The 72,089-nt window shown below is 35.7% G+C and overlaps 2 protein-coding genes and 2 long non-coding RNA genes across 9 annotated transcripts; all 4 read right to left on the bottom strand.

The window, feature by feature from the left end:
- Positions 1-16,421: 16,421 nt before the first annotated feature.
- Positions 16,422-19,738, bottom strand: LOC127100567 (chaperone protein dnaJ 20, chloroplastic). Its single transcript, XM_051037795.1, has 2 exons — positions 19,163-19,738; positions 16,422-16,814 (listed from the first exon to the last, which is right to left on the bottom strand). The coding sequence occupies exons 1-2, from the start codon at positions 19,598-19,600 to the stop codon at positions 16,677-16,679; spliced, it is 576 nt and encodes a 191-aa protein (XP_050893752.1). The 5' UTR covers positions 19,601-19,738; the 3' UTR covers positions 16,422-16,676.
- Positions 19,739-27,371: 7,633 nt separating this feature from the next.
- Positions 27,372-29,808, bottom strand: LOC127100566 (uncharacterized). The gene is made up of 3 exons (XR_007794454.1): positions 29,027-29,808; positions 28,245-28,943; positions 27,372-28,150 (listed from the first exon to the last, which is right to left on the bottom strand). It is a non-coding gene; the product is annotated as an uncharacterized LOC127100566 (long non-coding RNA).
- Positions 29,809-31,677: 1,869 nt separating this feature from the next.
- Positions 31,678-39,402, bottom strand: LOC127100565 (uncharacterized). 6 transcript variants are annotated; one of them, XM_051037791.1, is made up of 10 exons: positions 39,256-39,402; positions 38,304-38,837; positions 37,506-37,940; positions 36,798-37,314; positions 34,190-35,799; positions 34,053-34,107; positions 33,460-33,964; positions 32,988-33,063; positions 32,624-32,770; positions 31,678-31,936 (listed from the first exon to the last, which is right to left on the bottom strand). In XM_051037791.1, the coding sequence occupies exons 2-6, from the start codon at positions 38,830-38,832 to the stop codon at positions 34,067-34,069; spliced, it is 3,132 nt and encodes a 1,043-aa protein (XP_050893748.1). In that variant the 5' UTR covers positions 38,833-38,837; positions 39,256-39,402; the 3' UTR covers positions 31,678-31,936; positions 32,624-32,770; positions 32,988-33,063; positions 33,460-33,964; positions 34,053-34,066. The 6 variants fall into 6 exon arrangements, with proteins under 6 accessions (XP_050893748.1, XP_050893749.1, XP_050893746.1 ...); XM_051037792.1 differs by having other exon boundaries at positions 32,014-32,770; positions 38,304-38,841; positions 39,256-39,401; XM_051037789.1 differs by having other exon boundaries at positions 38,304-38,841; positions 39,256-39,401.
- Positions 39,403-53,803: 14,401 nt separating this feature from the next.
- LOC127100564 (uncharacterized) lies at positions 53,804-56,270 on the bottom strand. Its single transcript, XR_007794453.1, has 2 exons — positions 55,689-56,270; positions 53,804-54,098 (listed from the first exon to the last, which is right to left on the bottom strand). It is a non-coding gene; the product is annotated as an uncharacterized LOC127100564 (long non-coding RNA).
- Between the last annotated feature and the right edge of the window lie 15,819 nt (positions 56,271-72,089).

Below are 72,089 nucleotides of genomic sequence, written 5' to 3'. Positions count from 1 at the left end.
GAACCTTGAGTCCTGCAATTAAAGTTTGAAATCTAGAAAACATTACCTCTATAGCTTCATCGTCCTCCATTTTGAAAGCTTCATACTTCTGAATTAGAGTCAGAGTCTTTGTCTCTTTGACTTGTGAATTTCCTTCGTGAGTCATCCTCAGGGAGTCAAGTATTTCTTTAGTTGTCTCCCTGTTAGTGATCTTTTCATATTCATTGTAGGAAATGGCATTCAGCAGTATTGTTTTGGCTTTGTGATGGTTTTTGAAGTCACGCTTCTGATCATCTTTCATCTTGTTTCTGGCAATGGCAACGCCATCGGCAGATACAGGAGGTATGTAGCCAATAGTAACTATGTCCCACAAATTAGCGTCATAGCCCAAAAAGAAAATTTCGATTCTATCTTTCCAATAATCAAATTTTTCTCCATCAAAAATTGGAGGTTTAGCATTGTAACTATCTCTTTCATTGGTGTTGGCCATAGTGTTTTTCTCATGCTAGATCTCTCTACACTGTTAAGTGTTTGATTAGAAAATCAATAACAAAGTTGAAGCTCTGATACCAATTGAAGGTAGAGAAAAACAAGAAATGGGGGTTTGAATTGTTTTGAGAAAATAAAACTTTTTGGAATTTAGACACACGCAGAAACAAATAAATTCAACATAGAATTTTATATTGGTTCGCTTGAAATTCAAAGTTACTCCAGTCCACCCGGCCAAGGTGATTTCGCCTTCAACAAGGACTTAATCCATTAATCTTGAAAGATTATACAAATAATCTTCTAAGAGAATAAATATCTCTTAGCTCTCTCAAGTTTACAGACTTCATAAGTCACTTGAGGAAATTTCTTAGCAATATAATATAATTACAGTAATGATTGGTGCTTCTAGAATAAGTTGAAATTACACAATGAATGAGCAAGGAATTATTTCACACGTTAGAGCAGTAGCTCGTGTGAGAGAATTTATAGTGAATAAGGTGGAAGTATTATATTCTTGTGTATTTCAGGTGTCTTCCTTGAGTGGCGTTCCATCCTTTATATAGGATGATGAGAAGACCGTTGAATAATGTTAAAGTCAGAATCTTGGGCAATGATGGATGATTAATGTCATTAATCTCTGTGTCCTTTCCAAAGCAATATTTGGGGCATCATAAAATCCTTCCTAAATTAGCTTATTTCCATAAGCTAATTTCTTCAAGGTTAAGCTTTCTGAATCAGAGGGTCCAAACGTCAGAATCTTCATGCAACTTCAGAAGATGCTTGTTGTTGACTGTCTTCAGAGTTTCTCTTCACTTGATTTCATCATAGCGTACGTCTTCAGATTCTAAAGTCATTCTTCCACTTCAAAGTGTCTGATGTCTTTTGTTTAGCTTGCGCTTGCGTTGATCAGAATCAGAGCTTCTGCTTGCGTATCTTCAGGTTGGTATCTTAGAACTTTATTCTATATATGATGAGTGTCTATCTGACTGTTTTGATTAGAGTCCTGCATACTTAGAAAAAATTCGTTAGGGTACCATTTTTGTTTCATCCTTTGTTATCATAAAAATCTTAGAGATACATTGTAGAACTAAATTTGTTTTTACACTAACGTCTTGGGCTCGGATTCCTCTTGAGCAGCATTTAAATTTTTATCTTTATTTTGGGCTCTTACATTTATCTGCTCGATTTGGTCTCTATGTTAGAAATTAGATGAAACAGACTTGAGATAGAGGGATAGGAGAGTGAGATGGTTTTTTTAGTGCTTGTTTTTTTTTCGATTGGTGGAGCCCCGCCGCCGGAAGCGATTTCTGGCGCGGTGGGGCAGTTCTCCGGTGAAGTGTTTGAGAGTGAGTTTACGTGAAGGAGAAAGTGTGTTATGGATTTAGAATTCAAACTCCCCCCATCGGAATTTCCATTTCTGTGTGGGCTTAGTGGACTTTAACCCTAACACTTGCTCACACACACCCTATAAAGCCCCATACACCCCCATCCTAACTCCAGCTTTGTAAGGACTTAGGCCTCTTGGTTTGGCCCAAGCAATTTCGCCCATACGCTTCCCCTGGATCACTCCACCTCCTGCAGTGGTTCTTTGTTTTTATCTTTATTCTTGCTTAGTCTTTTTCACAATTAATTCGTGTTTAGAATAAGATTTAGTTCTTCTTGATTTAGAATTTTAATTAGTTTTTTTCCCAATTTTTGATGTTAATCATTAGTTTTCACACTTAATCATAATTAGTTTAATTCACTAATCCACTTCGTGATTGAAATACATTTAGATTTTGATTAAGAATTAAGTAGATTAGTTTAGAACTGTCAATTAGAATTTAGAAAATAATAAACATGTTACTATTAGACTTTAATTAGCATTTTTAAGCATGATTAGTCTTGGGAATTATTTTTCATTTCATTAGAATTTAATCCTTTTACTCTTGGATGGTTTACTTTGCCACTTGAATGATTCATATGAGCTATGGTTTAACTTTGTATGGTTGTATGGTTTACTTCCTTGCAGTGTATGTTATATGCTTGTATAGATGTAATTCTTGCATGGTTTATGATTCATCCTCCGTCGTGTGTAAAATGTCGCCCACTCCCATGAAGATGTAATAGCATAGAATATACCTTTTCTACTTTCTTTTGCATGTTAATAAACAAGACAAAAACAAAACGACGAAAAGAACTTTTTTTCCAAAAGAACAAAAATACACTTGATCCAACATCAAGTGCTTTTCCAAATCAAACACAACGCGAGTGCTTGATCCAATGTCAAGTCATCTTCAAAACAATTTCACAATAAACTAGAAGAAAAAGGATGAGATGTACATACTTGTACACAATATTTCTCAAGTACTTGGGTTATCGGTCGTACCTAGCTTGTGGCTCGATACTTATCCATTTAAAACACTTAAAAATAAATGATTTTAATTTGGTCCTTTTAGGGAGAAAAAGAATGGTTAGGATGCAATTGTCCTCTCAACTCCCGAGTATTCTAATTGTCGGTAGTACTTAGCCTATAAATAGATGCTTGTCTCCTTCTAAGTACCAACGATTAAACTTACCTCACAAATTATACCTCCTTCGGGCAACATGCAAACCTCTCACCCATAACACTTCAACATCGCAACATTGCCTCATCAACTATACTCTTGTCTTTGGACGAAACAATATACTCGTTGGACTTACATACCTTCTTAGGGTTAAATACCTCATGGTCAAATACCCATTTCTGAATTAAGAAATTTTCTTTCTTGTTTTCCTTGTCAGACCTTGCGCTTAGGAAAACCACCTTCTCATACATTATTTGTCTTGCCAGGCCTTGTGCTTAGACAAACCATTTGCATTCTTGTTTTCCTTTTCAGGCCTCGTGCTTAGGAAAATTCAATCTTCATGCATTATTTTCCTTGTCAGACCTTGTGCTTAGGTAAACGCTTTCTTCATGCATTTTTGTCTTGTCAGACCTTGTACTTAGACAAACTCTTTTCTTTATTGGTTGCCTTGTCAGGCCTCGTGCTTAGGCCAACCTCTCTCTCTCTCATACATTGTTTACCTTGTCAGACCTTGTGCTTAGGTAAATACTCCCATCATGCATTGTTTGCCTTGTCATACCTAGTGTTTAGGCAATCACCCTCTTTTCTCTTTGGACATACCAATTATTGGTTAATGCCACACTCTTTTGATTCAGACATACTTATCCTATGGATCCAACAACTCAATCATTGGTCCCAAAAAAAACCTTTTGACTTCACCACTCTTTGCAATGCAAGCTATGTTCTCTGCTAATATAATTCAATCTACTATTTCTTTTCTTTTTATCACTTAAATATTTTCAAACTTTTCTTTTCTTTTCATAAAAGAACTTTTATAATCCATTCCTTAGCGGTCAGACTAAAAGCTTTGAGTGTCCGAACTAGGATCAATTCAGCTATTGTCTACATACTTCTAGGATATGATTATAATTGTTCACTAAAATCAACCAATAAATTCGTATTTTCTACCATGAATTACGGAGCTGTGATTTCCTTATTGCACTATGAGGATACGTAGGAACAAGGGTTCAAATCTTTGGCGAGTACATTAATTATAAACCTTTTTTCACCTTTCGCAAGTAACTTTTAGATAATAACACACATTCGTGCAATAAAGAATCAAAATGGTTCCTGTTGAGTACAACGGATGTGAAGGGTGCTAATATCTTCCTCTTACATAACCGATTTCGTTACCCTTTTCTCTTCCCATGATTTTATCGATGTTTTCTCTTTCCTTTGGAAATAAATAAAGTTTGATGATGACTTTGTTGCATCTTCGAGCATGTGATGCGCTCAGGTATTTTTCGCGACGCGGCAATTAGACAAGAGTAAAATCAAAACTTTACTTACTCAGGTTGTTAGAAACAAAAATCGACATCCCTAAAGAGAGAAATAATACTATATATATATATATATATATATATATATATATATAAGTGAGAATCAACTTACTCCAAGAGTAAGTTTTTTAGCTTACTCTAAATCATAGTCTTTAAATTGAATCTAATCTAATGGTTAACATTTTTACTTAATTAACCATTAGATTAGATTCAATTTAAAAGTTATGATTTGGAGTAAGTTGATTCTCACTCTCTATTATATATATATATATATATATATATATATATATATATATATATATATATATATATTCGTCCAAAGAGTTACGAAAAATGGATCACAAAGTCACAAGTTGGGTCTCTACTATTATACCCACTATAAGTACAGTAGGCACCCACCGTGAGATCGAGTAAAACTGACTCAGACCACACACACTCTTAAGAAGTTTCAGTAGCCTGATCACCATTCAACAATTATGATAGTTACCTTCAATAATTGCAATCCAAATTTCACAGCAAAGCCCATGGTCAATATAGAAGAGTTATCTCGTCAGAATAAAACCCTATGGGATAGATTACAGAACCTTCAACAACAAAAACTGGAGGGCAACGAACAGTAAGGGATATACGCCCAAGACCCTCATCCTCCTTCCATTGTGATTTGGAATGCGTTAGTCACAAGAAACTTTAAGCCACCCTCGATGGTAGCTTATGAAGGAAAGAGTGATCCTTAAGAACTTGTTCTTGTCATAAACATCCATATGGAGGTCATAGGCGCAAATAACTCTCTAAAGGAAGTGACCTTACGCTTGTCGATGACAGGCATCATTACGTGATTTTACGAGCAATTTCAGATGAAATCGAATAAATAATGAGCAAAAGCTATGTCAAAATGAGAAGAAGTGAGCAAAAATCTATCAAAAGGAAGAAATAGATACTTAGTAAAATTATTGAAGAAATCATGAAGAAATTGTGAAGAAACGAGCATTTTTCATCACAATTTAAATCATGGTGTCTGTCTAGTAATTTGATAATATCTAAAGTTTTGTAACTCATATTGAGACAAAAAAAACTGCAAAAGAAAACTAAAAGGAGATCTAGCCCCTGGAATTATTGTGTGTGCACTTTCCATCACAGCGCGATGCCACATGTTTTACTGACACAGAGAATTGCTATAAAAATGCATTTTTGCTAATTTTTCAAGGGTTCTGATTTGGGAAGATAAATTGACGCCCGAAGGTTTTCATGGGGAAAATTTGGAGCACATTGAAATTATTGGAGATCATTTATTCCATATATTTTGATGAGGAATACTTCTACGCTAATAGTATTTGTTATCTTAATAATGAGTAGTTATTGAAACCCTTGGGAAGAACGAAGAATGCGTTTTTCTGCCATTAAAACACCTTTAAAGCTCCAATTTCACTTCCAATTCATCCAAACTCGACCATAAACAATTCATACACAATTATATAATATTAATAGGTCGATTACACATAGATTAACATTTAATTTCATCGTTTGATCATTATTAAAGATTATGTCTATGAAATCCAAAGCACCCTAATAACAACAACATCTTACATATTCATACCCCTTTATCATGAGTAATTCCCAACATAACATGGAACACATATTTCATCACAGCAACATCAATCACAACAGATTTTGCATATTTTCATAACCTATAATCCACACACATCAACAATGAAAAAATAAGAGAAACCATATAGGAGGATTAAGGAGTCCTCACTACCCTTTCATGAAATTTTACAACCTTAATTGAGTAGTTCCCCCATCCCCTACCTCAGATTTCTAGCAAAATAACTTAAACTATAGCTTCCTATTTCTCTTCCTCAAACCCTTGCTCTTTTTCTCCAAAAGATCTTTCCTCAATTTATCACGTACTGCTCAACTTTCTAAAACTCCCCTAATCTCATCACATATTCTATTTGTCTAACCTAATTATAGAATTATTAATTATTCTATTTTAGCCTACAAATGTTTTATGTTCTCACCATTTACACCATAATTTCTCATAATTCTATTTTCCACTCAAATCTCACTATTGTCATTTTCTAATTATTTAATTAATATTCTACTATTTTAATTAAATAAACTAATTAAAACTCTAATAACCCCCCCAAACACCATATAACATATATTATCATCAAATAAATAATTAAAAATGTATTAAATCATTTAAATATAAAATAAAGCGACAAAATTAAATTGAATAAATTAGTTGAATTTGTGGTGTTACTATTCTCCCCCACTTATACAATATTTGCTCTCGAAAATTACCTGATAGAAAAAGTTATGGATAAGATTCTCTCATCTGACTCTCGAGCTCCCATACCACACTTCCACCTGCAGGTCCTCCCCATATGAATTTTATCAAAGAAGTCTCCTTGCCTTGCAAGTGCTTCATTTCACGATCCTCAATCTGTAATGGTGATGCCTCAACATTCAGGTTCTCTCTAACTTGCACATCATCTAACTAGATCACATGAGACGAATCAGGAATGTACTTCCGAAGTTACGACACATGAAAGACATCATGAAGATTCGAACGAGACGTTAGTAACGCAACCTTGTAGACCACCTCTCCTACTTTCTGGATGATTTTAAATGGACCAATAAAATAAGGTGTGAGCTTTTGAGACTTCAACGCATAACCAACACTAGTCACTGGTGTGACTCTTAATAATACATGGTATCCCTCTTGGAACTCAAGTGCCTTTCTGCACTTATCATGATAAATCTTCTGATGATTCTGTGAATCTTTCATCTTCTCTTGAATTATATTGATCTTCTCAGTAGTATGTTGAACGATCTCAGGTCCCAACATTGCACTCTCACATGAATCATACCAACACAAAGGAGTCCTACACCCATATCCATACAAAGCCTCATACGGTGTCATTCCAATACTGGAATGGAAATTGTTGTTATACATAAAGTCGATCAATGGTAAGTAACCATACCAATTACCTTTTTGCTTCATAACATAAGCTCTCAACAAATCCTCCAAGGATTGGATAATCCTCTCAGTCTGACCATCTTTATATGGATGATAAGTAGAACTCAACCTCAATTTAGGTCCCCAAACCTTCTTGCCAACTCTACCAAAACCTTGATGTAAACCTCAGATCTCTATCTGACACAATACTCAAAGGAATACCATACCGCTTCATAATCTTGATGATGTAAACCTCCGCTAACTTCTACAATGGATAACTGATCTTTATCGGAAGGAAATAAGTCGATTTACTCAGTCTATCAATAATGACCCAGATAGAATCACATATGTTCGTTGTCATCACCAAATTGTTCACAAAGTTCATCGAAATGCTATCCATTTCCACTCAGGAATACTTAATGATTGCATCAACCCAGATGGTCTTTGATGCTCAATCTTGGACTTCTAACACGTTGTCGCAACCAAATGGTAATGAAGAACTGGGTCTGAAGAAAAGAATTCCTCATTTGAATAGAAGAAAGAAAGAAGGTAAATCAGAAGAGTTTCCACCGTATCAATAATGACCCAGATAGAATCACTTATGTTCGTTGTTATCATCAAATTGTTCACAAAGTCCATCGAAATGCTATCCATTTCCACTCAGGAATACTTAATGACTGCATCAACCCAGATGGTCTTTGATGCTCAATCTTGGACTTTTAACACGTTATCGCAACCGAATGGTAGTGAAGAACCGGGTCTGAAGAAAAGAATTCCCCATTTCAATCGAAGAAAGAAAGAAGGTAAATCAGAAGAGTTTCCACCGAATTTTATTTTGGATTCCTCTCTCGGAGAGGAGAGGGGAAATAGTCGATAAAACCGTCGAAAGGAAACAAAAGGTGTTCACTAGAAGCACAAAGGTACGGATAAAGAATCGGTCTCGCAACCGAGACTTGGGTTCAAAAGTAGGTTAAGCAAGGGGAATGTATTAGCACCCCTCACGTCCATGGTAGTCCATGGGGACCATTTGGGTTGTCTACGTATGTGGGTGTGTATCTCGCTTATTTCTATTTATTCTTATTCGCAAAAATGAGTGTCAAAGATATAGTTTTGGGTTTTTTATTATAGTGCTCGTCAAGGATTGTGTCCCTTGTACCGATGTATCACTCATTGGGTGATGAGGAATCAGAGCTCCGTAGTTCGGAGTAGAAAATGTTTGTGTGTTGATTGATTTTACCTTTGAGAAAAGGGTTGTCGGGGTGGTGTCATAAGGCACAAAAATGATGGTTTGATAGGTTGGATTGATTTTACCTTGAATAAGGGTTTATGAAAAAAAAAGTTTGTGATTAGATTGCACTAAAGTCTATGGGCGGAGGTGAAAATTCAAGACAAACAAGTCAAGCGTCTTATGTCCAAAATAATCAGAGTAAGGGTTGGAAAGCTTCATTTTTACTCATTCTCCATCACTTAAGGCTTATGGCACACAATACTAATCGTAGTTTTAATTTATTTTGAATTTGATTAAGAAAATTCCGCTTGACGTTGGATCAAGGGTTTGTTTATTTGATTATGAAATTGGGCAGTGTAACTTGCATACAAAGTAACCAACAAGAAAGTAAAGGGTCTCATTGTAAGGTATCCCAAGAGAAAGACTTGTGTGCGCAAAAGTGACTTAAGTTAAACATGGGATAATGGTCTTACAAACATGTCCCGTTAGGGTGGTGTCATGATGTAATTCTTACAACAAGTTACAGATGAAATCCAAAGTTAATAGAGTATCACAAAGATATGGAAAGGTCCTCCCAGCAAAGGTCCTAAATGAGATCCTCTAAGTCCAAGTTGATTAAGTGGAATGAATATTTTTAGTCTTATCCTTTTATCATGTTTTTGTTGCTTTTAAATGTATGAGGGCAATAAAGTAAAGAATAATAAATAAATATGCATGATGAGTTTATACAATGATTATGATAATGAGTGTTATAAAGTAAATTACAATGTAATAACATAACAATATGTCACAAGGTAATAGTGATAAAGTCATAATAACAATGGTTAGTGAATATGGATGACATAAAATAAACCACAAGACAATAGTAACAAGATTACAATAATGGTTAGTGATAAACAAAATAAATAAATAAAAGTTAGTAGTTAGTATTATGTACAAGTTCAACACTTGAGGATTATCTATTCTTAGGTCAAAAGATTCAAAATATGGCGCATCAGGGGATAACTTATCGCTGATGCAAAGTATTGAACATGATCAAATGATCAACTTATAATAGATTTGTAACAGTGAAGGTTATGCAAACCCTAAATCCATTTATCAATAGCTTGGCAAAAGGAATACTATACCAACTCAAGGGTTAAAAGATATTGATTTGATTAAGTTAATAAGTTAGATAGATCAATATACAATATGAACAAGTTAACAATAAGGGTTAGTGGGTTAGTATAACAATAATAACAAAATGGAGCAAAAGGAACCACAAGACAATATGTACATAAACAAAGCTTTATCTATGTGTCAAATGATTCAAGTTGGTTGATGTAGAGGCAACCTATCTATGCTTCAAAGTACCATGAATGAACTCTTGATCATTCATTAGTAGGTTTGAAACATAAAAGGTTCAAACATCCCTAATCAAACCAAAATCATGACCTAATAGACTTCATTAGCGACCCAAGTTCAAGACCTCATAAGTCAATAAAAAATTGCTTAAATGAAATGAAACAAAGCATAATAAAATAGTAGAGGCAAAAATAACATTAGTTTATGTTGGGAATGTTTTCAGAAAAATAAATATAAGTGAGATAAAAAATAAAATGAAAAAAGGGGAATAAATAAGGTGAAAAATAAATAAAATAAAAAGGTGAAAGAAATAAAAGAGAGACAGAATGTATGTGTTTGGGGTTGAACCCCTGACCTTGGGGTCATGGGGGATCAACCCCCTCATCCACTGGGCCAAGCGTCCACTTGTGATCAGAAACACACTCATTAAAATAAATAACAAGTCAAACATTAACCTAACATGCGCACTAAAATGAACCAATCAGGACAAGACACGGGATTTATTTGAATTTGAATTCGCGCGAAGCAATAGAAAAAAGAGGTCATCGTCAATCTCCAATCATCCAAAATCAAAACTTCCAAACACATGTTTTCACTGGATTTGATCATGGAAACAACTTTTATACACATAAACGAATCAACCTCCACACTCATGAGCCATTGATTGGATCTGAGTGTGGAGTATTTTCCAGAAACTTAGATGAACACACTTGACCTAAATCAAAAATTAAATGATAGATAATGGTTAATCAAAACTTAAAACATGAGGTTAATGATCAGTGGATGATTTCGAGTTGAATGGTAACTTGTTTGAGTAAAGGGGGTGAGTGAAACTACCTAATCAGAATCGGTTTGAAGTATGAACTTCGATGAGTTGGTGCAGCTCAGGTGAGGTATTGGGAAGGTGAGTTAAGGTTTGGAAAAGTTTCAGTGATGTTCAGGGATGGATTCTGGGTGGTTGGTTTGGGTTGAAATGCTTTGAAACTCATAAATCGATTCTCTATTTTTGAAGATGGAAATCGACTTTGCAGCAAAGTGTATTTGGCTTTTAAAGCTTGTATTCTGAGTGAGACACCTTGCCCTATTTATAGGGAAGACGATGGAGTTGTTTGGAGGGCAAAAGGATAGGGTTTGCTTCAGAAAGGGTGAAGCTCAAAACTGAGACAAAACGTGAAACTTGTGGAGGAAGGATGGATGTGGTGTGACTTGGTCTCCCCCTCCACTCAATATGTTTTCAATCTAACATCAAAAAGGAGGGACCAAAAGGCTTGAATCAGAGTTGTGGTAGCTTTTGTTTTTAACCTTTTGGGGAAAACTTTCACTTTTCACATGGCATCGAGTTTGGAAATTTGAGAGGTTTTTCCATCCATGTTGACTTCCAAACATGTCACACTATGATATATAATATGTTAGGGGTCAAAAGGAACCATATTGAAATGGTTTGAGGACTTGGTGAATCAAATTGCAAATTCTGGCTGACTTTGTATGGTTTCCATGTCCTTGATTATATGCAAAAAGAACCAGATCAAAAGGAGTTATGGTTTGGATATGGCAATGTGGTAAAGTGGTGTTCTTGCTCATGTTTTAGGGCATACTAGGCACATCGGACCAACTTGGCCAATACAAAAATTGAGGTCCTTGATCAATGCATTAGGTCTTGGACCTTGAAACAAAGTTTGAAAAGGAAATCAATTAGGATATTTGGCTCAAAAAAATATCTTGAAAAACTTGCAAGATAAATTTTTTTATGGATTTTCTACCAAATCATAGGCCATTCTTGCCAAAATGTGACCAACCAACTTGACCTAAAAATGTGAATTTGTGATTCCTTGATTTTTAAGGCGCAATGGTGAATGTTTGAAGCTCATATGATCATATCGTGGTGTAAAATGAGACGTGGAGCTTTGTGGGATGATTTTAGGTCAAGTTCATGGGTAAAATCAAGGCATTGAAAATCCAAAGTTCATGACCAAACCAAGTACTTGTAACATGAATTGAATGAGTATTTGATTGGTAAATTATGGTTGATAATGACTCAAATTGGTTTTGAATGAATGGTGGTGTGATGGGATGATCAAATGAAGCAAAGCTAATGATCAAAGGATGCCCGAATTAGGGTTTCTTGAATCACAAGTTTCATCAAGAACTATGGTCAGACAAATTAGGGTTTGGTGATGCAAGGGATATATTGGGATGTTTCAAAGGTTTGGGGTATGAACAAACTTTAGATTTTGGGGGTCCTCAATGACATGGTCAATACTCAAGGTGAACCATGACTTGTACAAGCCAATGAGGGTCAAGAGCTAGGGTTAAGGTCCTTGGGTGACCAAATAAATCTTCATGTGTATTCAAAGGGGACTCACCATCCAAATTGGGTTTGGAGAATGAGTGAGAGGACTTGAATAATCCTCCAAGATTGTTGGATGCTTGAGGTTAGATATTAGGGTTAAGGTGACTTGGGCACACCTCAACATGATCAGAGGGTCTTGATCTTCACAAATGAACCTTATGCCTTTTGTTTGTGGAACACTATGGATCATTAAGTACAAATGCATATAAGATGACATGTTTAGGATGAAGGCTCATGAATTAGGATTAAATAGGGTGATGGGGAGGTAGTTTATATTTGAGGGTATGATAGATGTCCCTATTTAATCTTCTTAGACCTGAATGTATGGATAGCAATGGCTTCCAATGCGTTCAAGGTGGGAGAGGATTAAATATTAAAAGGAGTAACCAGAAATTTATCCTGCTGGGGATGAGAGCGTTATGATTTTTTGGGGATTATATGTGGGAATGTGTTTACAGGACGGAAAATGATCTTGATATGAGACCAATTGATGGGGAAATGAATATGGTTATAATGATTATGCATGCAATGCGATGTATGCAACATAAGTATCATTTCAAAGGGGAAAATGCGATGACTAAACTCCAAGAAGAAGGGTAGGGAAGAAAATCTGCGGGGGAATGAGAATTCTTGTAAAGAAAATGTGACTTCCCCTAGCAACGACTAGGGAGGAAGGTAATGGTGATTCCTATCAACGGCTAGAACACCTGGCCTTGATGGGGAAATCTGGATTCAGCGATGATTTCTAGCGATGGGTGAAATACCCGACTCTGTGGGGAGAAAAGAGGTTCAGTAATAATTCCTAACAACGACTGGAATACCTGACTCTGGAGAAAAAAGAAGTCTTTCAGTGATGATTCCTAGCAACGGCTGGAATATCTGACTTGACCAGGGATACAAGCCAAATGGCTCAGTGATGATTCTTAGCAACGGCTAGAAATACCTGACTCTGCTTGGATATAAAGGAAAATAATGAAAACTTGTGGGCTACATCAACTCTAGTTGGTGTGGTGATGCTAAAGATAGAAATTAGACAGTAGGATATGTGATCATGTTATGCGGTGCGCCAGTCGTATGAAGTTCAAGAAAGGAACTTGTGGTAGCCTTATCATCATGTGGAACATAATACATAGCAGCTTCAGTATGTGAATGCCAAGTAAAATGGATGATGAATGTAGTCGAAGGAATTACAGGAAAGAATCATGGAGCAATGACCATGAAGATCGACAGCATGTCGGCTATCAACCTGACAAAGAATCTGATAGCATATGGAAGAAGAAAACACATCAAAATGAGGTTTCATTACCTGAGAGAGCCGGTAGCAAATGGAAAGTTGAGCTTGGAGCATTCAGTTCAGAGAATAAAATTGCAAATATAATGACGAAAGTTGTGCAGGTCGAATTTTTCAATAGATTAAGAATAATGATGAATGTAGATAGCTTAGATAGAATGAATTAGGTGTTGTGTTAAATATGTAATTCTTTGTGTTGAATTCAAAATAGCGTGTTATAGTTTGTGTAGAACAGAGTCTGTATTTGGTGTATTTAACATAAAGTTAAATATAGTTCGTCGAAGAATGCAGTCGAAGCATGTAGTTGTCGAAGGAGTCGACAAAGTCGAAATAGTCTGACTTAGCTTAGTTTTAGTTGAGTTAGTTATTTTTCTGATTACTTTGAGTGTAAGTAATATCATCTATAAATAGAGAGAGGCTATATTTCTTTTGTATGTGAGAATAACATGTTTTGTAATAGCAATGTGTAATTTCAGAAATAAAAATTTTGATTAACAAACATTGTAGCAAACACTTAGAGTGCAATTTGCACAATAATAAATTCTTCTTCCTCTAAATTTGTTCTTTTCTCTCATTTTCAATTGTATTGTTTTCTTCTTTCAATTATCTATGTAGTGTTGAATCATCTTGCGATCAAGGAGTGGTTGTTTCACCTGAATAAAGGGTGAAGAACAAGAGGTGTGATCATCAGAAAGATTGATTTTTGTTCATCAAGACTGATTCGGTTAACTTCAAGATTGGAGTTTTCCCAACAGATGTCAAAGGTGTCTTCTTGAATAGAGAACTCAATAAAGACATATATGTTGCTAAACCACTGGGTTATTAGATGAAGGGAGAAGAGAACAAGGTGTATAAGCAAAAGAAATCTCTTTATGACTTGAAACAACCCCTTAGGGTTTGGTTTAGCATAAATGAAGAGTAATTATCAAAGAAGGGTTCAAAAAAAGTTATTTTCGTCACACTTTGTTTGTCAAGAAACATGAAAACGACAAAATCTATATTATAAGTCTTTGTTTTGATTATCTTATTTTTACTAATAATGATTTTTTCATGATGCAAGACTTTAAAAATTTAATAGAAAATGAGTTTTAGATGACTGGAATGAGTCTGATGAGGTTTTTTATTTGGAGTATAATTGCATCAAGGCGTCAATGGAATCTTCATCAACCAAAATAAATATGCAGGTGAAGTTTTTGAAAGATTTTGAATGGGAAGCTGCAATGGAGCCTAAAATCCAATGGTTCCCGAAAATAAGTTGTAAAAAGAGGAAGAATGAGCGAAAGTAGATGGAACATTATGCAAGAAAATTGTGGAAAGCCTAATGTATATGACAATTACAAAACCTGGTTTGACCTACAACGTTAATGTGTGTCTCATCAGCTCATTCATGTCAAATCCAATAAAAACACACATGCTAACAGTCAAAAGATTTCTGAGATACATTCAAGATATTATTTTTTTTTTGGATTTTATTAAATAAAAAAAGGTGGTGCAACCAAATTGACGGTGTGCACAAACAGTAAATATGTGAGTGATATAAACAATCGAAAGAACTTCATATTTGTGATTTTGTTAATTGGAGGAGCAGTAATATGGACATCTAAGAAGCAACATGTAGTACCTCTTTCAACAACTAAAATAAAGTATATTGATGTCACTTGATGTGCGTGCCAAAGTGTCTAGATGCAACTCGTTCTAAAGCAAATCGAAAATGCACAAAGTGATTATGTTAAAATTCTCTATGATAATTCCTCTCTATCGTAATTCCTCCATTATCAAGCTTGCTAAAAATCTTGTTTTTCATAGGAGAGAAATAAACATATTGATGTAAGATTTTACTTTATAAAAAATCTTACGAGTGATGGATCAATCAATATGAAATATTGTGGCACCAATCAGGAAGTAGTAGATACTATGACGAAACCATTAAAGTTCGATAAACTTAAGGAAGCACTTGGTGTTCGAAGCAACACTGAAATAAACTAACATGGAGCGGGCATCTTTAGTTCACGGGAAAAAATTAATAAATCATGTTTGAAGAAGTCTTCCACGTTGTTAATAAATGTCTAAATATTATGAGCATAATGAGACAATTTTTATTCATTCCTTATTCTTAGCATGTAATCGAGTCTCAGAGTTAATGGGAGATGTGAGTTTTCTTTTAGAATATGTTTTGGTTGATGGACTAGAATAAAGTGGAGGAGAATGAAATGTGATAGAATGCAAAGAAAAAAAAACAGGTTAATTTATTCTATTGCATACACCCCAAATTAAATGGAATAAAATTTGAAAGATTGAATGAAATATTGATATAATGAATTATCTTATGTTTAATTACGCTCTATTCGTTCATTATTTGCTATTATTTGGAATGAACTCTTAACGAATTTGAATTCACTTTATTTATTTGTTTTTATATTGTCAATTTATAAAAGAATGAGTTAAATAAATTTGTAATTTTTATAAATATATAAAATTTCATTTTTAATTTCTCTAAAAAAATTCTTCAAACAACGGTTCTCATAAATTTTTTCTTGTAGACCAAAATTATGGATGAAAAAATGTACAAGAACCATTGTTTAAAAAAAAATTAAAGAGACTAAAAAGTAAAATTTAGTATATTTATAAGAAACACAAACTTATTTAAGCCTAAAAGAAATAAAGAGTAGAGAATACGTTATCAATTTAATGAAGAGGAAATGATGGACTGTGGTGGCCAAATGAAGCTATTTGAGTATACGCAATCCAAAAGCAACATTATGCATTTTTGTACAAAATGTGCAACAAAAAAGTGCTAACTTTAACCTTTTTGATAAAGACTTTTGAAATAACTATGCACTTTACATATAGATGATGAAAGCTCCAACTGCATAACTAACTCTTCTTACTTTATGAATATTCTTTCCTTTCATGAAAGAGATTAAGCATTGTATTTTTCATGTTTCATTTTTTCATGAACTACTTTAGAAGTTTGATAAGTACTTTATAAGTCATTTGTAACAAAATTAAACACAATTTTTTGGGTAAACTATATGGTTAGCATACTGCAAAGTGCATAGTAATTTTTTCCTAAACGTTCATGTTATATATGATTTGATGTAGAGTACGAAAAGATAAATATTGATATATACAACTTTTATACACATAGAAAACAAAGGAAAATTCTGGTCACATTTCCTCCTTCTGCTGGCGCATTCGAGCAGCCCATGACATGTTCTCAGCAGCAACCTTGCTGTCACTTCTTCTCTTCAGACCAGAGAGTTGAGATTGCCAACGGATTTTCCATTCGTCTTTTTGTTCATTCCCCTGACAAGAAAACAACAGCTTAGAATATGTAAATTGAAAAACAACAACATTCTATATACATAAAACAGTGTAAATTTGTCAGCTTAACAAGCAAATACAAACAATTTACAAGTCCCTGTCTCTTTTGAAGGCATGATTCATTACCATGATTATAAAAAACAGAAAGTGTTATATTATTAAACGAATAAAAAATAATTAAGTAGGTCACAATAGATCTATTTCCTCATAAGGTATTTTTGTCATTCTATAAAAGACTAAAAGAATTAGAAAACAATATCTTGAATTCTGTGATTAGTTTAAAATTGTATATACTTTTCATGAGCTGAAGAGCCAAGTTTATATTTAATACAACTACATTATTATTATGACCAACTTGTTTAGTTTTTGTGGTGGTGTGAGCTGGATTTGATATGGACACATTCAAAATGGAGAAAAGCCAAAGTTATTGAGAATAAAAACTCTAACATAACCTATTGATCAATCTCATAAAAGCAAGAAGTCTTGAAGATAGATTTTCCATATCTATCATGATTCATTAAAAAAATAGTAATAAAGTATAGACACAGAAGAAGTCAATTTGCAATTTTAATAGATTGAGTGAATAATAATATAAGCTCGAGAAGGAAAAAGTTAATATATACTATAATGAAAAAGAAGAAAAATGAGAACAAACTTAACTTTAGGCAACATTATTTTAAGCAACAAAACTACTTAGTTGGTGCCCACGCCATACCCAAAACGCCAATTTATCAGAATCAGATATACCCAAACCAGGTTCCCAGTTTTTTCTTTTATGATATACTAAGAAATTATAAACTGTTTCAGGGCATACCAAAGCACACCTAACAACATGTCCCATGAAACCCCGATGGGTTGGCTGTTGGTGAAGGTTTGGACCTGAGAGTATGCTCACCACAAGACCTCAGGTCTGAATCTTGCTAGGTGTTTACAATCCATGTGATGGATCAGTTCATACAGAGCTTTGCTAGCTCTGGCTTTAAATGGGCCCCCACTAGTAGGCGGTGGGATTGGTCCCTTTGGTCAAGGTTTGAGATTGTGTGAAGCTTCATCCAAGCAATTGATAAAATAATCAAACTAAATTTTAAAGAAACAATACAAGTACTAAGGTTGTGATATGTTGTTTTCAACCTCAAATGCAGGTGTAATAATGCATTTTAAGAGGGTTTTACAACTGCATTGATAAAGAAAGACAAAGCTTTCTATGATGAAACCACATCCTGTCATGCAATCAAAATTTAAAATTATCATTGACCTTTTCACTACAAGTTTTGGATTAGCTCATTTTGCAGTGGAAAACTATTTTTCAGTCAAAATCGTTAATCTGAACAAACTGATCAATTGTAAGTTTTAAAAGAAGAAAAAAAATTAGTGCAAGCTCTTCAATTATTAAGTGGGTGCCCGAGCAAGTCTTTGTCAAATGTGATTTTGAATGACTTCAGTTTTGTAAAATTGATTAGATAAAAAATGAGTTTGAAGTGAAGTGATTTGGTTTTGAATTTTTCACTCTCAATTTAAGGGATATGAATCCATGAATAATCTGCTGATGAAATAAAAAAGAGCTTGACCAATACATGCTTCTGAAACCAAAAGCTTCTCAAACAAAAAAGAAGCAAACAAACAAAGAGTGAGAAATCCACCACAGAAGCTACATAATAACAACCATACATTGACAAAACTTGGGAACAAATTCCAACCTCAAGAAGGAAGAGAAAATTCCTAAATAATTGGTAACAGAATATTAAAATGAAACAGCAATCCAAAATCATAACCTTGACGCGGCAAACCTTCTGGATGAAAACAGTTAAGGCCTATTCAGATAAACACCTTAATTTACAGCATATAGCATAAGTGCTTATTATGATAAGCACTTACGTATAAGTGTATAACTTATTTCTACAGCAAAAATAACATAAGCCATTTTTGCTATCTTAAAGAACTTATGAAAATAATATGAAAACACCTTATGAGATAAGTTCAAATAAGTCTCACATAACTTACGTCAGTAGATAAATTCAAATAAGTCTATGCAACCAGGTCTTTCGAGTATGATTTGGATTAGCTTATTTAAGCTTATCTATTCAAACAAACACACTGTAAGACTGTTAGGAAGAGCTTATTGAAACAGCTTATTACATGTGCATAAGCTATTTTCAGCTTAATTCAACAAAACTCCATTATAGCTTTTGAAAACAGTCCAATTCAACAACGAACTTAATCTATATACAGATCAATAACAAACACAAACACTAAACTCAAACCAACAACAATCAAACCACACATAAATTTCAAAACACCAAAAAAAAGCAACCAAATAGAAAAACAGAAACCTGATCGGAGTGATTATAGCGTTTCCGAGCGTTGAAAGCGAGATTCACGCCTCTAGCCATATCCTGATCATACATGATTCTCCTTGAAGGATCCGATAACGTCTCATAAGCCTCATGAACCTGAATAAACTTTTTCGTATACTCTTCAACCCGGTCCGGTGGCGAAACGTCAGGATGATACTTTCTCGCAAGTTGTTTATAAGCAGATTTGATATCATTCAACGAACCAGATACGGGAATCCCTAGAAGATCGTAGAAACTCAATTTCTCCGTCACAACGCCGTCGTTGAAGGTGGCTTTCAGTTTCGGAAAACTTGATCCGAATGTTAAACGGTTTACCGGCACAGTTGTCGTCGGCCGGAGGGATACTGACGGAGTAAGTGTTGGAAGGAAGAAGCGATGGTCGCTTCCGGGGATTGATAAGCCATAACAACGCATCTCTGTTTTCTCACTCTCTTTTTTCACTCTCTCTCTTGATTTTGTTCAGTTTCTATTTTTCTAATTTGTAGTTTATCCGTTTTTATTTTGTTTTTTTGTTCTTTTGTGTATTGATTTGTGGTTGTCCTTCCTAGCTTTTCCGCTACAAACAAGCGACATAATTCTTTTTTCTTTTTTTTTTTCTAGATTTTATATCTTTTGTATTTTACTTCAAGAAAACTTATATTTAATTTTTTCCTAATTTTTATTTGCTTTAACTATAAAAATATGACTTTACCTTGTACTTTAAAAATATTTTTATAAAAAATAAGTTTAAAATGTAAAGTTTATTTTTAACTTAATTTATAAAAATTATATCTTAGTTTAATATTTTGAAACATAAATATATATTATTAAAAATTAAAATATAATCAAAATTATTAATTATTTAAAAAGATAGAAAAAATTTAAATTCATTGAATAGATAATTTAGGTTATATGTCGTTCAAATACATTGAATAACAATGTATCTAAAAAATATATTTTTTTTATAAATTAAATTTATTTAAAATAATTTAAAATTTAAGTCATTTTTTAAAAAAAGTATATTCAAATTAAAATTACTGGAAAAATATAAATAGATCTTATTAAAAATTGTTTAAACTAATTTTTTATTTTAATTTTTTGTTACAATTTTTCTTAAACAAAAATATATAATATTTTAAAAAAGATGAAACAAAAGGTCATATATTTATAATGCTAATACATGTGAGTGGTTATAATACATTAATCATTTAAAATATTTTATATTGACTGTGTATAAATATTAAACTCTTTTTCATTTTAAAACAAAAATATATAGTTTATATAATATTAATTTAGACTTTTGTTTTTTTTTCAAATATAAATATTTTATCTAAGTCAATTAGTTAATATACTGATCTAGAAACTTAAATATATAGAAATAGATCAAATTAAATTAAATTTATTTTTGATTCATCAATTAAATTATATTACTAAATATTAACTTATAATCATATATTTTATATATATATATATATATATATATATATATATATATATATATATATATATATATATATATATATATATGCGCGTGTGTCTTTCGTGCAAAGGATAGAGATATTCTGAGGTCTTAGTAGGTATATTATGTTGAATAGTTGTTAGGATTTGTCCACGACGACAAGAAGTCATGTATAATGATTTTTGTAGTGGCTTGGAGGATCTGCTCACATGAAGTGAGAGGTTCTGTATATGGTTGCTTGTGTATAAGCATATGAGTTAAGATATCTCTCTTCTCGTTGGGGGAGAGATATTTATATAGACTTTGGGCCTAGGGATTCTTTGGGAAAGGTCATTGCCCACCTAGTCATTGGTGGATCGTTGAAACCCTATTTTCAATGAGGATGTGGGTCACTTATCGACCCTAAAATCTCTTTGCCCCTGAAATGTCTTATCTCATATTTCCCATGAGTGGGCGACAGGGAAGCTTTGGGGGCGATGTGGTTCTTCCCTGAAGGCGATATATCATCGCCCCCTTGCCTGGGGGTGGCCTATAGTTATCACCCTACTCGGGTCCTTTACAAATATAATATTATATAGTCCCCTATTTTCAATGAGGATGTGGGTCACTTATCGACCCTAAAATCTCTTTGCCCCTGAAATGTCTTATCTCATATTTCCCATGAGTGGGCAACAGGGAAGCTTTGGGGGCGATGTGGTTCTTCCCTGAAGGCGATATATCATCGCCCCCTTGCCTGGGGGTGGCCTATAGTTATCACCCTACTCGGGTCCTTTACAAATATAATATTATATAGTCCTCTTAAGCACAAAGCATTTGATAGAGGACAAAGTGTTTTTAAACTGTGGTACGAAATAGTATCCTGAGACCCTGAGTTTCCTGATGATATGTGTGACGTGTTAGACCTATTAGGCTCGGGGGCTTCCTAAGAGGAATCATATTGTTTGGTCTTGCCTGAGATACTCTAAGTCCTTCAAGTGAAGTCATGTATAGCCTAGGTGATGAGACTATAAGCACCTCAGGCAAGGCGTTGGACCTCTCGGGAGGGACTTCTATCAAGCCCTCAAATAACACTTGTGACTAAGTCCCATTTGCTAGACTTATGTCATGCCTCTTAGGCGTAAATCCTATGTCTAATCCCGCCCGAGAAAACCTTAAGTCCCTCATGTGAGAGTTTAATTAGCCTGGGGAATCTAAGTCCATAAGGTGAAGTTATATGTAGCTCGACTGATGATACTACAAGCCCCCCAGGAGAGGCGTTGGACCTCTTGGTCGGGACTTCTATCAAAGCCCTTAGATAAGACTTGTGACTAAGTTTCTCAGGCTAGAATTCGATCGCGCCTCTTAAGGGTGGTTTCTATGTCTGATCCCGCCTGAGGAAACCCTAAGTCCCTCAGGCGAGAGTTCAATTAGCCTGGGGAATCTAAGTCCATCAGGCGAAGTTATATGTAGCCCAATTGATGAGATTATAAGTCCATCGGGCGAGGTGTTGGACCTCTTGGGTGGGATGTTTGTCAAAGCTCTTAGACAATATTTGTGACTAAGTTTCTTAGGCTAGAATTTGGTCGCACCTCTTAGGAGTGATTTCTATGTCTGATACCGACCGAGGAAATCAAAAGTCTCTCAGGCGAGAGTTTAATTGGACTGGGGAGTTCAAGTCCCTCAGGCGAACTTATATGTAGTCTGACTGGTGAGACTATAAGTCCTTTATGCAAAGTTATATGTAGCCCAACTGATGAGACTATAAGTCCCTTAAGCGATTCATAGGACCTATTGGGCGAGACTTCTATCAAGACCTCAAACAAGACTTGTGACTAAGTCTCATAGCTAGACTTCGGTCGCGCCTCTTAGGAGTGATTTCTATGCCTGATCATGCACGAGGAAATCCTAAGTCCATCAGACGAGACTTTAAAGAGGTAAAAGAAAAAGGTCACATAAGGCTTTCGTTTCATGTATTTTCACAAGTACTAGTAGACCTTCATTTATGCCCAGCTTGATGAATGAAGTTGTGAAAGAGCCATCTTCGGAGCTTCAAAGAGCCATCTTCGGAGCTTCAGGACTTCTATCTCAAAGGCAATGCAAGGTAGAAGAAGACATAAATTTGGAGAAAAAAACGCATTCATAAAAGGGAATGGCACAATCTCCATATTTACTACATATCCTTTCATCATTGGTGGGAGTTAAGGCACCCCAATCAGATAATGGGCTAACTTTAATAAAGGCCTCATCGAGACTGTCATTTCTTCCAAAAATAGAAACCGTGGAAGAGTAGACAGAATCTACCCAATAAGATGGAGCATTCTTCTGGGATTTGTGATCACTCTTCTGTGGTTTTTTACCCGTAACGCACTAACTTTTCAGATGCGGAGAATAAAAATGTTTAAAAAGGGAGATAACCTCTAAATTATGAAAATGACTCAAGAAAAACAGTGTTGATAGAAACCTAAGGGTCATAATCACTCGCATGTAATACTTGAGTGTTTTAATTTCCAAGGGTCATAATGATGTTACTTCCGAAAATACTTTTGAGGTATAGAGCAATAAAGGTGTGAATCCCTAAGAAACATAAATGTTTCCCCTTTTCTTGTTAAAGCATAAAGACAAGTGTAGCTGACGGTCGAATCTAAACAAGAAAACCATTGCATTGTTATGCAGAGACACGGGCTTGGGGCAATTGTTTTAGGCCGACCATAGTGACCCCGGACGACCACTTAGAATGAATTGCACTACTTATAAAATCTTCCCAGGACACGAGAAATCTCATCCTAATAATCATAAAAGATCTCAAATGAATTCACATTCAACGACTCTTTGCACTTCACTCCTAATAAAAAGCGAGTCTGTGAATCCTCTCTTTTATATATAGAGAAGGTGCCAAATTCAAGAAACAAGTTTTAAACACAATTTAAATTCACTCATCTTCCTCACATACTGACTTGTACGGAGTGCTAACCTTATAGATCAGTCCCCTCTCCATTGCATCGGAAGCTCGGATCTGCCATTACTTCCAATCTTCATTCCAACTTTTTATCCAGTATGTAACACATACAGTAAAATGCTACCGAGATAAGTCAAGAAGCTGAATCAATTTATGGGATATTGTTGAATAATTATACATTAAATGATTTCATCTAATGTATATGGTTTCATGTGTGGTCAGAGATAAAATTTGGAGTGTTTGTCAATAACGTGAGAGTATGTAATAGTTCACTAAGATTACCTTACTTCTAAGTATGTAAATTTGTCTTGCTTAGCACTATGGTATTAATTCTTTATGTCGAAATTGATTAACTAAGTAATATTTTTCTACTCGTTATTTAATCATATTAGATATTGAGACTTATTTATTAGGAACTATCACAAATTAATAAACTAATAATTAAATCTAAGATGATCAAGCATAGAATTAAACACATTTCATAAATATACAATAATTAAACATAACATAAAACCATATCCATTCACATCCAAAAGATTATGTGTTCATGGAATTTCACATTATCCAACAAAATAGAATCATCCTATAGAGAGTTTAGAAACAACTAAGTATTAAGAATAAATATTACACATTCTTTAACATAGAGTATACAAATAAGAAACCTAAAAAAACACAACAATCCCCTTCAATCTTTAAGTTGCAAATGATATTTGGTATTGTAACCTTTAAAAAGGCATAAATGGATTTGGGATGGGAAAATGGTAAGTTCAACCTCTTATTCATCCCATGTATAGTAGCTTTTATAGTATCATCGCATATGCATGACAACTTTCTACTTTCCTTGCAGTTTATTGGTTGGAACTTACTTAATTGAATTGGAATTTAAATCTCATTGGATTTGATTGGAAGTTACTTATTTGAACTTAATTACTTGCATAAATACTTTTTGGGAGTGTTTTGGAGTGCTTATAAAAATAGTTCATTTGAACTTACCTACTTGAACGATCTTCCAGTTTCTGGGAGAAATCACAAAACTTTGTTTCCATCGAGAATTTAATGGAGTTTTTGGCATTACTTATTTATCATACACATCTAGCTCATGGCACTTTTAGCCGGTGGTATTCTCTTTATGTGGGGACGAGAAAAATTGACTATAAATCTGCATAATTCACTACCCGCTTCTGCTTCTTGGTCACCATAAGGGTAACTAGGATCTGTTGTTGAACCAGATATCCTGCCCCTTACGACCAAACACTTATTATGATCGATTTTTCTTTTTTTTATGGGGTATGCGTTAGGTAATGACTTTTCTTTGGAATTTGAGTAGAATTATTTGATATGTGGTTGGATTCTTTTGCACATGAGGAGCAAGATGTGTTTCCCAATGCACAATGTGTGAAGGTTAATCCTTATTTGCCTCATAACCAAGTTACATTTCTCACTCTTTCAGGTCAGATAGATGCTTTAAGTTTTTTGAGTAGGGTGGGAGAAAGTTTTGTGATTAATTTGTTGATTTGGTTGCTAAATTTCACAGTTTAATTTGTATTAGATATAGAAAATAGAAATAGAGTAAAAGGTTATCAAAAAAAACATATATGCTAATGATAAGTGAGCATAGAGTTCAGACTGAAGTAGTTGGATGACAAGATGATGTGAATTTCAAAATTTATTTAGAAGTTTGGAGGCATGGGGAAGGCTTTCAAAAATAGATTTTTGGCTTAAATGTACTTTTGGTCTCCCTAGTTTGCGTGTTTTAAACAATTGATCCCCCTATTATAAAACCTGCGATTTTGGTCTCTTGATTTTGATGGTCTTTGGATTTTTGTAGTCCCCCTCCACTTTTGCAGACGTGAAATTGATGATTGGATAAAAAATATTCTTTAATTAGGCGGTAAGGGTGACTAGGATAATTAATATATCTTTAAATGAATTAATATTTGATAAATTGAATTAGTATGTTTCTAAACTAATTGATTAGTTAAAACCTTTAAAATTAAAGTCCATTAGATACACCAATAGTCCAACAGACCCATTATTATTCTATTTCACTTAAGTTATAATTTATATATGTTGAAGCTTTATAAACTCTTCCAATATTTTAAACAAAATCAATATGAAACTTGCTTAAGAGTAAAATTCCACCAGCTTTAATTTACTATGCTTTGCAATGCAAAATCAATAACTTTTGTTGTTATCACTACTGCTGTTTGATTCTTCAATGCAAAATATATTATAGAGTTTGTATCTTATATTAAAATGAAGAAAATATACTATGCATATTCTAGATGTGTGCATATTCTAGTCAACACAAAAATAAACACAATTTCTTTGCTGAAATTTTCATGTAAGGAGATGTCATACTTTGGATGGAGGTAGAAGGGAACACATGCAAGGCACCTTATTGCAACAGCATCAGGAAGTCCTTCAATCAGTCCAGACATTATTTATGTCTCAACCACTTATGTCACGCTACTATGGAAGGTCCACTTGTAATTACAATATTTATCCAGTAAATAATTTGAAATGAGAAATTAAAATTCAACATGTCAGAAGAAGAAATAATTTGAAAAACATGGTCACTAGATCAGCATGTACACATTTTGAATGAAAATTTGTTTTTTTGCAAAGCATAGTAGATTTTCTTCATTTTAATATAAGATACAAACTCTACAATATATTTTACATTGAAGAATCAAACAGCTGCATGGATAACAGCAAAAGTTATTGATTTTTTTATTGCAAAACATAGTAAATTAAAGTTGATACAATTAAGCAAAGTCCCACATTGATTTTGTTTCAAATATTGGAAGAGTTTATAAAACTTCAATATATATAAGTTATTGCTTAAGTGAAATAGAATGATAATGTGTTTGTTGGACTATTGGTGTATCTAATAGGTTTTAATTTTAAAGATTTTAACTAATTATTATTAAATATTAATTCATTTAAAAACATATTCATTAATAATTATCTTAGTCATCTTCCCCACATAATTAAAAAATATTTTTTATAAAACATAGAAAAATATTTGACATATTTTTAAAGAATGATTTTGTATAGAATGATAAAATAGTGTATATCATTACTATATTTTTAATTTTTAGAATACTATAACAACAAAAAATATATTTGAAAATTTTATATAAGCCATCCAAAACACCAAAATTATAGGGATTTTATGTTATTAAAAACAAACTCTCCAAAATCCTCCCCGTCTAAATCCCTCTATTTTTTATTCAATTCTTCTCTTTTTTCAAAGTCTTTCCTTTCCTTTCCCTCCAAACTCTCGAATAAAATCTTAGAGTCTTTGTCAAATTGGGTGCATCTTATATTTTACTTTTGAAATTTCTTAATGCACCTTATGTGGTGGAAAAACACCTTATGAAAATTCAAAATTTCCCTCAGATTCCGGAGATGCATCTATAGACGCACCCTTCTTTTCAGTCAAAACATTAAAACACAGTCACACCCATTATATTTTGAAAAACTTATTCCAAAGATGTATCTTTGGAATGATACAATTTACACCCCATACATCCCTATCTGAAACACCCATTTTTAACACAAATTGTTCTGAAGATGCATCTTCGTATGCATACCAAACATAATTCGGAGATGCATCTTTGTATCTAGACCAGACAATAAACTTTAAGTTTATTTTAGTGATGTTCATATGAAATTGACGATATAGTAAAGGTATTCTATGATAAATTAGACCATACAACGGATATGCAAAGAATGTCATATATAAAATGATAAATCCATAGTACACAATGAAGTCGAAATAAGTTAAAATAAAATACAACCGGAGATAAACTCAAAGTACAAATATTATAAACTCATGTGTATGACGGCCTTGGACTCAGCCTCGGACCCCTTGTTCTGACGTTGCCTCATATATTGTAGTGCCTCACGTGCCTCCCCATCATGGCATCTATAATGCCCATTGCCTCTGAGCCACCCGAAAAGAGTTCTCTATCGATATCCACATGTCCAATCTCCTTGATACGACGACATCTAGGCAACACATCAATAACATGATATGTCCTAGCATGCTCCTCCTTTGATATTTCCTTATGAGATGGTCTCGGTGGATCTCCTGGAGCATTTTGTACCATATAAGGATGTGACACTGTGAAGAACCACCAGATGTAACCATCTGTGTAGCTCCAGTTGCTCTCAGCTATGGTACTTTATGCCTCCTACGATACCATATGATTAAGATAATCATCAAATATAACATACATATCTCTATGTGTCATCGCAGAAGGAGCAAACACAAAAGGGTTTGTAGAAATGTATTGTATGTAGTGAAATTGACGCATGATGCACTCAGGTAAATGAGGAAATGTCTGATGTGAATCGCAAGCAAACCATCCCGAGTATAAGACTATGCTGTCAAAGGAACGCGACTCACGGTGATCGACGTAATAATGGAATTGTATATCCTCTGCTACCAAGCGGTCAAGATACACTTTTAATGGCTTTGTAGTTTGGTTCCTTCTGAGGGGGGTGAATGTAGAAGCACGTGGCATATCCTCAGTATAGATTGGTACATATGAATAGTCGGAGATGCGTGGAGGATCTAAGCCTGAAAAGTGTTGGAACACATGAATCATTAGTAACGATGTTGCAAAAGTGTTATTAAAATACCACACAAACACTAAAAGACCAAGAAATATTACCATCAACGGTATGATGTTTCATGTCACTTGTTTCTTCTTCCACATACAGTCTTCGGATAACTTAGAGTACAAGTATACCAAACAAGCGAGCCCCTAGTTGTACTCATGGATCCGTTCAAAGTCATTGAAGTATCACAGGTAAATGACATCCACGTAAGTGGAACTCTTGTCCACAAAAATGATAGTGTCAATCAAATACAACAGGTGTTCTCTCATTGCGTATGCTATATGTTGTACAACTTGTTCATCATCACCAGTAGTATGCTCTGCTCTAAGTAGCTCATCTGTATACACCTTCTCCAGGAATCGAAACCTAGCCTGAGCCTTTCGGGTGGCTTCGATCTCCCTCATGGCAGCCTATGGGACAACTCTCAGATGGTCTACCATCAACTCCAATGCATTATCTCTATTAACCTTCCCATTATCTAAAAGTTCCCCCCTAACTGAAAAATGCAGTAGACGCGATATATTCTCCAGTGTGATAGATATCTCACCATGTGGTAGATGAAATGGTAACGTCTATGTATGTCATCTATCTACGAACTCATTAAGCATATCATGATTAAACATACCATAACCAATTTTGCACAAGTCTCTCATCCCAGATAGCTGCAAAACATCCTGAAACCACTACTGATTAGGCTGCTACAAGCCAGTTATCTTCGGCATATGGTTGATAAATTTTAGCAGATGACAGTCCTACAAAAAATTAAATCATTATCCAAAACTTGTAATATTATAATAACCATAATTTAAAAAGTATGAATCAAACTACATTTTACCTATTCATCCCATACGTGTTTGGCAATATGGTCTGGATAAAGAGGCAACAATGGCAAGTCTAACGAGTCTCATCTAAACCCCAACGGTGCCTCTGCTTCCTTTTGGGCCTAGGGTGCCTCAAGTATCTATGATGCATCATGTGCCTGTGCCTCAGATACCTCTAGTGTCTGAGGTACCTCTAGTGACTCGGGTATCTCTACTGCCTCAAATGCCTAAATAGATGAAACATATCGCCTACCGAAAGATGGAGGCAGGGATGCATGAGTAGGTGACACTGGTCTCCTACAGGAAGAAGAAAATGGAGATACATGAGCCCTAGAAGCCAACACCTATGTGTCAACCAGACTATAGGTAACTGGAGTCTCAATCGATTTTTCCTATCATCCGTAATGCATGTAAGTAAACCACACAATTGTTACCCAATGAGTACAAGAAAAAAAACAAAGAAAAAATGCAAACTGAAAAACCCCGGAGATGCATCGCCGATTTTTGAAAATTAAAATTTCGGCAAATTCAGGAGATGCATCTCCGAAATTTTCTACAACTCGCACCAACGTCAATGGTTGTAATGCAGTCCCCTAAAATCGCAAAAATAGTACACTGATCAATAAAACTACCTATCAAACATGTTTCTCATTATGTATAACTATCAAACATGTATAAATTATCTATTTCATAACCTAATCATTAATTTCTACAAATTTATACAAAAACTCAAAAATGTTTTAAAAATTCAAAAACTTTTAAATTGTGAGTTTATTTCAGTGTTGAATAAGTTCTTTGATGGACTTACTGTTGCTGGAAGAAGCTTTGAAGTTGGTTGAATGATTTTGAAAGAAAATGAATTGAGAGATTTTGAGAACCTTGAAAATATTTTTTTAAACTGAGAAAGAAGAAAGTGTTCTAATGCATTTTTGAACAAAATACATCTCCGTAAATTATACAGAGATGCATCTTCATAAAACTTTTTCTTATTAACCTAGTCTATTTTATTAGATTAATAAGAAAAAGTTTTCTTATTAACCTAGTCTATTTTATCTCCAAAATCTAAAAATATTATTGTAATTTTACGAAATGTGCTAATAAAGCATAGGATGCTATAAAAAAATCCCTCACTTAAATATGCATAACACAACGATGACGAAGAAATACAAAAGTGAGTTGTACAGATTAGAAACAACTTTCTAATATTTGAATGCAATTTAACATTATGATTCTAACTTTAACATTATGATTCTAACTTCTAACATTGATGTCTGTTTGAAAATCAGGATATTTGATGTTAACTTGTTAATTTGGATACTTAGCTTGATTTTGAAATAAGCATGATAAGTAATTATTTGTTGTTCTAAAATGTATACTTTAATCGATTATTAAAAAATACACCCTCTAATCATATTTATAAGTAAAATTTGCATTTTAGATTTATTAAATAAACAATATATAAATATAGATTAGATATATTAATTATTAAATAAATTTAAAAAACAAACTTTTTCTAAGGTAGTAGTAGTTGATAGGAAAGAGTGTGTTCAAGAGTGGTTAAAAAATTGAGTAGTGAAGCTTGTGATTTTTTTCTCAATTAAGTTCAATGATCTGCTTATAATTTTATAACTGAAAGTATCTACTGGTTTTAAATTAGAGTTGAGATTTTATTTATAATAATTTTTCAATTAAGTTTGATGGTGTGCCTTTAATCAACGTTCACTTTACATAACATATATTTCCTCAGTCCCAAATTATATTACCTACTTGCAAAATAAAAAATTCTCTCAAAACAATTAACCTTTCATTTTTTAAAACATACTTAAATATTTTTTCTCTCCAATTAATACGCCTTACATTTTTTTAAATTGTTTTTTTTTTCACTTTATACATAACAAAAATGAACACAACAATACATAACAAAGACATTTAGATAAAATACTATTTTTATTTATATAATTTTCTTAAAAACTACATTAAGAAAAAGACAAAAAAAAAGTCAGTAGAAGTCCATTCGGAAATGAGTCAAAAATGGGTTTAGATCTTAACGAGGACTATTTATACCCTCCAAAGTGAGATTGGCAATTTCAAGATGACGTAAGACTTTAATCAAAATAGTGACAATAAATTTATGTTCATTGAATAATTAATATATATCTGATATACAATAATAATCAGATATCATTTATTTAATAAATAAATAAAGTTAACTTTTATAATAGTGCCCGGAGGTTATAACATTTAGCAAGTTGTATTAAATTCAACATGCTCTACGTTTGCCGTTGAAAAAGAAGACACTAAAATGTAAAATATTCACGATTCTCAAGTCAAACTTAATAAACATTTAATTTTAATTTTTTTTTTCAAGGCATATACTCCGTTCCTAAATTGATTCAAATGAACCACAATCCTGAAAACTAGAATTGGTTCTCAAGAACAACCTATTCAAATGAATGACAATCCTTAAAACTACAATTGATTCTCAAGAACTTTTCTCTTAACCCACTATCTATAATTCACTCGATTTATAAACACTGATCACACCCAAGTCAATAATGATAAGTGCTGAGTTTCATATATATGGATAATATATGAGAAAAGTACTAGGCATTTCTGAGCCCTTGTCCTCATAGATCACTTTTTTGTAATATGCAGAACTAACAAATTAACCTCGTAATTTACTTTTCTTTTATTATACTATGTAGAACAAACACTATGGCAAAAGCCTAACACCCTGATATAAGGTCCAACTTATTGGTCTTTGGTCAGTGACCACAGATGAATTGGTCATGAGATAACAGATTCTATTTAGGACATTTGACCCTAAAGACAGTAAGAAAAATATAACAACAAAGAACTTCTAAGAATCATCTGGTGAAGAGATGTCACAGCTGCTCATAACATCATCATATCCAATGCATAACCTAACCATAAAAAGAGAAATCGGAGAAAGAAGATGGTGGGAAGAGAGTGAGAAAAAAGAAATAGAAAAGGGGAAAACCTTCAGATGCGATTCACAATCACAAACATAATGTATCATATGTACTCCAGAAAGGAAAAGTTCTAAAGTCATACAGAATCTCTCACTCATCAAACTTTGCCCCGGCTCCTCTAAAGTGAGCGCTCGCTTTAGGGGGAATAAAGTAAGACAGGCCAACCGTTAAATGAGGGGCGGGGGTGAAATCAACTGTTTTAAGACGTCATGATTTGCTATGCATATACATAATATCAACGTATCAGCTACTTTATTAATTTATGGTTGAAAACAGGATCCCTTATTTATTCTATAAAGCAAATTGTTCAATTATTGGTAACAACCTTAGTAGTTTAAACCACAATCAGATCAATTAACACAACAAAAACTTACAACACATACAAGGCGGAGAAAACCAGTCAGTTCATAGAATTGGAATTGCAGTAAGTAAAATATGGAAACATCAGTGTGAACATGAAAACAAAAAAAACAAAAAACAAAAAAAAAAACTAAATGAAGCACTACAAGGCTGATATGATTAAGTTCGTTCATATAAAGTTGGAAACTATACATACAAATGTTCACTGAAGATCCTACACATATAACGGAACAACCCAATAGTTTAACGGAGAATTACCTGTTGAAATCATTTGCAATTCAGCATTTACTTAAAGAATAAGCTGTAAGTCAGCCAAGTGCTCAAATGCTGCATGATGTAACTCATTGCAGCAACATCCAGGTTCAGTTGAACTTATATAGAAGTTTTACCTAACCATGACAATTGCTTGGAAAAAGGAAAAAGGAAAAGAGAAAAAGAAAAGGGAAAAAAAGAGAAAAAAGAAAAGAAAAAAAGAATGCAGGACAATATAAGACACCGGATGATGATAATAAAAATATTGGCAAATAGTACTTATGCAAACACTGAAACATATACAAAGTTAAGCAGCTCTCATTGCTCTCAACACTTATTGGGGAAAAAAGATATGCTCTGAACTGTATACCTTCATTTATAGAAGAGAAAATCAACCCAGCAAAACTGTATCTCAAAGCTCCAACGGATTTCAATGTGAATATAACCTGCATTTGTTTTGGGTAAAACATGCCCATCGTACCACAAAACATGAGTAAATTAAAGGGAACCTGTGGTGGCTCACAACTAAACATGATCATACCACAAAAACCCCTAAAAGGTATATAAATACAAGAGACTAACAAGGCCACATGAACTAAAACTTAAAAGATTCAGTTTTACACATTTCTACCATTGGCCCAAAAAGTTTTAGATGCATATGATCAGGAGATTGGTTAAAAAGGTATCTACGTTATATAAGAACAATTTCTGAAGGACTGGAAACCAAAAATATTCAGATTCCACCAGATTTTAGAAGGAAAAAATATCAAGACACAACATAGTAAATTGTGACACCTTTAATTAAACAAGAACAGCATAGTTAAAATAACATTCCAACATACATCAATCAACCAGTAAAAGAAGCATGATATAGAGCTGCATGGTTGATCAAGCAGGTCATTTCTCGAAACCTTAAATCACACCAACAGCTATGGAATTCTACATCTGATCTTTTCCAACCCAACCTGCAAAAAGAAATAAACAATTGAAGATGTTCATAAGCCAACAGCGAATATTCTTGGGACCCAATCAAATACAGGAAGCATCCTCTGAGAATAGCATTTCTCCTAAAAGGAACAATCCATATGTTACATCCTTAATTAGAATATGATATTATCCCATAATCATTAACAGGTGCATAAATCTTCAGCCATTGACAAACCAATCGTATCAGCTTCCAGTTAGACAGCTTCCCTGATCAGCATTTAAAAGCAATGAACTTTGATTATCCTCTTTTTTTAAGTACTCCTCATTGAGATGATATAACAGAAATCTATACTTAAAGCTATATTGTTAGCATTGTTAAAAGCCAGGTAGAAACTTTGATATCATTGAGATCCACCACTCCTGTAAAGCACACAGAAAGCAAATTTGGATTTAATAATAACCCATAAGTAATCAAAATTGTTCTATAATTAAGACCATTGGCTATTACCAAAGCAAGCTTGCTTAAAATTTCCCATTTCCAACTTCTTCCACACATGTCCACCCTGTGTCAAAGAATTAGATTAGATTTTGCAATATCTAGCCTTACATGATTAATGTCAATGGTCTACAGTAGGACTGTCATACCTGGGTTATCATCAGCTTCTGCATTTTCAGTCCACCCATCTAACTTAGTGTTCTCATTCTCAAAAATCAATATCCCATTACCATTCACACTTAAAATTGGTTCCTGTGTGGCATTTTCAAGATGTTGGGATTTTTTTTCACTGGTACCATTTTCTCCATCACTCAAATGATGCTTAACTTCTGGATATGCTGAATCAAATTTTGTTTTTCCTTTTGATTCATACTTTTTTAAATTTCTTGGGGAGGGCCCACTCCCGTCGTATTGCTGAGGATTTTCTGATTTTGATTTAGACAATGTTTTCTCTTGATGCTCTGATTGTTCATCTTTATTTTCATAGTTATCACTGCAGTAATGCTTGGCATTAGGAGACTTTGACCTGAATCTTTTTTGTTCAAATTTGCTCTCGTCTCTATGTGATGAAGTGCCTCCTTTATCATGCTTCCCTTCCGATGATACTGACCTGGAACGCCTTCTATCACGATGCTTTGATTTCTTATCTCTATTTTCACCAGATTTACCTATAGAATGATGCTTCCCTTCATCAGACTCTGACCTGTTACATTTTGTATCATGATGTTTTGACTTTTCATGTTTGCTTCCTTCCTCTCTGACATCAGTCCTGTCCCTATTCTCCATAGATCTTGATCTGGAGTGCCTTTTATCACTATGCCTTGATCTTCTATTTCTGTTCTCATCAAAATTCCCAGACAAGTGACGCTTATCATCCACAGATTTAGACCTGGACCGCCTCCTGTGCCTGGATCTGCTTTCGTCCACTTTTCTTGGGGATGATCGCCTCCTTTGAGGCCTCTCACCCACAGATACGGACCTGGAGCGCCTTCGCTCTCTATGTTTGGGTTTTTCAGTTAAGATTTCTTCGTTTTTGTCAGAGTTAACCTTATCATCTGAAGATATTGACCTTCTATTACTGTTTTCATCCAATTTGTCAGACAAGGGATGCTTATCGTCCACAGAATTTGACCTGGACCGCTTCTTGTTCCTGGGTCTGCTTTCACCCACTTTTCTTGGGGAAGATCGGCTCCTGTGAGGCTTCTCATCCACAGATACTGACCTGGACCTCCTTCGCTCTCTTTGTTTGGCCTTTTCATGCAAGACTTCTTCATTTTTGTCTAAGTTCAGCTTATCATCTGAAGATCTTGACCTTGAGCGCCTTCTGTTTCTTATTGCCTTTTCAACGACCTTCGGAGAAGACCTACTTCCTCTGCGATTACTTGGAGAACCAGAATCGGCACGAGACTGTTTTCTTCCTCTATGAGATGAACTTCCTCCTTGACGTTTTGGAGAAACAGGGGATCTCTTTGAATGAGGGCTCACACTCCTACTTCTGTTTCTTCTCGAACCAGATGAATGATTATCAAGAAATCTATCTGAATCTCGTCGTCTGTACCTATCACTATGTTCCCTGCTGCCTCTATAGGACCTCCAGTCCCTTTCATACCTTGAATGATGATGGAACCTCAATGGTGACCTGGACCGATTAACCTTAGAATTGCGGGGAGGTGAGTAGGAACGAGACTTCCTCCTTCTCCTGTAATTGATAGGTGATCTTGACTTTGATCGTGATCTTACAGGAGGGGGAGAAGGTGATCTACAAAAGGGAATTGAACTTTAGTTTCAGAGACCTATGAAAATAAAATAAACTACAATAGGATAATGAAGGATACATAATTCAAAGAAGTTATGCAAAACAAGATTCTGTCACCATAGATCATTTCAAAATAAACAGATCCTGATAGAGTTGCCAACTGCCAGGCAACCAACAACATGTTACTTCCTTCTTACTTTAGCTGCCTTTGACTTCTACAAATGTAGGCCTGCCATTTCTAACTAGAAAATAAAATATAGGAGCTTCATTTGATTCAAAAATTTCAACCACACTACTCTTAAGTTTGAAACCTATTGCCAGCCATTAAGGTATGAGCTCAATTATGTACTTAAAACAAATTTATTATCCAAATTGTACATAGCTTTCCTCATGAAAAATATCCTTTCTGTTCACATAAGAAAAACATATCAAGCATCATGGAATAGTGATGATGCATATGACAAACACTTTCTTTTACAAAAAAATCCATTAGTAAGTAGCTATATATTTATCTTTCTATACTATCTGGATATTTGAAAGAGTATACCGTTCTGCTTTGCCTCTTGTTTTGGCACCATCATTACATTATAATGTAATATACCGATATACTTAACCTCGACATGTTCTATAAAATAAAGTATTTCACCAAAGGAATAACAGACACCAGAGAGAGAAGAGATGCAAGAAAGAATGTATAAAAGGGATGTGTTCTTTATGGCAGATCTTTTAAAGTAAAAAGACTATGGCTTTCAGTTTGCCGGATTTGTTACGTGACAATCTTAAACACCCATTTTAAGGCTTTTTTGCTCAATTTGCTACATCTAATGTTTTTTGAAGCACCATGCTGTGAGCTCGTGATTCCTAAATTACATGTGCAGGGCATGCTACTAACGAATTTCAAACAGTTACAACAATAAAAAAATGAAAAATATGAAACAACAACAACCAAGCAAACAAAAATAGTCTACATTAGTCTTAAAACAATTGATAAAATATCACACCTGGATTTCTGTTTCGTCTCTTTTTCTTCACGTTCAAGTCCATCAGGATTCAATTTCTTACTTATTTCTGCAGCCCGTGCTGCAGCTAAATCTGTGGCAGATTTCATGGTTGCAGCTCGGTTAGCAGCCTGTTGTGCAGTCATAGTTTGTTGCATAATCAGTGCTTGCTGGAACTGCATTTGTTGCATGGCAACAGCTTGCTGCATCATCAAAGGAAGAGAGGATGAAGCCAGTGAAGAGTTCGTAGTTTGTTTTGGCGGAAGTGATTTTGCCATTTCAACATTCAAAGGACGCCCCCCAACATCAATGTTGTTTAATGCCATAGCAGCAGCTGCCTCTTCGGGTTTTGAGTATTCTATATAAGCAAAATGCTTGGAATCAGTGATTGTACATTCAAGAACAGTGCCACAGAAACCAAAGAGTTGTTTAAGCTGCTCCACAGTGAGAAGTGGGCTAAGATTGCTAACTTGAAGAGTTTTCTTCAACACATCCTCCTTATTAGCTTTATCAGGTGAACCTGATAGTGGTAGCAAAATCAGTTGTAATGAGCAACTAGAAACAGTAAAAAGGCAATTAAAAATGCCAACAAAGCCATAACCAAGTATAGTGCAATATCAAGGAGAATAAGTACTCCACATATATAAGAGCTAGGGAATGAAGAACATACCACCCAACACAAAACAAAAGTTAAAATATCACACATCATACCAGCAGAATCTTTTGCTGATTGAGCTTGCACCTGAGCTGCATGAGCTTGAAGGGCTTGAGCAGCAACTATTGCCTGAGCGGCGGCCATTGCAGCAGCAGAAGGTGCCATAGGAGCCTGGCTGAGTGTTCCCATTGAAGTAGTCGCAGCTAAGGCAGTCATTAGCAAGTTGTGAGGTGGGTGATTCAACTTACAATCAACTTTTGCACAGCGCCCATTCAGGTAATCACGACAAACTTCACCGAGTGAGGCCCCAATTCCTGGCAGAATAGCACCCCCAGAAGCTCCGGCAACAATTCCTGGAATCATTCCCAACAATCCTGGGAATGCCCCTGAGACAGAGCCAGAGTAATTCGGCATGTTGGGCATAGTTTGATTAACCAGATTTGGAAATGAAGATGGAGGAGCTAAACCCAGCAGTCCTCCATTACTATTACCTACAACATAAACAAATCAAGATATTTAAATTCAACAACCATAGAGGCTATCAAACAAGCCAAATTTGATAGGTATAAAAGAGAAACCTAACAGAAATCATAGTTATCAATCCCGGATAGCGGCACATAGTGGCTTCCCACAAAACGGTGCAGTGGGATATCATAAATAATAAATATACTATATAAAACAAAAACAAAATTTGAAACATTTATCTGCAATCGAGGCCCGATAATGGCCGTTACAGCAAACTGCTCGCCAAATACTTTCATCAGCGGCATCAAAAGAGCTACACAGCAGTTTCACATATTTACATTCACATACAATGAACATTAAAGTGCCAGCAAGTGAGTAATGATGAATACCTGCACTGAAAAACACAGGGAAGGGACTACCCATGATTGGCTTGCCATTACATTCAACATTAACCATATAATTCCCTCTCTTAGGCACCACATAAGTAACAGTATAAGTTCCATCCCCCATATCCTTCACAATCCCTTCTTGATCAGACCCTCCAACACCCAAACCTGGTGTCACTTTCACCTTGATCTGAGCACCACCCATCGAAACCTTCCTCTCATCAGAATCCTTGGTCACGACACCAAATGAAGAAGCAGCACAGGCCGTCCCTCCAGCAATTCCAGTACCAGCAGCAGTGCACTTCGAAGGATCCACAGGCCCAATCGGCTTATGAGCCAGGTCCTCATACTCATCCGAATCACTATCTGAATTAGCAGCGGCCCTCTTTTCACGACCTTTCTCCAAACCCTTAAAAGTTGCTTCAAAAGCAGCTTTGGCCGCCGCGTCTTTCTCAGCTTCGCTTTTGATCTTAGCTTCCTCCGCTTGTTTCATCCATACCGGCTTCACAACTGCCAAACTCCGATCAGCCATGAACCCTAACTTCAACAACAACAACAACAACAAAAATTGACGAACCTACAATGAATACCTAATCGGCAAAGTAAATAAACCTTCAAAATAGTATCTAAATTCGAACAATAAACCCTCGAATTAGGGATGAAAAAACCCTAGAAAAAGTGAAATAATTCTGAATCTGACTTACACGCGAATATAATCGGAAAAAAAAGGAAAAGAATGAAACAGAAATTATTCGGGTATTGAACTGATTTTCGGGAGAGAGAAAGAAAGCGGAGGAAGCTATTTGAAAAGGATATCGGGGAACCTTTTGGGAAGAAGAAAACACGATATGACTATTATGGGGCTGAGGGAAATATCGCGGGGGTTTGAGAGAGAGGGAAGGAAAAGGGGTAGAATGGGAAGAAAAAAAGGGAGATGGCGGAGAAGAAGTCGTACCTGATGTCCGTGTGGCGGCCAAGTTTGGTGTTGGAGATTTGGGTCGAAATCTTTTGATACACGAAAGATTGGGGTCAGTGTGATCTAGAGGAGAAAATTGCTTAAGTAGTGTTTTTGTTTTTCTAGTGGATAATAAAAAATAGAAGTGTCTCCACTTGTTAAAGACTTTTAAAATATATATATATATATATATATATATATATATATATATATATATATATATATATATATATATATATATATATATATATATATATATATATATATATATATATATATGTGCTTTAAAAATAGTATTTTTAAAATAAATAAAAAATTAAAGAATAGACTATTACAAATCAACATAAACACAAATAAAACCTATTTTTATTCTAAAGCCTTGACTTTGAAATTTTTGTTGTTTTTCCTTTTGTTTTAAAATTCCCTCATTTTTTTATAGAAATATAAAAATTGGCCTCCAATTTAGCTGCATCATAAAATTCAAATCAAATCAAATATATGAAATATAATGTTAGATTTTTTTAGAGTTGTATAAAAACACTAAAATTGAAGCATTTCTACATGTATTGATGTAATAATAGATTCTCTCATTTCTTTTTCCATATTTTTTCAGGTTTTTATTTTTCAATTTTAATTTACTACAACGAATATTATGGTTTCAGTTCTGAAGCAAAATAAAGCAACTTTAATTTCCGTTTTGCCCGTAACTTCTATTTCTAAAACTTTTGTCGCACTTAAATGTTTAAGTTGGTTTGAGTTCTAAAGCAAGATGAAACAACTCTCATTTTTATGACTTCCATTTTAAAAAGATTTTGTCTTCTTTAAATGTTGACAAAATGAGAGGTTAAACAATCCAGTAGCATAACCTTTTTACTATCACAATTTTCTAATTTTTATTTATGTCTTCTTCTTCCATTTTTGCAATAGATTTTGCTTCAATCATACTGAAAGTTACTCAAGGTATGTTTAACTTTGGTTTCCTTTAAACTGTTTTGACAATAGCATTTCTCGTTAAGTATTGGTTTTGCAAAGTATCCACTTCTATGTTTAATACTAATTTATTTAATGTGTTAACTTTTGCTTATGTGTTAAGGTAGAGAAACATTAACTATTTTCAAGGTTTCATCAGTAACAACAAACTATAATCATTAATATCCCTCCAATAACATTGATCCTTGTGGTTAAAGAGGTATGCAAATTCTTTTCAAAAACTCAGATGCTTGAAGGCCCCGCTGACCCAAAGTGATTTAGAAAGATTCTTCTTTATTGATGGTGATCGGTCATGGTATCCATAGTGTTGCTCTTTCAGCCAAATCCTAATTTCGTTTTGCTTCTCCCGGTCGTCGAGCCTATCGACTCGACTCTTTTCCCTGCCCTTCAGCCTCTCACTTCGTTTCGTTCTTCTTCTTTCTTGTTGCTGGAATGAAGACACTCGATCGGCCCGACTTTCCCAAATGCCCACCACCGACCCTTCTCCTTTTCGGGTCTGGATTTATCGCGTCGTTTCAGTCGTCGTGAAGTTTGTTTCATATCATTCACATCTTTTTGCTTATTTTAAAATCATGGATTTAAGTGTATATGTGTTAGTGTTGTAGATTGTTTGTTTTCAATATTTATAAAATTTTCAACCTTTCCCAAGTTGAATATGTTATGCAAAAAAAAATCATAGATTTTTTATATATTATATTATGTGAAGTTCGACTGTTATAAAGCGATGCACTTAATATAATATTTTTGTAAAAGTTTGTGAATGCTTCTATTATTTATTTGTTCATATCATATATGTTAGTTTAATATGACTTTAAGTTTTAGTACCGAGAATTCTTTAACATTACTGATTTTGGCTTATGTGATTTATGAACTGATTCATATTTATAGGTATATTGCAATATCATACTTTGAATACACTTTTGAAAATTACACTTACCATTTGCAATATAATAAAATAATGTATTTTATAGAAATTTATATGCTATTTTGATTGTATAATTATAGACTGTCTTGTCAATTTGAAATTCATATATCGATATTATAGCATTATTGCAATAAAAAAACATAATTATAGCAAAATGCATAAGCAAAAGTAGAACTAGGAGCAAGAGCAACACTAACAACAACATAAGCAATGTTGAAAAATGATTTAAGTTCAATATCAATATTGATTCATGATCTTGACCATCACTTTCATAGGAAAAAATAAGAATGAGAAACAATAACAAAAAGAAAAAGAAAACTATCACTAAGTTGTAATGGCGATGGCGATGGTGGGAATGATATTGTTAGACTTATTTTGGTGACTTTTGTTAGACAAGGATAACGATCTAGAAAGGGGTGAATGATCAATAATAATTTTTCTTTTATTAAAAATATTTTTTAAAATATTTTTCATGGCAAGCAAAAGCGGTTTCGGATCGACACTCGTCTATCCCCAAACCATTATAGGAAGAACTGGATATGCATATTAAATCGTAAGAAAATGAAATTAATGTACCACAATGATGAGAAAATAAATCAATAAGTTTTTCAAAATTACATTTGAACAATTTTACACTTCGATAATCAATTTCGAATGAAATTAAGAAACAAAAAATTGACTATGACAATTTGTCAAACATTTGGTGTGCAATAAATACCAAGTTGATTTTTTCCTGTGTTATCGATGTGAAAATCCAATTGCAAGTTTATAGATTGCAATTATCTTAACAATAAGAGTTTGAAATATTTCAACACAAAAGGAATTCCAATATGTGAAATTTGCACACTAAATTGGTTCACAAATTATAAAGAAAATATGGGGAAAAAAATTCTTTAATGCATAAACTTTCCTCACTTTAGTACATGAACAAATTATGAAGAGAGAGAGAGAGAGAGAGAGAGAGAGAGAGAGAGAGAGAGAGAGAGAGAGAGAGAGAGAGAGAGAGAGAGAGAGAGAGAGAGAGAGAGAGAGAGAGAGAGAGAGAGAGAGAGAGAGAGAGAGAGAGAGAGAGAGAGAGAGAGAGAGAGATTTGTTTAAGCAGTCCCCCAATTGTCCTCACTATAATGGCACTAATTCCAAAAGGAATTAAGATATTCAATAATCTTTACAAAATATTGAATACAATAGAGAAATAGAATTTCAAATCTCTAAATCTCAAATTTGACGTTGATTTTATCTTCTTTTATTCCCTTCATCTTAAGCAAGATCAAGTGTCCCATGATTTTCAATTTGATCATTTGGATGCGCTACTTCTTTTACAAAACCTCTTTCTTAAAAGTTTTGACTCATATTTGCCAAGACATGACGTTCAACCATGGTTCCACTTCAACCGGCATCAATAATATGATTTCTTTTGAAAACGAAAATCATAACCATTATATGCAATTTTATCGGTAGTTGTGTGGCTTTTTGGATGACCATTATGGTATCGAGGGTGAGGGTTGATACCACAATAGGAGACCACATCCTAGAGGTAGAAATGAGATAAATAAGGATCGTAGAAATTAGTTAAATTAATTGTGGACCATGTATTTGGAACCTATATTACATGCACTTTATCTCTCGTCTTTCATGTTATTGTGTTTCGTCCTTATATTTTTCTGTTATGATGTGTTTGTAATGAACTCCTTATAATTTTATATGAATTACATGTTTATTTAAGTTTAGGCAATTTTAACTTTAACTTCATTCTAATAAAATGTGAGTGCATGTTATTGTTGTACAATTTTTCTTTGTAACGCCTTTGAGTGTTATATGTGTTTTTGTAAGTTTTACATGATGCTTCTCACGTTTGTGGACTTGTCTCTTTTTGATGTTGCCAAAGGGAGAAAAGTCCATGCAGAAATGAAATCTCTAAGGTGCACATTGTAACACCCCGATAAAAAAATATGATAATTATTTAATTTAAGTTAATAGAATATTTATTAATTTAATTAAATAATTGGAATACTATTTGGAATTATTATTATTATTGGAATAATAAGTTGGAAAATATATAAAGACTTCCATTTGGTAAAAAGGGTTTTCACGTGAAAACAGAGAAGCGGCTGAAAAGAGAAGAAACTGAGAAAGGGAGAAGAAGAGGCTAGGGCTCAAGAGGAGGATTCACGATTGTTGAAGGTCGAAGAATCAATTGTCGGATTAACTCAGGTAAGGGGGGTTTATCGTCGTTTAATGGGTATTATGGGTTAACATGTAATGGGTAGTAATAAGTCGTTGAATTGACCCTAATTGGGATGATGAGTGCTGAAAAATTGTGATGAATAAGTTATGTTAAAGTTGTAATTGAATCTATAATTGGATGAGTTGTGATTTTCCGAACGTGTAGCTTTTTACGGAATTGGAATCGGAGGTCCGGAAGTCCTCCAACGGCGGAAAATGCGGAGAATTCTGCATTCTGCTTCGTGTTAGCGCAGGAACAGCTTTCTGTCTTGCGTTAACCGGTTAACCCAGGGTGTTAACCGGTTAACACTGTTATGAATTGTGAAATATTGCTGTCTGTCTTGCGTTAGCCGGTTAACCCAGGGTGTTAACCGGTTAACACTGTTAAAATGTGCCAGGAAGCGTGTTCTGTGTTGCGTTAACCGGTTAACCCAGGGCGTTAACCGGTTAACACTGTTGGAAAAGTGGAAAATTGATTTTCAAATATTGTGTACGTATTTGATGTTTGGCCTATATCGGTGTATGATATAGTAGGGATCATTTCCCGTTGTTTTGAGCAGTAGGGGTATTAGTTGAGTGTGCTAATACTGTGATTTGTTATTTGGCATGACATGATATTATTATGTGATAAATATGCTGATGATGTATGATGGTATGCAATTGCTGTGAATATATTTATTATGTATGCAATTGTGGATGGACTGTTTATGGCTTAGAGTGTGAGCATATGTCCATTGTGAGTTGTTGTTGATGTTTGCATTGCTAGGTGATGTAGCGTGCATGATATGGCCTTTATGGTGGTAGCTAATTCCCATGGTGAGGAATTAGTGATGAATTATTGTGGATTATTGTTGATGTTTGCATGCTAGGTGGTTTAGCGTGCATAGCATAGCCCTTGGGGTGGTAGCTAATTCCCATGGTGAGGAATTAGTGATGTGAGTCACTAGGTCTCAAATGAGTGGGACTAGTGAGCTTGGTAGCCGTATCTGGATTTGATCGGTGAGGTTGAACTATATGTTCACGAATAGCCGGTACCGCATGCATGGAGTCTCATTGCATAATGTATGTATTGTGTATAATATGAATGGATGTGTTCCAATATTATACGTGTGTTTTGTGTTTGTGTTGAATATAATTGTGATTATGAGTTGATGTTGCCGTTGCCGAATGTGTGTTATGATTAGGGTGATGAAATGTGTTGATTTACTTAACATTACATGATATTTTATAATGCTTATTATATCGATTGAGGAACTCACCCTTACAACTATGTTTTCAGGTAACGAGCAGTGATTGAGTAGAAGTTAGTGCTTGGAGTCTAGTGTAGTTCCTTAGTGGGTCATGCTCTGGTAGATGTAACATCGGGACGGGATGTTTTACCTTGTTTTATTGTGGTTGTTGAACAGTTTTACCTGTAATGTGATTACATGGTTTGCATGATTGATTTGACCTCTATCCGCTGCGTATTGTGCAATGTTTTATTTTGATAAATAAATGAGTATGACCCGTTATTTGGAAAATGGTGTGAAGTGTCAAGTGTGACACCCTTAAATTGCATATCTACTCTGATTTATATTTTGTTGTTTTAATTAATTATTGGGGTATTTTAGAAGGGTGTTACATTAGTGGTATCAGAGCATAGTCGGTCGAGTCGAGTCGTAATTATTCTGTTTCCCTGTACGTGATAGGTGTTGTGTAACCCTATCAGTACTTATTGTTTTAGCTTGTTGGGTTTTCAGAATAGAGATGGCTCGAAGAGGTAGAGACGATGCTGCGATTGCTGAGGCTCTGGGTATGCTAGCTGGAGTACTTGGAGGGAATCCGAATGTTGTGGGATTGGGAGTTGCTCGTCAACTGAGTGAGTTCCAGAAGAACAATCCTCCAATGTTCAAGGGAGCATACGATCCAGATGGTGCTCAGAAGTGGTTGAAGGAGATCGAGAGGATCTTCCGAGTGACTGAGTGTGCCGATAACTAGAAGGTCAGGTTTGGTACGCATATGCTGTCTGAGGAAGCAGATGATTGGTGGGTTGCTACCCGTACTGAGTTGGAAGCTGCTGGGAATGCTGAGATCACTTGGGCGGTGTTCAGAGAGAGATTCCTGAGGAAGTACTTTTCAGAGGATGTCAGAGGAAAGAAAGAGATAGAGTTCTTGGAATTGAAGCAGGGCAATCGGTCTGTTACTGAGTATGCTGCTAAGTTCATAGAGCTGTCGAAGTATTACACTCCCTATGATGAGGCTACTGGGGAATTTTCAAAATGTGTGAAGTTTGAGAACGGGTTGCGTCCCGAGATCAAGCAGGCTATTGGGTATCAGCGGATCAGAGTGTTTTCTGACTTGGTTGACTGTTGCAGGATTTTTGAACAGGATACCAAGGCCAGAACGGAGAGCTATCAGCAGAGGGTTGATAGGAAAGGCAAGAATCAGAATGATCGTGGGAAACCGTATGCAGCTGGCAAAGGTTTCCAGAGACAGAGTGGGATGAAGAGACCTAGTGGGGGAGACTCCAGTGCCCCTGCTAAGTGTTACAGATGTGGTCAGGCGAGACATCGTTTCCATGAGTGTACCAGTAATGAGAAGAAGTGTTTCAAGTGTGGCAAAGGTGGTCACTTGGCTGCAGAGTGCCGGTTGAAGACTATGACTTGTTTCAACTGTGGAGAGGTGGGTCATATCAGTCCGCAGTGTCCTAAGCCGAAGAAAGAGAACCAGTCGGGAGGCAAGGTCTTTGCTTTATCGGGTTCTGAGACTTCTGCAGATGATCGTTTGATCTGAGGTACGTGTTATATTAATGGCTTTCCTCTTGTAGCTATTATTGACACAGGTGCGACTCATTCCTTTATATCTTTGGATTGTGCTGTGAAACTTAAATTAGAGATGTCTGAGATGCATGGTAGTATGATGATTGATACTCCTGCGAAGGGTTCAGTGACTACTACTTCAGTTTGTTTAAATTGCCCTTTGAGTATTTTTGGTAGAGACTTTGGAATGGACCTCGTGTGTCTTCCACTAGTGCAGATTGATGTTATCTTGGGTATGAACTGGTTGGTGTTTAACCGAGTTTATATCAACTGTTTTGATAAGACTGTGACCTTTCCTGAGATTGAGGAAGGAAAGAGTTTGTTTCTATCAGCAAGGCAGGTGAATGAGGCAGTAGCAGATGGGGCAAAGTTGTTTATGCTGTTAGCGACTTTGGAGGCTAAAGATAAACTAGTGATTTACGATCTAGCCGTGGTGTGTGATTTTCCTGATGTGTTTCCTGAAGAAGTGAATGAATTACCGCCAGAGCGTGAAGTTGAGTTCTCGATTGATTTGGTACTTGGTACTAGGCCGATATCGATGGCTCCGTACCGTATGTCTGCTGTTGAGTTAGCTGAATTGAAGAGTCAGTTGGAAGATCTGTTGGATAAGAAATTTATTCGTCCGAGTGTGTCGCCGTGGGGTGCACCAGTGTTATTGGTTAAGAAGAAAGAAGGTACTATGAGGTTGTGTGTGGACTATAGGCAACTGAATAAAGTGACAATCAAGAATCGGTATCCTTTGCAGAGGATTGATGATTTGATGGATCAGTTGGTTGGTGCGAGTGTGTTCAGCAAAATAGATTTGAGATCAGGATATCATCAGATACGTGTGAAAACTGAGGATATTCAGAAGACTGCTTTCAGAACAAGGTATGGACATTACGAGTATTTTGTAATGCCTTTTGGTGTGACTAATGCGCCTGGGGTATTTATGGAGTATATGAATAGGATTTTCCATCCGTACCTAGACAAGTTTGTTGTGGTGTTTATTGACGATATTTTGGTGTATTCGAAATCTGAAGAAGAGCATGCTGAACATTTGAGAGTGGTTTTAGGAGTTCTACGAGAAAAGAAGTTATTTGCTAAACTGTCTAAGTGTGAATTTTGGTTATAAGAGGTTAGTTTTCTTGGTCATGTGATTTCAAGAGGTGGTGTTGCTGTTGATCCTTCTAAGATAGAAGCGGTATCTAAGTGGGAAGCTCCGAAGTCAGTTTCTGAGATAAGGAGTTTTCTTGGACTTGCAGGTTATTATAGGAAATTCATTGAGGGATTTTCTAAGTTGGCGTTACCGTTAACGATGTTGACTAGAAAGGGGCAAGCGTTTGTTTGGGACTCAAAATGTGAAGAAGGTTTCCAAGAGTTAAAGAGAAGGTTAACTACTGCTCCTATTCTGATATTACCAAGTCCATCGGAACCATTTGAGGTTTACTGTGATGCTTCATTGTTGGGTTTGGGTGGTGTTTTGATGCAGAATAAGCAGGTTGTAGCTTATGCTTCGAGACAACTGAAGGTTCATGAGAGGAACTATCCGACACACGATTTAGAGTTGGCAGCTGTGGTATTTGTTCTGAAGTTATGGAGGCATTACTTGTACGGGTCAAGATTTGAGGTTTTCAGTGACCATAAAAGTTTAAAGTATTTGTTTGATCAGAAAGAGTTGAATATGAGACAGAGGAGATGGTTAGAGTTTCTGAAGGATTATGACTTTGGGTTGAATTACCATCCGGGTAAAGCAAACGTAGTGGCTGATGCATTGAGTCGGAAATCATTACATATGTCTATGTTAATGGTTAAGGAATTGGATTTAATTGAGCAGTTTAGAGACTTGAGTTTGGTGTGTGAGAGTACTCACAATAGTGTTAAATTGGGAATGTTGAAGTTAACGAGTGGTATTCTGGATGAGATTAGAGAGGGTCAGAAATCCGATGTGCTTTTGGTTGATAAGTTGACTCTAGTGAATCAAGGTCAAGGTGGTGAATTCAGAGTTGATGAGAATGGTGTTTTGAAATTTGGTAATCGGGTGTGTATTCCGGATGTTACCGAACTTAAGAAGAGTATTCTTGAGGAAGGACATCGTAGCGGCCTGAGTATTCATCCTGGGGCTACGAAGATGTATCATGATTTGAAAAAGTTATTTTGGTGGCCGGGAATGAAAAGAGAAATTGCGAGTTTTGTTTATTCTTGTTTGACTTGTCAGAAGTCAAAGATTGAGCATCAGAAGCCGTCTGGGCTAATGCAACCGTTGGCTATTCCAGAGTGGAAGTGGGATAGTATCAGTATGGATTTTGTTTCTGGTTTACCGAGGACAATTAAGAATTTTGAAGCTATTTGGGTGATTGTTGACAGATTGACAAAATCGGCTCATTTCATTCCGATCAGAATGGATTATCCGTTAGAGAGATTAGCTGAGTTGTATATTGAGAAAATTGTAAGTTTGCATGGTATTCCGTCGAGTATTGTTTCGGACAGAGATCCTAGATTTACATCGAAGTTCTGGGAAGGTTTGCAGAGGGCTTTGGGAACTAAGCTGAGATTGAGTTCTGCATATCATCCGCAGACTGATGGTCAGACTGAGAGGACGATTCAGTCACTGGAGGATCTTTTGAGGGCTTGTGTTTTGGAAAAGGGAGGTGCTTGGGATTGCTATTTACCTTTGATTGAGTTTACCTACAACAATAGTTTTCATTCGAGCATTGGTATGGCACCGTTTGAAGCTTTGTATGGTAGGAGATGTCGGACACCTTTATGTTGGTATGAGTCCGGTGAGAGTGCTGTGGTTGGACCGGAGATTGTTCAACAAACTACGGAAAAGATTAAGATGATTCAGGAGAAGATGAGGATTGCTCAGAGTCGTCAGAAGAGTTATCACGACAAGAGGAGGAAGTCACTTGAGTTTCAAGAGGGAGATCATGTGTTTCTTCGTGTTACTCCGATAACTGGGGTTGGTCGAGCTTTGAAGTCGAAGAAGTTGACACCTCGATTTATTGGTCCTTATCAGATTTTGGAGAGGATAGGGGAGGTAGCCTATCGTATCGCTTTACCGCCGTCACTTGCGAATTTGCATGAGGTTTTTCATGTGTCTCAGTTGAGGAGGTACATTCCTGATCCGTCGCATGTAGTCCAAGTAGATGATGTACAGGTGAGAGATAACCTGACTGTTGAAACATCACCTATAAAGATAGAGGATCGAGAGTTGAAGCAATTGCGGGGTAAAGAGATTGCTTTGGTAAAGGTAGCTTGGGGAGGACCAGCAGGTGGCAATGTGACTTGGGAACTTGAGAGTCAGATGAAAGAGTCTTATCCAGAGTTATTCGCTTGAGGTATGTTTTCGAGGACGAAAACTCTTTTAGTGGGGGAGAGTTGTAACACCCCGATAAAAAAATATGATAATTATTTAATTTAAGTTAATAGAATATTTATTAATTTAATTAAATAATTGGAATACTATTTGGAATTATTATTATTATTATTGGAATAATAAGTTGGAAAATATATAAAGAGTTCCATTTGGTAAAAAGGGTTTTCACGTGAAAACAGAGAAGCGGCTGAAAAGAGAAGAAACTGAGAAAGGGAGAAGAAGAGGCTAGGGCTCAAGAGGAGGATTCACGATTGTTGAAGGTCGAAGAATCAATTGCCGGATTAACTTAGGTAAGGGGGGTTTATCGTCGTTTAATGGGTATTATGGGTTAACATGTAATGGGTAGTAATAAGCCGTTGAATTGACCCTAATTGGGATGATGAGTGCTGAAAAATTGTGATGAATAAGTTATGTTAAAGTTGTAATTGAATCTATAATTGGATGAGTTGTGATTTTCCGAACGTGTAGCTTTTTACGGAATTGGAATCGGAGGTCCGGAAGTCCTCCAACGGCGGAAAATGCGGAGAATTCTGCATTCTGCTTCGTGTTAGCGCAGGAACAGCTTTCTGTCTTGCGTTAACCGGTTAACCCAGGGTGTTAACCAGTTAACACTGTTATGAATTGTGAAATATTGCTGTCTGTCTTGCGTTAACCGGTTAACCCAGGGTGTTAACCGGTTAACACTGTTAAAATGTGCCAGGAAGCGTGTTCTGTGTTGCGTTAACCGGTTAACCCAGGGCGTTAACCGGTTAACACTGTTGGAAAAGTGGAAAATTGATTTTCAAATATTGTGTACGTATTTGATGTTTGGCCTATATCGGTGTATGATATAGTAGGGATCATTTCCCGTTGTTTTGAGCAGTAGGGGTATTAGTTGAGTGTGCTAATACTGTGATTTGTTATTTGGCATGACATGATATGATTATGTGATAAATATGTTGATGATGTATGATGGTATGCAATTGCTGTGAATATATTTATTATGTATGCAATTGTGGATGGACTGTTTATGGCTTAGAGTGTGAGCATATGTCCATTGTGAGTTGTTGTTGATGTTTGCATTGCTAGGTGATGTAGCGTGCATGATATGGCCTTTATGGTGGTAGCTAATTCCCATGGTGAGGAATTAGTGATGAATTATTGTGGATTATTGTTGATGTTTGCATGCTAGGTGATTTAGCGTGCATAGCATAGCCCTTGGGGTGGTAGCTAATTCCCATGGTGAGGAATTAGTGATGTGAGTCACTAGGTCTCAAATGAGTGGGACTAGTGAGCTTGGTAGCCGTATCTGGATTTGATCGGTGAGGTTGAACTATATGTTCACGAATAGTCGGTACCGCATGCATGGAGTCTCATTGCATAATGTATGTATTGTGTATAATATGAATGGATGTGTTCCAATATTATACGTGTGTTTTGTGTTTGTGTTGAATATAATTGTGATTATGAGTTGATGTTGCCGTTGCCGAATGTGTGTTATGATTAGGGTGATGAAATGTGTTGATTTACTTAACATTACATGATATTTTATAATGCTTATTATATCGATTGAGGAACTCACCCTTACAACTATGTTTTCAGGTAACGAGCAGTGATTGAGTAGAAGCTAGTGCTTGAAGTCTAGTGTAGTTCCTTAGTGGGTCATGCTCTGGTAGATGTAACATCGGGACGGGATGTTTTACCTTGTTTTATTGTGGTTGTTGAACAGTTTTACCTGTAATGTGATTACATGGTTTGCATGATTGATTTGACCTCTATCCGCTGCGTATTGTGCAATGTTTTATTTTGATAAATAAATGAGTATGACCCGTTATTTGGAAAATGGTGTGAAGTGTCAAGTGTGACACCCTTAAATTGCATATCTACTCTGATTTATATTTTGTTGTTTTAATTAATTATTGGGGTATTTTAGAAGGGTGTTACACACATATTCAAAGGGAGTTTTTATCAAGACATCAAATACTTCGTACATTTTGCCACCATAAAAAAACGGAGAGTATGTGAGTGCACTTTCCTTTTAGAAATGTTTTGAATGATGTAAAAAATATGACACTTAGTATTTGTGTATATTGGACCTTATACTCTGTGTCTAGATGTGAATTTTAACTTTAGGATACTTAAAATTAGTTTAGAGATGTTTCTACGAGTTAAAATTAAGATTTTATGTGAAAAACTAGTGTACAGGTCGACACGTGTTGTTGATGTTGCAAAACCAAAGTTTCTGGAAATTTCAGGACAACACATCCATTTATTCAGGTCGACGTATACTGAGTTTTTTTAGGCAAAACCAAAGCCTCTGTTAAGTTCAAGTCAACACATAAGGTTTTCAGGTCGACATATAGAAGTAAAAATGCTTCAATATGCCGACACATGTGATATAGAGGTCGACATATCCTGTTAAAACTTCCAACATCGTGTAAAAATTTCTAAGTATGAATTTCAACTCTTTTCTCACTCTCTCTTTCTCACACACACACACACATGCATGTGCGCGCACACACATCGGATATGTGTATTAAACCGTAAGAAGGTGTTCCTACGACCCTTATTTATCTCATTTCTACCCCTAGGACGTGGTCTCCTATTGTGGTATTAACCCTCACCCTCGATACCATAATGGTTATCCAAAAAGTCACACAACTCCCGATAAAATTGCATATAAAATGATTATGATTTTCGTTTTCAAAAGCAATCATATTATTGATGTCGGTTGAAGTGGAACCATGGTTGAACGCCATGTCTTGGCAAATATGAGCAAACTGATCGGTGGCATACGTTATAAAGTTGTTAAAGTTGATGTCATGGGTATTCATGTGTCCTTAAACCAGTCTGAAGTGTTCCTCTTGAGCCACTTCAAATGTGTCACACATATTGACTCCTCATGTTGGCGCTCCTGTTGCTCCATACACATGTTCTCTAGTATGGTGATAATTATATATTTGTCACCACTTAAGTCAATACCAGAGTTGTTCTCATATGTCGTGTCATGATGAGTCCAAGAATTTTGTTGCTATTGACCCCACCCTTGTGGGTTTTCGTGTTGTTAATATGTTGTATCATGTAGCCATGCCTCATCTTCCTTATGGTTAGTATCTGCCATCTCCATATCAACATGGTGATCATGGTCTTCGACTGATTTCTCTTCAACATTAACTAGAGCAAATTCATTCAAATAATCATAATTGTAAATGATATTATCGAAATCCTTCACTCGATAGAAATAAACCTTGATGACATTATCCCAATAATAACTCATATTTATCATTGTGCTTTTGTTGAATTTTTGAGTCGGGTCGGGTGAGATACATTGTATATTAGAAACACCAATACCAAAATGTTTTGGAACTGTTGCAATCATGGAAACATAACACAGAGAGGACTCTTTGTTACAATCCTTAATATCAAAAATTATTATGACAATATAGTGTGGCCAATTTATCTTAAGTTTATTTTGGAGGATATAAATAAGATGTACCTCACCGTGGTCTATCCATGAATGACCACCTTTATTCGGACGTAATACATGAGTGACAATCAAATGGAGAATGCGAGGATCCCTTTTCAAGTAGCTCATTGACAACTTGTCAACGTTTTCATTCGTCCTTTGTGCCTTTAGAATTTAATTCACATGAATCTTCCAGTCGAAATCCTTATAAAGCACATGATCAGTAAAGGTTCGGTCACGATTATCATACCCTTAAAATTATCCTACATTTTTCTCATTCCATATGGCACATCGTTCCTCATTTCATCTGCATAGTCTTACTCCAATCATCTATCATAAGAAATATATTTGCACTTAGATTTTTCAAGTAACATCATTGATTCAAAAGGTTTTGTTATTTATGATGCAAAGCAATTGATTGTTACAATGAGGTTGATTTATAGGTTATGGTTCCTATGGTGCACTTCTGAATCAAGCCTATGGTATCATTGTGTTATACTTGACTTGGGATACCCATCTACCTTGGATTAAGTCTTTGGAAACCTTAATTTTGGTCGAGGCAACTTGGTTATGAATTAGAAGTCATTTTTCTAATTTGATTTTGGTCAACAAAGTCAATGGTGGAAGGTTGACTTTTTATTGACCATGTTCTTGTGAGGGCTTACATGGCCACTTGATTAGCCATTTGCTCGGTTGGATTCAAGACATTCACATTCATTGCAATTCAAATTCAATTCAAGGATTGCATATTTCAAATTTTGAAAAGTGGAAGGAAAAAGTTCATATCTTGGAAAAGAAGTCATAAGTCATATTCAAAAGCCAATCTTCATTATAAACATCCAAATACATTATAAAAAAGCCAAAATCAAGTTATACAAAAAAAATCATATTTGACCTAGAGTTGACTTTTGGTCAACTTATGACTTTCTAGTCAACAGTTGACCAAGTCAAACTGACTCTTAATCCTACTTTTTTCTCCATCCTCAAGATCTTCCATTCTTATGTGACTCCAAAGAAACTCTTCATAACTTAGATCCCACCATGATGTTTTATGCCTTGCTAAAAACCATATTATATGCTCATTGCACCAAGTTTGTAGTAATCCTACAAAATAAACCCTCAATATGTCAGCATCATACACAATTGGCTCACATCATGCACGGTGATCAAAATTAAGCCCACATACATATACATAAAACTTGTTATCACACCCAACACACAAATATAAACATAATTCACACAACCAAATTCAGTATGCATACAATGCAATATAAGTTTAACATTCAATTCAACAAATTTCCATTATCCAATTATCATTGTCACAATCTAGTTAACATTTCCTTCTAACATGATAACAGTTCTAGCAAAATCACAAGTTCAAACATCAACTAACAGTTTAACACTTTAACTAACATTTTCTAAACTCAACATAATTGGATGAGTACAAACCAGGTAACTATATAACTAACATGATTTAGCTTATTAACAATCATCATAGTTGCAGTACCAACTATTAACCCAAACCAATTAATCCAAAAAAAGCATACATCAACTAACAGTTCTATATACAACCAAGTTAACTCCAAATCCTAACTGATTTTCAAACTTTAACTGTCAAATTTTAACTAGCAATTTCGACTAACTATTTTCCTAACCTCTAACATTCTAATTTACTTAATCTAACTTTCTAACTTCTACCATTAATTAGTTTTCTAACTAAACACACTAATTCAATTAACCTAACAAATTAATTCCATATTCTAACACCAATTCAAACTAATTTAACTAACAAATTAATAAGTTAACTACTAACCCAATACTAACATTCACTAACACTTCTAAACAATATACATTAATTTCTAACCAACTCACTAGCAAGTTAATTATTTCCAACTGTCAAATTGAACTCTCAAGCATCAACACGTTTAACTAACTTCCTACTAACCATAAACTAACTTATATTCTAACTACATCTAAACTATCTTTCAAATTACTAACCAAATTAACATTCTCATTTAGTCTAACTGAAACTAATTACCATGACAACTCCTTAATTAAACTAATTACCATGACAACTCCTTAATTAAACTAATTACCATGACAACTCCTTAATTAAACTAATTACCATGACAACTCCTTAATTAAACTAATTAATTCCTAATCACTAACTTAGTTCAATTAACACTAACAACCTACACAACTAACTAATTCAATTAATTCTAACAGTTTAACTTAACTAACATATTTTTCTAACTTCTAACTGATTTAAACTAACCCTCTTAACCACCAAACTAACATTGTTAATCTCTTAACCACTTTTCACGCTAATTAAGCTAATTTTCCATCCATTTTAACACCTGACCTAACTCCTAACTGCTTTGCCCTAGCTGCCCCAAAACAGTTGTGATCTCCCTCCAAATTCAATCTATTTAAACTAACCTCCCTTCAACCACAATCAATCACAATTTAATCTGCAAATTTTCTCAATTCACTCTCTTCACAACCTCACAAAATTCACTCAAAGCTCAACCTCCATTGTTGAGCAAAACTTCACATTGAAGTTTTGCTGCAACATAAATCAAGCCTCTCTACTCACTCTTCATAATCAACAACAACACATAGTTCCTACAGTCTAAATTCAAAAGAAGGAGAAAAATAAATCATTGCAAGCATTAAAGGTTCAAAGTTGCTTACCTGATCATAGTTATGGTATTTTTCTCTGCATCTTCTTCCGCAACTGCTCCAACATTTCCCAGAGCATACCTCAATTCTGTAGGTAAGCTCATCGCCTTTTATTCTTCATTGTCTTGCTTCAATCTAGTTACCAGGTTGTAGTGCTTGAGTAGACAAACCAAACCCCTAAGGTTTGGGTTCAGATTAGTGAATCATGGTTATTTAATTTTGAATTAGAGACATAGGGTTCTTGGAATGTTTGTGGGGGACGTGAGATTTTCACCGAGTTTCAACGAAATTAAAGTTGAGAAGTAAGAAGAGGAGAATGATGGGAATTTGTCGGTGGTGGATATGGGAGGATCTTGGTTGCTCCGCCGCCTCCGGCACGACAGAGCGATCTCCGGCCAAGGAGTCACAAGAGAGGGAGAAAGTGTATGTTGGAGACTGAATAGGAAATGAGACGCATATGAGACATTCCTCTTTACTTTGCCCCTCATGACTTGGGCCTCTAAATAATAAGCCCAAAGGATTTGCTTCTATACACCTCTTTTTTTCTTACTCACCCTCTCTTTCGGATTGCTAACAAGAACATCAATTATGGGCCTTCAACATGATAGGCCCAACGCCCCATTTCTAATCAAATACCTTTTTTCAATACACCACTGGTAGAGAGAGTCCATTGATAGAGTATGAATATAAAGTTGCCTACATATATGGGAGTATTTCATCATATCCCTCGAGATGAGAACCGGATGGCAGATGCTCTTGCAACGTTGGCGTCAATGATTATGGTGAAGTATTGGAATGAAGTTCACAATTTGTCTGTGATGCGTCTTGATAGGACAGCTCATGTGTTTGCTGTCGAAGAGGTCAAAGACGAGAAACCGTGGTATTACGACATCAAATGTTTCCTCCAAAGTCAGATCTACCCGTCTGAGGCATCTTTGAAAGATAAGAAGACTTTGAGAAGATAAGCCGGTAAATTCTACTTGAATGGTGATATACTGTACAAGAGAAACTTCGACATGGTTTTCCTCAGATGTATGGATAGACACGAAGCAGACTTGTTGATGACCGAAGTGCATGAAGGTTCCTTTAGTACTCATTCCAATGGATATGCAATGGCGAAGAAGATGTTGCGAGCAGGTTACTATTGGCTGACAATGGAATCTGATTGTTGCAAGTTTGTGAAGAAATACCACAAGTGTCAAATTTATGCTGATAAAATTCATGTTCCTCCGACACTTTTGAATGTTATTTCTTCCCCATGGCCCTTCTCCATGTGGGGAATTGATATGATTAGGATGATTGAGCCCAAAGTTTTGAATGGACATCATTTCATTTTAGTGGCAATTGACTACTTCACAAAATGGGTTGAAGCGGCATCGTATGCAAATGTAACCAAACAAGTTGTTGTAAGGTTTATCAAGAATCAGATCATATGTCGTTATGGTGTGCCAAGTAAGATCATTACTGACAATGGATCGAACTTGAATAATAATATGATGGAAGCTCTTTGCAAAGACTTCAAGATTGCACATCATAATTCTTCTCCCTACAAACCTAAGATGAATGGGGTTGTTGAAGCTGCAAATAAGAACATTAAGAAGATTATTCAGAAGATGGTTGTCACATATAAGGATTGGCATGAGATGCTCCCATTTGCTTTGCATGGGTATCGTACATCCATCCTCTCTTCAACAAGGGTAACCCCTTTCTCTCTTGTTTATGGTATGAAAGCAGTGCTCCCCGTAGAGGTTGAGATTCCTTCATTGCGTGTGCTCATGGAAGCCAAGTTGACTGAGGCTGAATGGTGTCAAACTAGGTTTGACCAGTTGAATTTGATCGAAGAGAAGAGATTGACTGCCATGTGTCATGGTCAATTATATCAGTAGAGAATGAATAAAGCTTTTGATAAGAAGGTCAGACCTTGGGTATTCAGGGAAGGTGACCTTGTGCTCAAGAAGATCTTGTCGTTCAAATCAGATTCTAGGGGAAAATGGACTCCTAATTATGAAGGCCCATATGTTGTCAAGAAAGCCTTTTCAGGCGGTGCTTTGATTCTTACGACTATGGATGGTGAAGAGTTCACTCGTCCTGTTAACACAGATGCAGTCAAGAAATACTTCGCCTAAAAAAGAAAAGAACAACTCGCTAAGTTGAAAACTCGAAAGGGCGACTTAGGTAAAAATGAGCGTCTCGGTGGATTGAAAACCCGAAAGGGCAGTCAAGGCAAAAATTAGAGACATAAAAACAGAAAGAATTTCCCGATAAGTTGAGTACCTCACCTTAGGGCAACTTATGCAAAAATTAGGGATTATGCCAAGTAACTGCAGTCTGCTGATCGTCCAATTTTGGAAAGACTTCGTTGAGCACAAGGGTTGACGTTGATTCATCATCCCAGTAGCAGCCCAGAGCACAGTGGATATCAAGAGTTGGTAGAAGGATTAAGGATCATTTGTATTCAATGTAACACTTTTCCATGTAAATTACCATTTTCAACTCTGTAAAAATCTATGGAGTCTTGTCATTTACAGACTACCATCCCATTAAATAAAGTTGAGCTTTTGTCCAAATTGTTTCTACTCTTATTTACTTCAGCCAATAGTTTAAATTTTATTATGATCATTTTGGAAATTAAATTTTTTTTAATCAAAATCATTTTCTTAAAACATATAAAAACAAGAATTTTCAAAGCAATTAAAAGGAAGTATCAACAACACTTCAAAGAGCAGCAAGTCCTTAAGTGCGAAACATCAGAGGTTCCCCAAGAAGTTAACCCTTCGGGTATTCCTAGTTGTTTGTGTTGATATGGTTCCCCCGTGGAGTGTTTGTTCCCTAACAGAGTTCCGATTCTATTCCCCAGCTAAGTTGGTTAATTCAGTACCTTGCGGCGTGTTATTTCCCCGGCAGTGTTTATGTATTCCCCAACGAAGTTTGCGTTTCTTCAGCAGGGTTGATCTTCAGCAGAGTAAGATGTTTTCTCCAGTAGATCGCGTTGGTTTCCCCACCAGTCGTCATCTGACTCGCTCCCAGTCAGAGTTTCCTCCTGTTTTCTGAGCAGCTATTTTGTGTTTATCTTCTGCATAGTTGTCTCCCATTTGATATGGTGTTGACCTAAAATTCCCTGCAGACTTGATTCCTCTCCTCATCATATCTCCTCCCTCGGCTAGATTTGAGCCTTTGGGTTGTTGATTTCTCTGTTCTCCAGCAGTTGTCTCCCTTTTTGTGTGGATTGACCGAGGATTATACCAATGATTCAGATTCTTTGCAACACCTTTGTATCCTTTGTGATCGTTTTGTCAGCATAATCATCATATATATACATATACATATGCATTCATATAATTTCATAATTTGCAAATTGACACCATCATATTTGATTGATTTGTCGATTTGAGATTTTCATTCTCTGTATGGCGGTACTTTATCCCCATACGAGTTCAGTGTCTGTCCTACCTCAATTATAGAGTGCCAGCCCCTTAGGCAGAAATACTTTAACCTTTCTCCTCTTCCCCACTGAGTTGTTCCTCGTGGATGATTATTACTTCAGTTCCCTTCCTAGTTGATTATCTGGATGGAATCACTCTCCTTAAGTTATATCCTCAATGGGTTGAGTCTTGATTAACTATTTCTTTCTAGCTCTTACCTAGATAGATGCTTTGAGTCTCCTAAGAGCTTATTACCCAGTAACTGGTAATATTCTTCTTAGTTTGCAGTTTGTTACTTCTTGCCCAATACCCGACAAAAGTATCCCAGTTTTCCTAGTAGTGGAGTCCCCGGTGGATTCATTTTTTCTGATTCCCTAGGAAGTATATCCTTGATATTTTCACCCTAATCGGTGACAGATATCTTTCTTTCCCCTTCCTGAGTCTATCCTTGATACATTCATCTTAACCGATGACTGATATTCTCATCCTTGGTGTTCTACCTAGTAAAAAGGTAGTTGTAATCTCTATTGTGTTCCCCAGAGAGTTAATCATTGGTATGTTCATCTTAATCGATGATGAGTTTCCTTCTCTTTGTGGTATTCTACCCAGTAACCGGTAGTTGTAAACCCTACTTTTTCCTGCAGAGTCTATCCTTGATATGTTCATCCTAACTGGTGACGGATTTTCTCTTCGATGGTATTCTATCTAGTAACTGATAGATGTAATCCTTATTTTCTCCCCTCTCAGAGTCTATCCTTGATATGTTCATCTTAACCGGTGACAGATTTTCTCTTTGATGGTCTTCTATCCAACATTCGATAGATGTAATTCCTACTTTTTGTTTAGTTGGTTTATCCTTGATATGTTCATCTTAACCGATGACGGGTATCCTCCTTGACAATCCCAGGCAAGTCTATCCTTTATATGTTCATCTTAACCGATGACGGATCTTCTTCCATGTTGAGTCTATCCTTGATATGTTCATCCTAATCGATGACGAATATTCTCATCTTTGGTATTCTGCCCAGTAATTGGTAGTTGTAAATCCTATTTTTCTGTAGTTTTCTGAGTCATCCTTGATATGTTCATCCTAACCGATGACGGGTGTTCTCTCTGTTAGATCTTTATTATCTCCTTACCCAGTAACAGGTAATAGATAATAAATTTTTGCTCCTCCTGTGTTGAAGTTTATTTCTTCCCCAGTTGAGTTGAGCACGCATTTCCTTAGTGAAATTGCTTTTCCTGCATGATTCAAGTATTTCAGTTTTATCCTGACTTACTCGTATCCCCTGCAGATGTTGTTGTCCCCCGGCTGAGTCTTTCCATTTTATATGGAATTCCTCTAGTCCCCCAGCAGTTTTAAGTCGTAGCCTGGCCTACGCATAACTCCTTTATCCCCCTCAGAGTCTCTGTCTCCCAATGAGTTTTCCTTATGGAATACATTATGCTCCTGCGGATTTTCGGTCTCTCTGATTTCTTTTCCTTTGTGACAATATTTCCCCATAAAGAATTTACTTTTACATTCATATCATATGCATCATGAGGTCTCTTAGGGACCAAATTTTGTTTCTATGTTGTTATTTAAGCCCATTCTACTGAGTCGACATGAAGATTTTAACCTTCGCCTCCTCGGTTAGAATGTCCTTAAATAGGGGCAGCTGTAAGACCCTAATTTTGACCATAAGATCCCTCATGCAATCTCATCATATGCATTAGCATTGGGATAATACCTTGGTATCCTCCTTACCCCTCTTTCATTGGGTTTGTTTTAGGAGAGATCACCAAGCACTACATTATTGTATCATACTTGTATTTTATCATTTTACTAACCAAAATACCAAAAATATGTCTTTGCATTTGCCTAACTCTTTTGTAGGTAAGACATGATCTCCATTGATCTATCAAGTTCATATTTAGGGTTTGAGACCCTCATGACAAAGAGCACAACCATTGAATTGATCCAAGAATGGTTATGAGCATCATATATGAGTTTCTTTGATTCTTACATGTTATATTGATCAAGTTTTCTTCAAGAGTTTGAGGGTGATTTGCCTTGGAAACCCTAGTTTGACTAAGTATCTTGAGTAACTTCTCCAACAAGCTATTTCACCAATTGATCAAATTTATCAAGGTACACTTCAAAATCCATCATCTTATGCATATATGATCTACCATGATCCAAGAAAGTCAAGATAATTGAAGGTTAGCAAGTTGGTTGATGGTGGTTGGCCAGATGAATTCATCTAATTAAAACTGGGTCTCCCTAGACCCTATCTCCTACACTTTTCACCATATGAAAATGATTCTAAGAGCAAAGTTACTCTAAATGACATTTCAAACAACTTTCATGTTGAGACCTAGAGCTAGTTTAGCTTTTAAAATCATTTTCTATGTTGAAACATTATAGGTCATTTTGTCTAAACCCTAATTTGAAAGTCAACTCCCCAAAGCCATAACTTGCTCATTTTTTATGATATGAAAGATTTCCAAGTTGCACAATCAAATTCAAGATGTCTACTTAAAATTTTATGTTTAGAGTGAAATCAAATTCAACTTTTATGAGCATGTGATATGAGGTCACATTATAGGTCATTTTTGACCTATACCATTGAACAAGTGATTTTTCCAAACTTCAAAAATGCATAACTCTATCATTCTAAATCCAAATTACATGACATTGGTGACAATTTTAAAGGTCTTTGAAATAGCTACAACTTTGATGAAGACACATTTCTCATTTGAATCTCACATAAAAAGTTAAGTAAGGTGAAATATTGAGATATATGGCTTGACACTTAGAAACAATTTCAACATGTTGAAATTTCCAAACTTCCACCTCAAAATTCTCCATGTTCCAAGTTCCAAATGAAAAAGTGTTGAACATCAAACTTGTTCCCCTTGATCCAAGCTTTCCAAATAACTCAAGTTCATGCATTTTGGATGAGGTTTGCTAGGTTTGCGCATGGCTTTAACACGGTTGCATCATTGGAAATAATCAATTGCATAAACTTTAGTTCTCAATGCCTTGCCATTCAAGCTTCATTCTGACCTCAATTGGAATCATTTTGGACCTTTTTGCATTGCATCATGGGCCTGTACATGCCCATGCACTTGTGCCATCAACATTTCCAATTTTGGATAGATTTTTGAAGTGTGCAAATATCATTCCCTTTGGCTATAAATAGAAGGCTTTTAAGCTCATTTGAAAAGACTTTGTGCGCCAGCTTTGCCCCCCATTGAAACCTTCTCATTCTAAAGGAAAACCTGAGAAATTTCAATTTGAAACTTGAGTTTGAATCTCAGCTATTGGAGATTCAAGAACTCCAAAATACAAAGCCTTGCAACCTCTCTAATCACTTCCTGCTAGCTTCTCAAGTGTGATCAGATCGTGTTTGAAGCAAGCAACATCAAGAACTGCATAACATTGAAGGTAATTTTCAGAAAACTTCATCTCTTCGATTCTCACTCAATTCTACTCAATTCTCTTGGATATTTGGTTGTCTGAAGTCCTACTAATGTAGGCAAGAAGATTGAGTAGCTTAGAGGTCAAATCGAAGCAACTCAGTTGACACACCTCAAAATTCAACTCCTCATATCTTTTTATATATTTGGAGTTAGTTGAAATTGAGGTCAAATTCATGCTCTACGCCATTTTTTCTTTCAGATCATGTCCTCCTTTTTTATTTTGGTGATGGTTGAAGGTAGACCAGTCCGGTGAGGTCCACCGGATAAGAAGACTGGAGCTCTGGCTCCGGAGATGTGTTGGCATCTCTCCCAACCATAGGATCCACTTGAAACGTTTTAATCTCACGCGCTGGTTTTAAATACCATCCCTGCAGCGCATTGACTAATGTCCATTGTGGAACGCGCGTTGAGGACCACTTGATCTGCCACCTCAATTAATGAGGGAGATCATGTGGTCTACGTTTTTTTTTGCTATTTTCTGATTTTCTTTTATTCCTTTTATTTTCATTAATTCATATTAATTTTAATATTGATCCAAAAAATATGAGAGTTTCACCAAAAAAATTCAAATAATTTCGTCTTTCATATTCTGAATTAAAATTATTTTTTGGATCATTATTAATATTTTTCATGATTTAATTGATTTTTTGATTAATTTTAATTGTTTAAAAATACTTTTAAGTCTTTAAAAATTCTGAAATTTTTTCTCCAAGGTCCTTTGACTTTGTTTGACCTATGATAAATCTCATGGTCATTCCTTTGGTGCTTAGATGAGGTTTTAGGAATTTGACAAACCATATTTAATTTAAATGTTTTATTTTAATCTTTTTAATTTGAATAAGTGCCAATTAATTGTGTTGACCAATTACGATGATTTGTTTGAGTTTGACTCTTGTTGTTGGGTCTTGCTCAAGGTTGATTTAACTTTGTCAAGTTAATATCATTGTATTTAGGGGATTGATGGAATGTACATTCAATCTCCCAAAATGAATGGATGATATTAATTTGGTAAAAGTCCTCATTTGACCAATTTGAGTTTTAATCCATTCTCTTCCCTCTTCATCTCATTCCCTTTCTTTATGCATTCATCTCATTTGGCCTATGATATCTCAAAGCCCTAAGGCTAGTTGATTGAAAAATCAACATGAGTATGGATGAGATTAGGTCACCTCTTTTGCATATTCTTTTTGTGTGTGGTATATTTCATGAGCATATTCCATTATACTATGTATCTAACATGCATTAACACCAAAATTCCATTGCTTGGCCTCAAATAGTTGTGACTTCTACATAAGTCCAATTACGATTGCAAAACACAATGCTAAATTTGTGACACAAAAGGCATAGCATTCTAGTTAGTGAGATTGTAAGTCTCCCCTCTTTCATGATATTGTGTGGAAACTTGGCCTTTTTTACTTCCTTTGGAAGATGTCTTGGCTCAAGGATCCATGCTTGTGATAGGTAGGTTGAGTGTTCTCCGAAGAATGACTTAAAAAATGAAAAGCTAAAGAAAAACAATACTAACTTCTAACTCATTAACAACTAACTTTTAATTTCAAGCCATTTACTTTAATGTCATTTAATTTTAGTCTTTATTCATTTTCCATTATTCATACCATTCTAATTGTTTATGTTAATGCAATTTTCACTTTGTCCATTTGGACCATATTGTGTGATATATCTTGTTTGTGTATACTTTGCTTGTTTGTGTGGTCTTTGACCATTAATGTACATAATAACAACAAAAGCCCTAAAAAACTTTTGTGTGGACTGTTGGCTTGATCTTAGACAAATGGACTTAGAATTTAGGCAATATTCCTATGCTAAAGGACTTGGCCAATGCCAACTTTCTGTGAAACCAAGTGCTTGCAATTTGAAACTTCATCTGATACGTCATTCAAGATCCCTTTGAGTTCATCTGCAACATGATCATTGTGAAGCTATTATTTTGAACCTATGACTTGTGGAATTCATCTGTTGCATGGGTTAATTTGAAGAAGATCATGGAATGGCTAAAGCTTGGATGTGGCTATCTTTATTTGATGTCTTTACTCTTCAAGATTGATATAATTGTTCATTTGTATGTTGCTTGATTTTAAATGTCCAAGGGAATCTGGGTTTCTATTGACATTCTTATCTATTGAATTGCTACCCATCGGTCAGATCTTTTCAACTCTTAACTTTTAATTTTGTACATAGGATTAGTCTCTTCAACTCCTCCCCATTTCTTTAATTTCAAAATCTCTCCCTCCCTTTTTAAAAAATCTTCTTTGTTTGAACTTGTTTTGTTCTAAACTTTGACCACTTTGTAAAAAGATAGAGACTTTGGCCTTATGCCATTGCATATTCAAACTTCTTTTCTTAAATCAAACCTGTAAATAAACTTAACTATACTTGATCTAAACTTTCAAAATCCAAAAATAACTAACTCATTCAAACCATTTTTAGGCATTTGTTCCTTTCAAACTTAATTTTTGTTAAAAGCAATGCATCCACTTTGAAATTTGTATCACGAACTACGAGGTTTTGATCCCTCATTTTTATGTTGGTACACAAGTCCGAAGGTCTTGTCAAACATAAAAATATAATTAATGAATTATTTTCTTATCCCCCCCATTCTATTTGTTTGCAAACATCATTTTTATACCAAATACATATGCACACAAAAAGGGCTCCCTAGAAGTATCTAGGACACTTTGGGTGCTAACACCTTCCCTCTATGTAACCAACCCTCTTACTTATAATCTGTGACATTTTATTAGTTTTGATTTGAAAACTTCTTACTTTTGGATTTTGTTCGTACTTTTTCCCTTTTCCCTTGGAAACAATAAAAGCGCGGTGGCGACTCTTGTTATTTGATGTCTAGCTTATCCATAGCTTGATGATCATGAATTTACCGCTACACATTTCATCTCCCAAAATGAATGAATGATCTTAATTTGGTAAAATTCCTCCTTTGACCAATTTGTGTTGATTCTATTTCCCCTCCCTCTTCATCTTATTCCCCTTCTTTATTCATTCATGTCATGGACCTATGATATCTCAATATCCCAAGGCTAATTGATTGCAAAATCAACATGAGTATGGATGAGATTAGGTCCACCACTTTGCATATTCTTTTTGTGTGTGGTATGTTTTATGAGCATAGTCCATTATACTCTGTCTCTAACATACATTAACACCAAAATTCTATTGCCCAACCTCAAATAGTTGTAACTTCTACATAAGTCCAATTACGATTGCTTAACATAGCGCTAAATTTGCGACACAAAAGGCATAGCATTCTAGTAAGTGAGATTGTAAGTCTCCCCTCTTTCATGGTATTGTGTGGAAACTTGACCGTTTTTCCTTCCTTTGGAAGATGTCTTGGTTCAAGGATCCATGCTTGTGACAAGTGGGTTGAGTGTTCTCCAAAGAATGACTTAAATAATACAAAAGCAAAATCAATACTCACTTCTAATCAACTAACAACTAACATTTAATTTCAGGCCATTTACTTTTATGCAATTTAATTTCAAGCCTTTATTCATTTGTCATTATTCATACCATTCAATTTGTTTATTTTAATGTCATTTTCACTTTGCTCACTTGAGCCATACTTTGTGAATATATTGTGTTTGTATATACTTGTTTTGTGTTTATGGTCTTTTGACCTTAATGTACATAATAAGAACAAAAACCCTAAAAAAACATTTTTGTGTGGACTGTTGGATTTGATCTGAGACATTGAACTTAGAATTAGGCAACATTCCCTATGCAAAGAACTTGGCCAATGCCAACTTTCATGAAAACCAAGTGCTTGTGAAGTGAATATTCATCTGATACAATATTGAAGATCTATTTGAGTTCATCTGCAACATGATCCCTTGAACCTGTGTCTAATGCCTACCTTTGAAGTTATCTGATACATGGGAAATCTTGAAGGAGATCATGGAGTTGCTAAGCTTGGATATGACTATCTTTTTTTGATGCCTTGTTCTTCATCTTGCTATTTGTGTATTGATATTTCTTGATTCTAAAGTCCAATGGAAATTTGGGTTTCTATATGACATTCTTGTCTATTGAATTGCAACCCATTGGTCAGATATTTTCAACTCTCAACTTTTAAATTTGTGCTTAGGATTAGTCTCTTCATCTCCTCCCCATTTCTTTAGTTTCAAAATCTCCCCCTCCTTTTTAAAATCTTCTTTGCTCCTGATTTTTAAACTTAGATTTATTGCAATAGAAACTTTGGCCTTATGCCATTGCATTTTTTAACTCTCTTTCTTAAACAAACTTGTAAATGAACTTAACTATACTCGACTTAAAATTTCAAAATCCAAAAAGAACTAACACTCATTCAAACCTTTTTTAGGCCCCTTTGTGCCTCTTTCAAACTTAAAATTTTGTTAAAAGCAACTCACACACTTTGAAATTGATACCACGAACTACGAGGTTTTGATCCCTCATTTTATGTTGGTACGTAGGCACAAGTCCGAAGGTCTTGTCAAACACAAAAATATAATTAATGAATTTTTTTCTCATCTCTCCACTCTATTTATTGCAAACATCATTTTATACAAAAACACATATGCACACAAGAAAGGGCTCCCTAGGAGTACCCATGACACTTTGGGTGCTAACACCTTCCCTCTGTGTAACCAACCCCCTTACCTGCAATCTCTGGCATTTTATTAGTTTTGATTTGAAAACTTCTTATCTTTTGGGTTTTATTCGTACTTTTCCCTTTTTCTTTGGAAACAATAAAAGCGTGGTGGCGACTCTGGTTTTATTGACGTCTAGCTTACCCATAGCTTGATGATCATGAATTTACCTCTACATAAATTAAGTGGCGACTCTGCTGGGGAGTAGTCTCCAGTGGGTTTAGCCTACTTTTTGTGTGTAAATAATTGTATATCTGATGTTTGTATATTTGTTTGTATGATATAATCTGCTTGTTGTGCTTGGTGATCTATGAGTGGTGAGATAAGTTCTAACCTGAACTTGAGTGCAAGTTAAGATAGGAGGATGGTATAGTCATGTTCGACTTGTGTGGAGTAGTCCTTAACAAGTTGGCTTGAGACTCATCTACTCAGTGGAGACCCTTTTGGAGTTATGAATGTCACACAAGTTATTTGTGGTTAGGCATTACTTTCTATGATTTGGGGTCCGAGAAGCTGAGGACCGTAAAACATTTAACCCCTCTTGGCCTATTTAGGACGTAGTGCAGAGACTGTTCAAGTGTAGACTTGATAATTGTTGTTACACGATACTACACTCACACGAGTTTCTCTTGAGAATATTATGGGTTGATGAGTCAGTCATCCTAACCTGTAATATCCGATAGATGGAATTAAGACTCTGGGAACTTTTTAGAACATGATATACAGGTTTTTATCCTTAGTTCACTCCTTTGGGATGGTTCTTACCCAGATTTCATGCTCGTGACTCACAATAAACCCTTGATTCTCGGTTGATCCAATCAAGTCTTGTCAATATCAATGGAACTTGGGTGTTGATGAGGTGTAAACCGTAATCCACCAAAATGGAGGATTGATCTTGACAATGACTTGATTCATCCATTGACCTTTGTTTGATTGCCTTGTGTGTGATCCCTTATTTGTGATTGTTGCATTCATGCATTCATGCGCATCATAACATTCATCACACCAAAAATTTCAAGGAACTGAGGTCTTATTTGTAAATATTTTCAGACCATGGATTGTGGACGAAGGAACACTAAGAAGTACAATTTCATATGTCCCGATTTGAAAGAGTTAAGGAAGTTGTCATCTTTTGTATTAGACCCCTTAGACTTCAAACAACGTCATGGGAAGCTTCTATCTATCTTGTCTACTGGTGTGGCTGAAGGACTCTTAAGTGTGTTGGTTCAGTTCTATGACCCTCTCTACCGTTGCTTCACTTTTCCCAATTATCAGCTTGTGCCTACGCTGGAGGAGTATGCCCGTCTCTTGGGAATACCTATTTCTAACAAAGTGCCATTTAGTGGATTGGAGGAGATTCATAGATCTCATCTTATAGTTGAAACTCTTCACTTGAAAAATTCTGAGATAAAGGCTCATTGGGTGAAGAAAGAAGGAATGTTTGGGTTGACTTCTGAATTCCTCATCAAAGAAGCTACTGCCTTTGCTCAAGCCGACAGTGTAGATACTTTCGAAGCCATCTTTGTGTTGCTCATCTATGGTTTAGCTTTGTTCCCTAATGTTGACAGTTTTGTTGATGTTAACGCCATTAGAATCTTCTTGATTGGAAATCCTGTGCCTACTTTATTAGGAGATATGTACTTCTCTTTGCATATAAGGAATTCTAAGGGTGGTGGAACGATTGTATGTTGTGCCCCTCTTCTGTACAAGTGGTTTATTTCGCACTTGCCTCAGACGCCTGCTTTTGTGGAGAACAAACAATGTCTATGGTGGTCTCAAAGACTTATGTCTCTCACTAATGATGATATAGTTTGGTATGATCCTTCATTAAGCAGTTTGGAGATTATTGATTGTTGTGGTGAATTCTCTAATGCGCCTCTCATTGGTACACAAGGAGGAATCAATTACAACCCTGCTTTGGCTCGTCGTCTGTCGCATTACGCGAAAAACCGGCGGGAAAAGAAGAAACAACAGAGCCGCCACCGTGCGTTATTTATCCCAAAAGAGGGAAAGGAAACGCTCGAAGTAAACCTAGGAAAGAACATGGTCTCGCGACCAAATAGGATGGGTTCGGGAGTCGGTTATGCGAAGGGAAGGTATTAGCACCCCTACGCATCCGTCGTACTCGACGGGATCCACGCACAAAAGGAAGGAAAATTGGTTGCTAAACACTGCTCAAACTCACACACACTGGCTGAAGGAGACAAAAGAAACTGACTGAAACTGACTCGGTAGGATATCGAATCCCGGGCCTACTTAGTCTATCAGGCATAGACATCAGAGTCGAAGTAGTTCGGACTGGGGAAACGACACATGCTCGCTAGGATATCGCATCCTATGCATACGTATCTTCTCGGACGAGAGAAGAATCAGAGCATTCGTAGCTCGGCTAACACGCACACAAACAAAAGCAGGCAAACGTGGAGCCCGAATGCCAATCACTGGACTTACATCAGCATCCGAACCAAAACACACCCACACTGGAACCCGAATGCCACTCGATGGACTTACATCGGCTTCCAAGCACACAACAACACAACAGGTTAATAGGGAGTCGGGGACTCGAGCCTATAACTGCCAAACAACACACACAAAAAGAAAAAAGGGCGCCCGGAGAGATCAACTCAATCTCCTGCCTACATACTTCATCTGGTATGAAGATCAGGGCGATGTAGTTCCCCTACGCAGGGATAAAGGACTTAGCCTAACCAGATAACAGAGGGAGACACAACTCTAGGGAGACTACGACTCGAGCCTAGATGTTGTCATGCAAAATCAACCCTAAGTTAAGGTTTCTAGCTAACTGGCACAAGGGCCAACCTATCCTAGACATGACTTGCACAGGAAGCAAGGGGGGTCTCGATTGCAACTAGGGCAAGAGAAAGGGGAGGTCTCAATCGCAACGCGGGCGAGAGAAAAGAATTAGTGTTAGTGGTTAGTCAAACTCGACAAGACATCGCATCTCGTGCCTACGTATCTCATCTGGACATGAGAATCAGAGTTGCCGTAGTTCGGCTACGGAGGGACAAAGGTCTCGATTGCAACTAGGGCAAGAGAAAGGGAAAGTCTCGATCGCAACGAGGGCGAGAGAAAGGAAAAGGCTCGATCGCAACGAGGGCGAGAGAAAGGAAAAGGCTCGATCGCAACGAGGGCGAGAGAAAGGAAAAGGCTCGATCGCAACGAGGGCGAGAGAAAGGAAAAGGCTCGATCGCAACGAGGGCGAGAGAAAGGATCGCAACGAGGGCGAAAGCAAACAAGGATTAGCCTAAACTAAACCTAACTTGCACAGGAAGCAAGTCAAACAAACATACAAGCACAGGTAGCACACACTATATACACACAAGGGGCTCACACAAGGGTTAGGTTTTAGTCGAGGGGTCATATCAACCTCAACAAACAAACCTCTGGAAATGGGTGATGGTGCTCTTAACCTTGACATTGAGAGCCAAGGTGAAGCAGATGAAAGGAGATGAGGGGTGTGCCTCATTGCTCTTATCCCTGGCCAGGGAGAGCATTTGACAAGAATGTGTGGGTTCAGAAGGTGGGAACCCTTCTACACATTAGATACTGACTCAACTGTACAGTTGCACAAGATCTTGGGTTTTTATCTGTAATGCATCAACACAGTGGTGTGAGCAAAACAGAAGACACACTGAATAGCAGGGGATAGGTTGCTTATCCCTTGGTTCTGCCAATTGCCTCTTCACTTAGGAGGTCTTTGACTCTGTACAAGGACAAATTAAACATACACAATCATTGCCTCTTAAGGAGGACTTCAGACAGTTGCCTGGCCAAGTAACAGGCCAGGTCTTCCAGACTACATGAAGAAAAAGGAATTATACCTCAAGCAAGTTGCTAAATAGCAAAGCAAAGCAAGTTCAAAGAACTTAAGCAACTAATGGTACCTGAAATGGTCAAACAGATCAGTACACAGTTCAACAGTCAAAGCAAAAGGAATTGGGAAACAACAGTCAACACAGAGGGACAAATGTGCAAAGCACAAGACTCAAGTCATATGAGTCATATCACCTACAAAACAAAGAGGTTAACACATGATATATAATCAAGCTCAATCAAATTTGTATGATCTCTTTGAGGCATTTGGTGTTCAACCTGAAAACATAAGCTCAACAGTAAGTAACTGGACCACTAGGACAAGCCTAGGGTCAAAAAGGAATGAGAAAGTCAAAACAGCAAATGAAAGTCAACCAAAATCAAGTTCAAACATTTAAGAAGCAAGCTCAATTGGTCTTAAGTTCAAATCAGGCATCATCATCAATTCACAAGCAAAAGAAGTCAAAGCATGGCAAGGGAGAGCTCAAAGAAGTCAACAGAATGACTTGCATCAAAAGTCAACTCAAACATTTTTAAAAATCACCAAATAAATCATGATCAATCCCAACACCTAGCATGGTAAGCATGTAAAATTTCATCACATTTCGACAAGTGGAAGGCAGTCAATGAAAATCATAAAGTCAAAGCAAATTTGAACATGCTCAATGAAGTCAACAGCAAGACTTAGCTCAAAACCAAACATAATCAATTCCAAAAATCACCAAATAATTCATGCTCAATCACAATCCATAACATGACATGCATATAAAATTTCAGCTCAATTGGATCATGGGAAGGTGGTCAATTAAAATCAGAAAGTCAAAACAATTTCAATCATGCTCAAAGAAGTCAAACAAACATGTATCAACTTCAAAAAATCATAACTCAATTACAACAGATGATAAATGAATGGGATTAACACCAATGCAAAGCTTAAGATGTCTAGTATGAACATGTGAAATTTCATGATCATCCAATAAAGTATGAGAATTTCCCAAATGAAATGGCAAGATGTGTCACACAAAGTCAACATTTGACTAGGCAGGGGA

Source organism: Lathyrus oleraceus, chromosome 7 (assembly GCF_024323335.1).
Source record: "Lathyrus oleraceus cultivar Zhongwan6 chromosome 7, CAAS_Psat_ZW6_1.0, whole genome shotgun sequence".
Lineage (NCBI taxonomy): Eukaryota > Viridiplantae > Streptophyta > Magnoliopsida > Fabales > Fabaceae > Lathyrus > Lathyrus oleraceus.
The sequence above is the reverse complement of the archived record's forward strand: the minus strand, read 5'-3'. Positions and strand labels throughout refer to the sequence as shown.

Bases quoted from the DNA above. Each gene is read 5' to 3' on its own strand.
- LOC127100567 (XM_051037795.1), bottom strand. From the start codon at position 19,600: ATGCGTTGTTATGGCTTATCAATCCCCGGAAGCGACCATCGCTTCTTC. The intron at 16,815-19,162 runs GTTTCTGTTTTT...TTTTCTTGTCAG, and splicing joins GCTATAATCACTCCGATCAG to GGGAATGAACAAAAAGACGA.
- LOC127100565 (XM_051037791.1), bottom strand. From the start codon at position 38,832: ATGGCTGATCGGAGTTTGGCAGTTGTGAAGCCGGTATGGATGAAACAA. The intron at 37,315-37,505 runs GTATGATGTGTG...TACCACTATCAG, and splicing joins ATCAGCAAAAGATTCTGCTG to GTTCACCTGATAAAGCTAAT. The intron at 35,800-36,797 runs GTGTGATATTTT...TCCCTTTTGTAG, and splicing joins GAGACGAAACAGAAATCCAG to ATCACCTTCTCCCCCTCCTG.